General features: G+C 44.9%; 2 long non-coding RNA genes across 4 annotated transcripts; one reads left to right on the forward strand and one right to left on the reverse strand.

Annotated features, from left to right (window-relative positions):
- The first annotated feature begins 9126 nt into the window (after positions 1–9126).
- On the forward strand, positions 9127–44866 carry LOC122709493. Of its 3 annotated transcripts, XR_006345533.1 has the most exons (5): positions 9127–9262; positions 36263–36348; positions 39373–39533; positions 40953–41120; positions 43374–44866. It is a non-coding gene; the product is annotated as an uncharacterized LOC122709493 (long non-coding RNA). The 3 variants fall into 3 exon arrangements; XR_006345531.1 differs by lacking the exon at positions 43374–44866 and having other exon boundaries at positions 40953–41411; XR_006345532.1 differs by lacking the exons at positions 9127–9262; positions 43374–44866 and adding an exon at positions 15119–15624 and having other exon boundaries at positions 40953–41411.
- A 17694-nt stretch (positions 44867–62560) lies between these two features.
- Positions 62561–65101, reverse strand: LOC122709111. Its single transcript, XR_006345414.1, has 3 exons — positions 64972–65101; positions 64667–64784; positions 62561–62623 (listed from the first exon to the last, which is right to left on the reverse strand). It is a non-coding gene; the product is annotated as an uncharacterized LOC122709111 (long non-coding RNA).
- Positions 65102–72089: the final 6988 nt, after the last annotated feature.

Genomic DNA, 72089 nt, shown 5'->3' on the forward strand with positions numbered 1-72089 from the left:
ACCAGATGACCGTGTCTGCATGGAGTGTTGTGGCCACTTCAGCAACATGGCAGCCTCTGGCCTGAACCACAATAAAAAGAAGGATGTTGGGAAGAGGGTGAGGATGGACTGGAGTGGGCTGAAATGTCAGAACTGTCAATCAAAGGGAATACAGGTATTCTTTGGTCATTGGGATTCTAGACCAGGAGCAAAGAAGACCAAGTTCTCTGGGTGAGGCTTACCTGAGGTCTGGTGTGGCCCCCTGTAGGTCAACTGAAATTCACCCATCAGTGATTCAATGCCTCTTGGGTACAAGGGTCCAACTGGGCCTTGTGGGTCCACTGGGAGGCCGTGGGGCCTCCAGCCACTTCCTCTTTTCCATCTTAAATCCCTCCCTCCCAGCCAACTGGCTCGATATAAGCAGACCCTGGCAGCTTGCTGATGAGCTGTGGAGTTTCGCTAGCCTGTTCTCGTCTACGGCCATACTACCCTGAACGCACCCGATCTCGTCTGCTAGCCTGTTCTCATCAGGCCTCTAGGATCATTAACCTCTACTATTTGAGTTTAGCTGTTCCTTGAATTACCCTCCTTGTCAAAGGCATGGACTCCATGACCCCTGGGCTCTTTATGCTCCGACCGGGCTGTTTTTCCAGACCTCATCCTGGCTGGGGCAAGCACCATGGCTGCGGGTAAGAGGCACCCACATCTACCACCACAGTGTTTCCCTGAGGCTGGGTTCCTCTCCCTTCCCAGTGAGGGGTGAGATGGATCACCGTGAGGCACCACTAGCGGAACATGAGATGAGGTCCCTGATCTCATGGGCTTTACGCAGGCTGCGGAGGGCTCCGGACTCCCAGGAACCAGGCGCATGAAGAAAAGCCAGAGGGAAGTCTTTTGCAAAGCTCGGGATAAACTTTACCTCCCCCGCTATCAAATGAAACCATATAACCAAGAGAAACAGGTAAAAGCTGAAGGTGGAACTTCCCTGGTTGAAATGAGGAATAGGAGTCTCTAGAGAATAGAGAACATGTAAAAAATTATCAGTCACTCAGAAAATTCATACTCCTTTGGAAAAAAAAAAACAAACATTAAAAGATTACACTAAAATCTACTCACTCTCCATGACCAGGCTTGCTTCCCTTGAGCCTTCCCCAAAAGTACCCACATTACAAGTTGGTGGGTGTTCTTATTAGACCCATAATACACACTTGCAGGCAAATCTCTGTCTCCCTCCATAGCACTGCCTTGAGTGTGTTTTATATCAAAGTTACCAGACTGTCAACCTGCATACACTTGGCTCATTCATTTTAACTTCTGTATAGTATTCCATTGTACAATTATTCCTCATTTTGCAGAGCAGCCCTCTGTTGATGAGCACTTAGGTTACTTCTATTTTCCCTGGTCACAAACAAAGTTTGTGCATGACTTTCCAGGCACAGATAAGAGAGTTTCTCTATTGAGGAAAGCTTTTCTAACAACTTGGAAATCACTGTATAGAGAGGGACGTGGGCAGGGTGGGTGGTGGAGATGGGGGGGTAGGGGGAAGGATGGACCGGAAGGCCTAACAGAGGAGCTGGGCTTACATCAGGTTCTGAAAGATGAACCAGGGTTTCAAATAGATGGAGAAAAGAAAGGGGGGTCTGGAGTGGGGAGAGGCAGATGGTGTGGTCAAGGTGCCAACCCAGAGGGCATAGGAGGTTGGTGACTGGTGCCAGAGTGGGGGCTGGGGTGGCATGGAAGAGGATGCTTTTTGGAGGGTGGGTCAAGAACAACTCACAGAGGTGTTTGTAGGTGTCCAACTGCAAATGTTGGACCCAAGGCTGACTCTTTATTAGGCACCTAGGTTTACTTCTGTCTTAAAATTGTCAAAGTGGGGCAGGGCTGTGCCAACACCTGTCTTCTTCCCCCTGACTCTGTATCCCAGGCCTCTCCTTTCTCTTGCCAACATGCTGTCACTCAGCTGTCACCCATGCACAGCAGTAGGGAGGAGCCAGCAGCCAGCGTCACCGGCCTCCCTAGAGGTTAGAGGTCAGGGCCCATCCAGTGCTCACAGGACCCTTAGGAGGTGTGGAGAAGGACACTGCAGGTGAACTCCCTCTGGGTGATCCAGGGAGGATCCATCACTTGGGTGCTGGGTGGTACCTCATTGCTTCATGGGGATAGAAATCATGGCCATGGTCTGCTCACACCATGGCAGGGAACCATAGTCCCTAAACTACTGTGGGGATGCTGGGGGAGGCCCTTCCATGTTGGTCCTGGGAGTTGTCACAGAAGTAAGACCCTGGGAGGGACATGGAAGCCCAAGAAGGGGGTTGTAGTGAATGTCCCTTCTCCTGGAGGGGACATTACTCCTAAAGCTCATTCTTGCTCCAGTACTTTTTTAAAGTTTTTAAAAGTTTTTTAAAGATTTATTATTCTTTTTAATGTGGACCATTTTTGAAGTCTTTACTGAATTTGTTACAATATCTCTTCTGTTCTATGTTTTTCAGTGTTTTGGGTGTGAAGTGTGGGACCAGGGATTGAACCCGTAGCCTTTGCACTGGAAGGTGAAGTCTAAACCACTGGACCACCAGGGAAGTCCCTCCGGTACCGGCTATTCAGCAGGAATCCTCTGACTATGCCTCTTTACCCATGAGCCTTAGCACTGGCTCCTCAACCTCTTGATGTCTCCCAAAGTGGGCCTAGGAGTCTGCATCTTGCCTCCTGGGTGGGAGGTCTGAAGACCAGTGGGGAGTGGAGACAAGGGGTGACAACATGTAGGAAGTCTCAACTGTACTTATGGCATCTGTAAGCATCTTGGCCGTGGCCTCTATCACCAGCCCCTCTGAGGTCAGCACATGTTCCAGGCAAGAGGTCTGACACCTGGTGGGCTTCCAGGAGAGAAAGAGGCCTGAGTCCCGGAGCTAAGGTTGGAGGATGGAGGGCAGTGGGGTTCGAAAGGAAGCTGGGGCTGCTGGCCTCAGGGGTTTCCACTATCTTCTGTGGGCAATAGGGAGCCGCTGAAGGTTTTAGAGTAAAAGCAGCAAAGTACCTGCTAAAGAAACATAAGATGGATTGCGTGGGTGGGGAGCCTAGTTGGGAGAGACTGGGTGGTCTGAGCGTGAGTAACAAAGAGCTGAGCTATGGGACAGTGGAGCAGGAGAAAAAGGAGGAAAAGCTGCAGAAGAAATTCTGGAAAACTCAGTAACTGCACTGGAAATCAGGGAGGTGATACATGCCCAGTGGGATGATGTGGCCCAGCTCCTACTGGCTGCATTTTCTTTGGGAAAGCCATCCTAATTAAGGTGACTTTTGTCAGGTGGATGAGTAATTAAAGGAGCAGAACTTCTAACCTTTGAGGCCCTTAGCAGTCCCAGGTCAAAAACAATGGTCTGGTCCTTGGAGACAATTAATGCCAAGGCAACGGAAGAGAGGTCTCCTCCACTACACCCATCTCCGCCCCCAACTAGCTGTGTGCAGGGATGAAACCTGTCTGGATCTTTGTTTTCTTATCTGGAAAACGGGCACAGTGCTATCCCCAGACTTTGTGGAGCCGTTAACTGGGCTGATGGGTGCCGTGGGAATTGAATGCAGAGCCCGGCATACAGAGACTACGTAAATGGCAGTTGTCATTCATGACAACAGGATTCTCAGGTGGCTCAGTGGTAAAGAATCTGCCTGCCAATTCAGGAGACGTGGGTTCTATCCCTGGGTCAGGAAGATCCCCTGGGAGAGGAAATGGCAACCCACTCCAGTAGTCTTGCCTAGAAAATCCCATGGACGGAGGAGTCTGCTGGGCTGCAGTCCTTGGGGTCATGAATAGTTGGACATGACTGGGTGACTGAGCACACACAGATTCATGACAACCTGGCTGAGGCTTTTCTCCAAGCTTCTTCCTTTTCTCAGCACTGCTCAAGAGTCCTGTCTGATTTCAGATGAGTCTCTGCTCTCAGGATATCCCACACGTCACTTTGTCTCATCCCATCAGTCAATCCTGAATTCCCATGAGGACCACTCAAGGGCCATTTGAACTGCAGGCACTCACAGTTCCACGGGACTCTCCCCAGCCAGAGCCCTGTCTGAGGTTACCACTTCCACATGGGGCATTCGGACTCACTGCCTTGCCTACCTGTGAATTTCTCTCTCCCTTTTTCCTGGCCCGTGATATTGAAAGTGCATATTTTTCTTGAACCTGGGTCAGGCAGTGGGTAGTTTTTTTTGTTTTTTGTTTTAAATAATTTATTAATTTATTTATCGCTGTGATGGGTCTTCGCTGCTGCTCGCGAGCTTTCTCTAGTTGCAGCGAGTGGGGGCCACTCTTTAGATGCAGTGTGTGGGCTTCCATTGCGGTGGCTTCTCTTGTTGTGGAGTATTGGCTCTAGGGTGTGCTGCCTTCAGAAGTTGTGGCACCCTGGTTTAGTTGCCCCATGGCATGTGGAATCTTCCTGGACCAGGGATTGAACCCCCGTCCCCTGCATTGGCATGCAGATTCTTAACCACTGGGCCACCAGGGAAGTCCCAGTTGTGTACTTCTGTCTGTAATAAAACCCAGCAATTTTGCTGGTCCAGCACAGCCAAGTTTTTAAGACAATGGCCTTGCCGAAAGCAGTAATATAAAAGGACATAAAAGCAGTGACAACCTTATTAACACTTTCTCCAGTTAGCACATAGCTCTGAATGCAGTACCCTCAAGTGTCCTATGTGCTCTTCTTATCATATTGGCACATTCTTCCCAGCACTAATGAGGTGATGCCAGTGTTCAGCTGAAAAGGGAGGGGATTAACCTTGGGCATCTCTGCGACGGAAGGACCCCCAAATGAGGAGAGGTTCAGGGGCATCTGGGGTCCAGGGAGGTCAAGGAAATACACTGATGAAAAGTCTCTCTGTGGAAGAGGAACGTGGTCCAGGGCTGACCTACAAGTTCTTGGAATGTGCCTGATGGAAAGAGGGAGGCTGGGTGGGTATTAGGGTTTCTTCTTTTTGCCAAGAATGGAAATGAGGCAGGACATCAAAGTCCACTCAGCGCCTGGTGGCAAATTCCTGGCAGAGAAGTGAGCTATTTTGTCTTGTGGGGAGAAGTCTGCCTCCTCAGCATATCCATTAGGATTCGCATGTGTTCCTGGAGTTACTGGAATGTGGATGAAGACAGGTGCACCCATTTGAGGCCTAGTCATTTGCCTGTGCGTTGATGGCTGGAGGACTCTGTTTGAGGAATGCAGAAAGGGTTAGTGAGCACAACGACACATGGACACATGTGCAGGGCAAAAAGAAACATGTGATCAAAAAGCCTTGCCAAACAAGTCACAGAGTTTATGGTGGGAGGTGACTGTAGATGATACTTTATTGCTCTATTTTTATCAGCTCAGCAATCATTTCAACCTTCACTGGGAAACTCACCACCCCCCACCTCCACCCAGAGAGAATGATCACTTTCTGTTCTCAAACCATGAGAATGAACTGACATTACTCCCTGATCCAGGGTAGGCGCATGAATCAGACCTGGCCAATCAGAGCATTCCACTCCCCATTGGCTATGGTGAATGGGTCCGGCTTAGGGCAGATGACCCAAGCCCATCTAATGAGGCTGAATTCAGATAATATTGTGAATGAGGAACATTTTGTCTACTAGCGCTTAAGCCTGGAATTAATAGCACTCATGTGGGGAAGCCTGTCTGAAATAAAGCAGAGAGGAAAGAAGAGTTTAGAGATGAAGAGACACAGATTTCCTATAATATTGATTGAGTACCTGGATTCAGCCATGCCTGAAACCCACTTAAACAATCAGTCATATAAGTCTCATCCTCCCTTTTTTGACTTGTGTTTATGTTCCTTCAACCTTAAGAATATTGGGTACTTCAAAATCTTAGAGGTAGACTAATCCAATTGCCTCTACTTGAATACCTCTATGGATGGGGAATCTCATTCCTCTTTGAGGCAGGAAAACCTCAATTTAGAGCAGCTCTCTTGGGACTTCCTGGTGGTCCAATGGTTAAGAATCCACCTGCCAGTGAAAGGGATATGAGTTCAATCCCCAGTTTGGGAAGATTCCACATGCCGAGGAGCAGCTAAAGCTGAGTGCCAAAACTACTCAGCCTGAGCGCTGCCACTGTTGAAGCCTGCGTACCCCAGAGCCTGTGCTCCACAACAAAAGACACCACAATAAAAAGCCTGCACACTGCAATGAAGTGTAGCCCCTGCTCACCACAACTAGAGGAAGCTTGCGCACAGCAATGAAGACCCAGCACAGCCAAAAATAAACACATTTATTTAAAAAAACCCAAAAAACTAAGCAACTCTTTTTCAGAAGCATGAGCTTGTGTGCAACTCTTCTGGAAGAAATTTTTAAGTCCTGCCAGCTTGTGACTAACATTTTCATTAATTCTTTCTGCCACAGTCCAACTTCAGTGCAATTCAAACTGTTCTGACAGGTACCTGAGGATGCAGGATGTGTGAAATTGGTAAGCAGGCCAACTTAGAAAAGCAGATAGCTGCTGGGCGCTCAACATCATCCAATCCCCACACTGGAGCTGTGAGCTAATGACCAACTAAACCAGGTGTGTGGAGCTCTGGCACCGTCACGTTACCGTCCTAATAGTTTTTCAATCGTTTTTCTTGTCCAATAATGAACTGATATTCTTTAAGAGATGACTTGGTTAGATCTTGGCCTATCTTTTTCTTGCCTACTTATTGATACTTTGCATGTGAGATCCAGGGACTTCCCTAGTGGCTCAGCGGTAAAGAACCTGCCTGCAATGCAGAAGATGCAGTAGAGTCGGGTTCAATCCCTGGGTCGGAAGCTCCTCTAAAGGAGGGCACAGCAACCCACTCCAGTATCCTTGCCTGGAGAAGCCCATGGACAGAGGAGCCTGGCGGGCTACAGTCCACAGGGTCGCAAAGTGTCAGACATGCCTGAAGCGACTGAGCACTCACAGACAGGTCAGATCCAGGCTCCGAGAGTGTCTGAGAGCTGCTGTTAATGCAGTTGGTGGAGTGCTTGCAAAGGGTCTGCACGGAGATGTCCTAGCTCTTTCCTACAAGGGACCAGTGGGTGAAAACGGCTTGCAGGTGCGAGGATGCAGATATATCCACAGGGTGGGGCAGGTTGCATACAGCAGCCTCATCAGTCCCAGGCCCTACTGGCTTCAATATAGGCAGACTGAGGCAAAGCTGAGTTATGTGATTCCCCAATGAAGACCGTGACATTCTTTGACTTCTACTGCATAACAGAACTGGCAACTTTGTGGGGTAGGCCTTGGTTCTTCCACAATTTAAACATCCCAGGACCTGTCTTTCTCTCCTCTGTCTCTGCTCTGGTTTCCACAGTGTCATCTTCATTCTCAGCGTAAGCCCCACATTCACATCTTTCTTGAGACCAGCACTCCCAAACTGAGATACTGCCTTCTCTGGCCCTCATCTAGCTTACTCTCGGAAACAAGCTCTGATTGGCCAATTTGGGTCACATGTCCTCCCCAATCAGGTGCTGGGAGTTGAGCCTGGAGTACTCTGATTAGCTAGTCACCCTAGAAGAAGTAGGTGTGGCCTCTTGATTGACAGCTCAATCAAAGTCCAGCGGAGTCAGTGCTGTTAACTTACAAAAGGGATGTACTGCATACCCCCAAAGTAAGTGAGATCTTCTATATTCATGGTATAAATTTCTTTTCACCTTTCAACTCCATCAGATTAATGTTGGCTGCCCAGTAGTGGATTGGAAGCCTACCACTGGTTAGCAGGGTCAGCCATGGGGGTAAGACGTGGATGCAGTGGACACATGCTCTGTTCTGTGCTGCGTGTGAACTTCTAGGGCGTGAGAGGCTAAGTTCACATCGATTTAGTTTGGAGGGAAGCTCCTAAACACACACGAGAGTTGCTGATCCGGAAATCCCAGGGCACATCATTAACTTGCTCCCAGCTTCTCTCCCCATCCCATTTCCCTGCTCCACGGGAGCGGTTCCTCCCTTCCCATTTAGGGCCTCTGCTTGGACTGGGGGAGGAAGCCAGATACTCTAGCTGAGGACCTTTCTCTTCCCCTAGTGGTGGAGCAGAGGTTCTCAACTAGTCTTCTTCTTGGGAGGAGGGGCTGTCCTGGGGCCAGGTGCTTCCTTTTTCCTTTCTTATCCTAGTTGGAAAGGAAACAAAACAAAACAAACACAGGAGAAGAGAAGAGACTTCTGTAGCAATTTGGATGCTTTACTCTCAGCTGATTCTTCTCTGCCAACCAACTGCATCCTGGCTGGTGAAAGAAGAAGGGCAGGGGCCAGGACACCTGGGGTTGAAAGCCATCCTTGACTCCATGAGTGGGAGTCGTTGGTACCTTTTCTGGGCTCCATGTCCCCATTCCTGAAACAAGGGGTCAATCCTTTACAGACTTCTCCAGCCCAGACCTTCTGGAGTTCCATAATAATAGTTGCTCTTTTGTCTTCCTTATAATGGTTTTTCATACAGAGCCATACAAGTGGTTCCTTCTAGTCACACACACACAGGTGCAATCCCATACATATTTTTAATTTATTATTATTCAAAATTAAAAAAAAATTGGACCACATCATGCAGATTTCAAGATCTCAGTTCCCCAACCAGGGATTGAAGCCTGACCAGAAGAATGACAGTGCTGAATCCTGACCACTAGGCTACTGGGGAACTCCCCAGATTGTTGTGTTTTTTTTTTAAAACAAAGGTAACTTTCAATAACAAAGAGAACTTGGACCCCACTTGTTCCAGATATATTTGACCTCCATTTGCTTTACTCTCACTGGGCGATGGTTTAACTAACCCCCAATCCATTTTCAGTGATCATAAAACATGAATTCAAATGCCAACTGTGCCTTGTGACTTTTTTTCTTTTTTTGCTGGGTGACCTTGGGCAAATTCCTTTGCTTCTCTAAACATGATATTCTTCCTCTGTAAAGTGGGGTTGTCCACTTATTGGGCTATTGACATTTTCAAATATTTAATAAGGGGTTTGAAAAATCATAAAGAATTGTACAGGAGACAGGGATGAGCTGTTATTAAACTCTCACTCAAAACTGGCCTAAGAATGGGCCAGAAATTCCTTCAGGCCTGTTTGTGCTGTGCCTTGCACGTAGCAGACACGTGGCAAATATTTGTTGAATGATTGGAATCCCAGGGGCTGCTGGAGTTGTGGAGGATCTCCACACAGCACATGGGCTGTGCTACTTTCTGTCCGAGAGCAGGTCTCTGATGGGGCAGCTGGAAGGGTGGGTCATGGGCCTGGACCAGGGCTTTCTGGTACCTGCTTGGCGCCAAGGCCACTTATTCGCCCGTCATGAGGCATCTGTCAGCCAAGGTAGGAAGATGATTTCCAGCAGCCGGTGGGGATGGTGCTGGTGGTGGAGCTTGTGTTTTTCTGCTCGTGTTGTAGCTGTTTTTCCTCTTTCCTTTTGGGAATAAATTACTGTGGCTTTATAGCTCTTATGAGGGGTTCCTGGAAACTCCAGTTGGATGAATCCCAAAAACTGAATTCTTTTTCGAGTTTCCAACTCCCTCAGATACTCATTTGGAAGGAAAATGGGGTCAGTCTCCTTGCTTTTTGACAGACACCCGATCACCCTCCACACGGGGTCACCTCTCCTTGATCTTGGAAATCTTTTTTTTTTTTCCCCCCCAAAGGACTCTCAAGGACATGGCTGAGCCACTCAGAAACACAGCCACTCCCTGAGGGTGAAGAGAGCACTTTGGAAGCCGTGTCACCTTCATGACCAAGTGATCAAACCAATCAGGACAGAGCTGGAGGGTGGGGTGGGGTTGAGGACTTGCCCAGTCTCCTTGTCTAGTCCTGTATTCCTTTCTCCTAAGAAATAGGCATTGCCATCCATCGAACGCTTTTGCACCCATGTAGCTGCATAGGGTTTCATAAGCGTCAGTGATGCTCTATTGTCAATTAAATTAAACAACTCCTCTGTCCCTGCCCCATCTTAGAGGAACACTCTGTGCAGCCAAACATCTGTAGCCCAGGATATGCAATCTCCCTCTGTGTCATTTTGCTCCAGACAAAAATGGCGGAAAAGCTGAAATTTATGCCTTTGGAATCTGAGGCATTAACCGTTGTAAATCAGCCCTAGATGCCCAAAGGTAGCAATTACCGCTCTCATTAATAGATTTCCCCAGCCTCGCTCATAAAACAACTCTGGAAATGTCTCAGGGGACAGGGTGGGGGAAGTGTGCCCGGGGATCATTAACAGTCAAGTACCCTGGGCATAGAGGGAGCCTGAAGCCCTCTCCCCGGGGCCGGCCCGGCGGACGTGAGAGAAACTGCATGCACACAGGGGCCCCCAGACAGGACCGGGGTGCCGCGTTCATGAGGTGGGCGTGTGGGCTGAGCAGAAGCCCCCACATCTGTGCAGTCCCTCCCAGGCACTGGGAAGCACTGGGTCTTGAAGAGGAAAGGGCTGAGGAGGCAGGCTGGGGGGTTGAGAGAAGGAAGGGGGACACAGGGCTGGAGGGAGAGAGGCGAGGAAAGCGCTCATCTCTATGACTACCGGTGACTTTCTTCTTTTGGGAACCCCAGAGACATCTTGCCTTCAGTAACCACACGGGGACAATGGGAGCCCAGGACTGGCCCAGGGTCCCCTGGCAAGTCAGTAACTAACTCAGTCATGACCGTGAAGAAAGATGCAGTGGCCTGCCCAGAGTGTTCGGCGTGGACCCTTCCCGTCTCTGGTTGGTTGTAAACTGGATTTGCACCCAGGCAATGCTTTCTTCTGCCTGGTCTGGATACGGAAGGGTGCTTGAGCTGCGGGTGTTACTTGTTCACTGCTAGGCCTCCCAGGTCCCGAGGCTGAGCTGCCTGTGGGGAACGGCCCATGGTGGCTGGGGCGAAGCGGGGAGGGCGGATTTATTATCTCTGGTCTCCGGTGCTTCACGGGTCAGGTGACATGGCTAATCCTTAATTACACCTAATGTTAAAGGTTAGTCCACCTCTGGGATGTTTCCCAGCTTGAAGGTGCCTATGGAAAATTAGTTCATTCGTAAAACAAAGTGTCAGGTTACAGACCCAAAAGGTTTCCCCTCATCTCTGGTGGAGGCGGAGTTGGGGTGGGGGAACGCTGCTGCTGAGAAACATCCCGAAGCTAGCCTCCTGACTCATCCGTTACCTCTAACAGGGTGTCAAATGAATGATTCCCTTCCAGAGAGATAGTAACTGTGCCCAGAGGAAGGGCGAGTTCAAAGGGCTTCAGAAGCATCGGACAATCACTCAGACAGACAGAGGTCAGCGTGAGGAAGATGAAGCCTAGGGAATTTCATGCTGATGGTTCAACTTCCCTGTTCCTCCGCAAATGCCTTCCCACCCCCATGCCGCTGTGCTTCGTATGATCAATGGAGACGTTGCAAAGTTGCTGAGAAGTGCTGGGGCCCCTGATTCTGCCCTGGGCAGTGCCCAGGTGGGCCCAGAAGTCATCACAGTGAAGTGCCTGCAGTCCGAGGCAGTTTTGCTGGGGCCAAGTTCTGCTCGCTCTAAAGATGAGTTCCCATCAGTCCAAAATATATTAACTCATCCTGCAAGTATTTCCTGGGCCCTCACTGTGCCAAGTACTATTCTAGAATCTGGGGATGGATTGCAGTGACCAAACGGACAAAACAAGAATGGCTCCCCTCCCAGAGCTTCCATTCTAGTGTTCGAGGGCACAGACAGAAAACAAATGAAATGTGTTAGTAAAATGATGGTGTTTTCTGATGGTGATGAGGACCATGGAGAGAAAGAAAGAAAGCAGGGGAGAGAGAGAGAGGAAATATTGACCTGAGTGTGTGCTGTATGTTTTGTTAGGGTATTCAGAGAAGCTCTCACCCAAAGTTGAGAGTGGTTCAGGAAACAGAAGGAGATGAGACAGTAAACCAAGAGGAGATCTCAAAGAACAGACATTCCAGGCAGGGAACAGCAAGTGCAAAGGCCCTGAGGCAGTAGGATGAAAGTGTGTTTGAAGAGCAGCAGGGAGGCTACGTGGCTGGAGCAGAGAGAGTCAGGGAAGAGGAATAGAAGATGAGGTCAGGGAGAGCAAAGGGCCATGCACTGGTTTCTGTGCCTCTAGCTTGTGCTCAGCATTCCCTGACCTTGACCACGGATGTGACATGTTGGCTGTAGTGTTTTAGAGCAGGGGTCAGCAGACTACAACTCTTTAGCCAAATCTGCCCACCTGCCTGTTTTTGTTGATAAAGTTTGACCGGAACAAAGCTACACCCATTCATTTGTGCCTGCATGCTAAGATGCTTCAGTCTTGTCCGACTCTTCGCAACCTTATGGATGGTAGCCTGCCAGGCTCCTCTGTCCTTGGGATTCTCCAAGAAAGAACACTGGAGTGAGTTGTTATGCCCTCCTCCAGGAGATCTTCCTGATCCAGTGATCGAACCCACGTCTCTTACATCTCTTGGATTGGCAGGTGTGTTCTTTATCACTAGCGCCACTTGAGAAGCTCACCCATTCAATGTACATATTGTCTATAGCTGTTTTCAGGCTATTGGATTGGCCAAAAAGTTCATTTAGGGCTTTTCCAGAAGATGTTATGAAAAAAGTCAAATGAATTTTTTGGCTAACTCAATAGAGACTCATAGTAGTAGTGACAGTGGATGAACTGAAAGCCTAAGTTATTTACTATTTGGTCCATGTTTTAGGGCATGGGCTTCAGAATTAGACCACATTGGTTCAAATCTCTGCTCATTTATCATCTAAGTGGCCCTGGGCAAGTTACTTAACTTCTCAGAGCTTTATCTTTGTGAATGTAAAATGCTGATAATATGTATCTTACAGGGTTTCCTGAAATTAGATTAAACCACTAATATGAAATGCACATAGTTGATAAATCCAAATACTTCTTAAGGAGTCAGCAGTGGGTGCCTCATCCCTGACTCATAGGTTCAAGATCTTAGCAAAAGGCTTCATTGGTCTAAGTCTCAGTTTCCCTATCTGTTAAATGGGGATAATTATTTATGAAACTAAAACGAGATACACTGTGTGGCTTCTAGGAAGCACACATTAAAAGGAAGTTGCTGCTTTTAGTTTCATTAAGTTACCCTCCAACATCTCCTTTGTGTGGGGCCATCTGCAAGTCCTCCAGGATCTGGGAGAAAAGAATCCAACATCTCTCTGTATATCCATGTGCCACTGTCCTGCTGCTGACTCCTGGAGCATACTCCAGCTGACGGTGCCTGGAAGGGAGTGCGTATTAAAAAACCCTCCCTTCCCCACAGCTTGGCATCTGGCCTAAACCCACTGCTACCTGAAAGAGTGCCAACCTGTTCAGCACGTTTGAATTTGCAAATAATCTCTTATTTACTCTCAGAGTATCCACAAAGCTGAAGCTTGTCATGGGTTTTTATTATGTGGTAATAAGTACTGTTGGGGAAGATCTATCTTTGCAAAGCCCAATTAGTGTATTTATTTATTAGGCTCTTGTATCATCAGGTAAGAGTAATAAATAAGAGGGTCATTATAGGATTCTGCCCACTGAACCCAGTTTGAGCATCTGCCGATGGGCAGGGGTGGATGGCAAATGGCAAGAATTTGGGGTGGGATGGTGGTCGGGGCTTGGGAAACATTGATTTTGTTGGACTTTGTCATGCCACTTGGCTGTGATGACAATCCACTTGAGTTATATTGCATTAAAAAAAAAAAAGTGGCGAGAGTCCAGTGGTTGAAATGCAGACGCCCACATGTATTTATATTTGCAGTGGCTGGGCCATGTGTGCGGTGATACAGCAAACGAGAAAGTTGTGGAACTGAAAATAACATATGTCTGTCTGAAGTGCCAGAGGAAATTGTAGCATGGGCGAGAAGGGGAAGGGTCCAGATTTAGAGATGGGGGAAGAAATATGCTCCTTGTTCAACCGTGGTGTTTATACACAAGCCCTCATTTCTGCTCACACATAATGAACAGCCACAAAACTGACAGGAAAACAAATGCAAAACTGGGCAAGTTGATTGTTTCTTCGAGAGTTGGTTGGAGGAATGGAGTTCTGGATTGAAAATAAAGTTCTGGCAGATTGAACTTTGACCCCCACCCCCACCCCCTTTTTGCGGGTTTCTGAGTTCCTGGGATCTGGTTTGTGAGAATGATGCTGTGGATCGTGGCTGAAGCAAGTCAAGGTGGACATGGTTAGAAAGGAATTCATCCTTCACCACAAACCTCCTTGACTTAAAAATGATTAAAATAAAAATCTCCCAACCAATTACTTTCAGTCCCCTGAGAGCCAGAGGATCATTTAGGGTTTTTCTGGACTCAGGGACCCCTAAGATCACATTTCTCTTCTGGCTAGGGTGTTATATTTAAGCCATGGTTACCAGCCTCCAACTCTTAGTTCCATGTGTCAATATGTATAAATAGATGTGACTAAATTAAAAAAGAAATAATAGGTAGAATTCACATCTTTGTATTTTTTTTCTTTCCATCTTCATGAAAACAAGTAACAGGTTTGACTTCATTTTCCACATTTCTCTTTGCTGTTTTGATGTTATCAGATGCAGCCCAGTTAACCTCTGAGTCTGATGTTATCAGACTCAGAGCACATATGATCTTCACAAACAAAACTCCATAGAAAGACTCAGTCTCTGACACCTCTCAATGGGTCTGTGACTCATTGCCTTCAAAGCACCCCTGAATCCCAAGCTCAGATCCAGCTGGAAACCTCCCACCATGGCCCTTGGCTTGAAACTAGACCCTCAAGATTTTAACATACATCATGGCCAAGTCACTTACATCTAACTTCCTTACCTCAGTGTTTTCATCTGCAGAATGGACATAATACTCTTGCCACCTGCCAGGATCTAGGAGAGGATGGGAGGAGTTGGAGAAACACCCTTGGTGGGACTCAGAGTAGCTCTGAAGTGAAATAGAGCCCAATGGCCACTCAGCAATTGTTTTCTGCTTCTTTCTCACCTTACTGGTTAAATGTGACCAACACGTGGTTTTCATGCCCTTATCTCCCTTCTGTTCAGAAGTGAGTTCAATTTGTCAGGCATGCTGGTCCCAGAGACCTGAGCCTGGGGGCTGAGCTATCACAGCTTGAACCAGGCGCCTCCCCTTGGTTTGGTATGTTACACCTCATGACAACTGCCAGAAAGGCACTGCTGGTCCCATTTCGCAGATTGGGAGACTGAGGTGCAGCTGCTCCTTTCACACCAGTTGAAACTTAACTGTAACACTTGCGGCAGTTTAAAAAAATACGATTGTTACAACCAAAGACATATGCAGCTGTCTGTCTGTGGAGAAGGATGAGGCAGGCAGGCAGAAGGCAGGGCATTCAGATGAGGGTCTTAGGAAGAAAGCACTGGATCCTTCCACATGCTGGGTAGTGGGTCTAATAGTGTCCCCCTTATCTCGAAAAAAAAAATTTTTTTTTGTGTGTCTGCCCAGAGATCAGAATATGCCTTTGTTTGGGAATAGAGTAATGAACATGTAATTAGTTAAGGCTCTTGAGAGGAAATCATCCTGGATTTAGAACAAGCCCTAAGTCCAATGACTGGTGTCTTTACAAGAAGAGGAGAGGGACACAGCCACAGAGCGAAGAAGGCCATGAAGACGGGGGCAGAGACTGGAGCCAGAGGACGCTGGGAGCCGCCAGGAGCAGGAAGAGGCAAGGAAGGATGCTCCCCTGGGGCCTCTGGACGGGGCATGACCCTGCTGACACCTCGATTTTGTCCTTCTGGCTTCCAGAATGGTGAGAGAACAAATTTCTCTTGTTTTTCTTTTTTAAGATTTTTTTAAAAAATGTGGACCATCTTTAAAGTCTTTATTGAATTTGTCGCAATATTGCTTCTGTTTTATGGTTTTTTTTTTTTGGCCACAAGGCATGTGGGATCTTCGGTCCCTGACCAAGGATCCATCCTGCACCCCCTGCATCGGAAGGTGGAGTCTTAACCACTGGACAGCCCAGAAAGCCCCAATTTCTATTGTTTTAAGCCACCAAGGTTGGGCAGTTGGTTAGGGCAGTCCTACACACTAACACTTTCCTGCTGTCCTTCTGGTGAGCTGTTTACATTTGGTCACCAGAACTGAAGGCAGGCGGGAACTCGTACTGAACACACACAAGGAAGTGTTGGCTCTGTAAGGGGAAACATTAAATCTCTTTGGTGAAACAAAACAAAAGGCTGAAAAATCTCTTGTCTTTCCTTGGAGCATGCCTTAGAGACAGGATCCGTGAATCTGTGAGGAGTCTGGCAGTGTAGGGTATGGGATCGGGGCAATGATGTAAAATGATATGATTTATTGCTTTGTTGAGCAATATCTTCAGCTGTGGATCTTGCTTTCAAGCTTAACTTTTTGCCGAAACAACCGGCAGGCCAGGGGACTCTGAACACACAGAAAATATCTCCAGTGACAGCAGAAAGAGCATGGTTGATGTTTCTATGGGGAAGGGGGGAGGTTAGTGGTTTGAAGACTTGATTATGGAAACTCTGCACAGGGAGACTGGATGACATCATCACTAACATGACCCTGGAGTTTGGGGAATATTGAAGTAGTTGGTGGAGACTTATCTCCAAGGGACTGATATGAGAAGTTCCTTTTACAATGGGACAGCACTGGGATGGGCGTCTAACCCCAACAGGTGAGTGGGAAGTGGTGTAGTTAGCATTATTGTGGTAATTGAGAGAACTGAGAAGGGTCAGCCCAAATGTGAGGCCACATTTTGAAGAGGACAAATGACATGATAGATGAAGGAAGATCAGCCAAGAACAAATTACAGCAGTTCAGCTGGGAGATGACTAGAGCAAAATCTAGAATCTTGGCAACAGTTGTTAAGTATCTGGCTATCCATATGTGAGTATATGTGTGTGTGTTATATTTTTTAAAAAGAGAGTGAAATATAACAATTGCAAGACTCCACTAATGCCTCTGCAGAAGTTAGAAATGGTAATCTATATCCAAAAGGACACACGCATTTCTAACTTTGGGTAGAAGCTGTTGCTGGGATGGCTTACCCTCAGGAAACTGGTGATCTGTCACTGGAGGGGGTGAGGACAGACCTGCTGGGGATAGGGGAGGGCTTAGTCCAGGAGAGGGTGGGAGAGGGTTCTCTGGAGCCAAGGGTTTCATGGCTGAATGTCTGCCCCTGCAGAGGAAAGACCACCTGCTTTCGTCCATCTCTCTGCTGGAGTCCAGGGAATTGGTCTTCTCACCAGGCGGTCCATCCGTGCCGAAATCACAGGGGTCAAGAATTACTCAAGCTGATGAAAATGAAAATGTGATTTAGGATGAGATAGCGGCTCCCATATTTTGAACAAGACAATCTAGGCCAGTGGCTCAGAACCCGAACTTTGGAGTTTGAAGCCTGAGTTCAAATCCTGCCTCTAGATATACGAGATCAACCTGTTTGAGATCTCAGAGCTATTTGATGTCTCTGAGGTCACAAGATCAGCATAGTGTATGTGATTATCACATTGCTGGATAGGAGAGAACCGGGTTCTAGAAACACAGGTATGCTCAACAGAAAAAAGTTCTTTTGTCTGTCCAGTTGTGTGCACCAGCATTGTAGGAGAGGGAATTCCATGAATTGCTCCATAAACATGCCAAAACTTGATACTACCTTATTTAAAAAAAAAAAACTGTTCTGACGGGTCTATAGCAGTCTATAATTATGATTTTAATGTGCATTTACTTGATTGCTATTTATTTGAATACTCTATTTATTTATAAGCTGTGCTGGGTCTTCACTGCTGCGAGGACTTTCCTCTAGTAGCTGTGTGCAGGCCTCTCACTGTGCGGGCTTCTCTTGCTGTGGACCACAGGCTCTAGGGCATTTGGGCTTCAGTAGCTGTGGTACACAGGCTTAGTTGCTCCACGGCATGTAGAATCCTCCCTGATCAGGGATTGAGCCCGTGTTTTTCTGCACTGATAGGCATATATATATATATATATATATATATATATATATTTTAAAATTGAACCACTAGGGAAGTCCTTATCTGAACACTTAAACAATTTTTTTTTCCCATTTAAGACTTTTGCCCTTTTTTTGTGCAGTTGTTGACTTTTTCATAATGAGTTCCAGTTCTTGATATACTATGGATATGAATTTTTCAGGCTTGCCTTCTCATTTTCTTTATGAAACAGACATGAACAGAACAGAAATTTTTGTTATTGAACAGAAATTTTCAAATTTTTTAAAGTAAACTACATCTTGGTAGATGCTAATGATGATATAAGATTGAATCATTGCAGGAATTATTTCCTTTGAAATATTATTTCCTATGTTGGATTTCTTAAATTTTTATTCTTAATTGTGGAGATTCTCAAATTTAATGAAGTCCGATTTATCAATCTTTTCCTTTATGATTTTTGCATCCTGTTAAGAAAATCTTGTCTATCCTTTGGCTGTGAGGATATCCTCTCATGTTATTGTCTAGAGGTTTCATTGTTTAACTTTCACAATTTAGGCCTATGTTCCCATTTGGGATTGACTTTTATGTATGGTGGAGGTTGGGGTGACCTTTACTTCTTCTTAATCCAGACATCCGTCTTGACCCTGCAGTATGGGTGGGTCATTTTTCCTCCAGGCATTGCAAATGAATGTTTACTGTAAGCTTCCCAGGTGGTGCTAAAGAACCCACCTGACAATACAGGAGACTTAAGAGACGCAGGTTTGATCCCTGGGTCGGGAAGATCCCCTGGAAGAGGGCCTGGCAACACATTCCAGTATTCTCTCCTGGAGAATCCCATGGACAGAGGAGCCTGGTGAGCTCCAGTCTGTAGGGTCGCATAGAGTTGGACACGACTGAAGTGACTTAGCACACACGGACAACCATATGTGTGAGCCTCTGTTTTCTGAACTCCGTTCTGCTGGCTCGGTGATGCCCTGGGCCTCACGTGCTCCTGAAGAAGATGGAGGTTCTGAGCTTTTGCCTTCTGAGGAGCTCCTGTGTTTTCTCGGCTGAATCATTTGGTTCATATCTGCCCTTTGCTGACTTCTTCCATGTATGTGTGTGCTTAGCCGCTCAGTCGTGTCTGACTCTTGCGATCCCCGTAGACCTTAGCCATAGATACAATTAACTGGCTGACAAAATTATCAAGATAGCAGAGGCTTCCATAACATACACCACCTTCCAGGTTCTCCTCTAAATATGCTTTAACTCATTTAATCTTTACACAAAGACACGATGTAATTACTACTATTGTTTTGCTTCCGAACTGGGGCTCCAAGACCACATGGGTGGTACATACAAGATCTGGAATTTGAACCCAGGGGTTCAGCCCTGGAGACCATGCTCCTAAGCACAGTGCAGGGCTTGCTTTCAGCCAACAGCAGGAAGTGAAATGGTAGAGGTCACAGTCACCCTGGCCTAGGAATAAAGACATCTGAGCTCTTATCTTGGGTTCTATTAATACATCTACTGGATGGACGTTTTGGACACATCGATTAATCTCCTTGAACTAGTTTCCTCAACTAGAAAGTGAGAAAGTAGAGTGTTATTTTCGGCTCTGACATTTTACAATATCGTCTTTTTGGAAGATTCCTAGAAAGACTGTGGCGTTTTTGGAGAGGAGACTGGTGTATAATGGAGACTAGGGTAGAGACACAGATGGGGGAGGAGCCCAGAGGGAGTGGTGAGGGCTGGCTTGAAGTGGGGAAGGAGGTGGGGAGGCGGGGGCAGTGGGAGAGAGAGAGGAGGGAAAGTCCCAGCCCTCCAACCTGTCTTTTCCCATCTGCTTACCCCCTTCAAGGACCCTCCAACCCAGCCTATCAGGTTACACGATGGAGGGGGTGGTGAGGCCTAGGGGCTAAGTTTTCTAATTGACCTGCCTCCTGGGAATTTGTTTGAGAGGCTCCTGTTTGTTCCCAAGGCCATGGTCCCTGTGTGAGTCTCCTGGGGGGCAGTTTCTCTGCCCAGAGCTGGCTAATTGTTCACCCACCGTGTTCACTGTCTGGTGAAAATCACACCAGACTCTTCCACATAGACACCAGAGGTCCATGGGGTTGTCTCGTGACCTTGGAGGCCCTCACAATCCAAGGCTGGGGGCCTGGGACAGTCTTTTATCATTAACTTCTGGACAGGGACATTTGGTAGTGGTAGTGGTGGGGGAAGAGGAATGGTTAAAAGGTAACTTAGAAATGCCACACAAAGGCATTTTAGACACATTTTATTTTAGACAAATTTAGAAAAGTCAGATACACACAAAAAAGAAGACTGAAAAAGTGATCTGTAAGCACTTAATCCAGAGATAACTGTAGATCTTTGTAGATATTTCCCTCTGTCTCTCTGTGTGTGATATGTGTGTATGTGTGTTTATGTGTGTGTGCTAAGTTGCTTCAGCCATGTCCAACTCTGTGACCCCGTGGCCTCTAGCTCACCAGGCTCCTCTGTCCTTGGGATTCTCCAGGCAAGGATTATTGCAGTGCGTTAGCATGTCCTCCTCCAGGGGATCTTCCCAACCCAGGGACTGAATCTGCATCTCTTCTGCGTTAGCAGCCAGGTTCTTTACCACTGATGCTACTTGGGAAGCCTATATATATATACATATATATATATATATATATAGTGCATACATACAAGCATACATATATATATTAAAAAATAGATTATACTCTTCTGGAGCTAGATTTTTAAATTTGGCAATATGTTGTAAGCATTTCCTCAATCACTCAACATGTTTTATCATTTTTAATAGTTGCATGACAAGCCATAGGAGATAGTTTCCCATGTTTGCTATTATACATTGATGAACATCCTTATTCACACATTTTCGAATGTGTGAATTTCCTTAGGAAATTTTTTGAAAATACTAGAATAAATATGCCCTTGTGATTTTGAAAGATAATAAAGTTCTTAATCCTGTCCTTGTCATTACCAATAAATATGTATATGGTACTACTAACATTAAAAATTATCTTTTAATTGAATGCTTTAGAGATTACCAACTCTCTCAAGGCCATCTCATTTAATTTTCTGAGTGGTGTATATCTATTAGGTCCATTTATTCCCATTTTACAGCTGTGAAAATTGAGGCCTTAGGAGGGAAAATGACTCCTCCAGGTCACCCAGCCTAGAAAGGGATAGGAAGCATGTCTGAGTCCCATCCACTCTGCTGGGCTCCTTGCACCCAGCAGGGCCTGTGAGCCCTCCCAGAAAGAGGCCTCTGCTTGCCAGTGCTCTGGACAGGTCCCAGCAAATGGGCTGAAGATTGACACCTGTCAAAGGAGAAACCCAGGTAATGCCTGCTGGGGCATCGGATCAGCCTTCCTGGAGCTGAGCCTCCAAGTGGGGAGAGAGGGAGCCACAGAAGAGAGCAGAGAACACGCAGGCAGGGCGCATGGTGTGAGCAGAGGGCTAAGTCCGGGAAACCCGACGCCCCTCCCTCCGCTTGCTCAGGCCCCTGGGCTGAGATCAGCTTACAGGAGGCCTGTTCCAGCACCTTTGCCAGACACGGACAGTAAATGCGCAGTGTCAGAGGCCATGGGATAATAATGGAAGTTTCATTTTCTGTTAAGCAGCCTTGTGTATATTTATTTTATTTATTTATTTTTTCCTTGTGTATATTTAAATCATTTCATTATACAGATAGAAATATTTTCCTGATTTCTTCTTTTTGCCTTACAATGGTAATAGCCTTTTCCCTGATTATAAGAATAGTATCTACTCAATTGTAAAAAGTAAAAAGTTTACACAATACAGAGCATAAAGATACAAACAAAGGCAAGAAGAGGACCCTCCCTATCCTGAGATAACTGTTTAGCGTCCCAGTATTCAGACTCTCTCTGGGTGCACAGACTCAGGGGATTTTCCTTCACAGTTTTACATATAGGAGATGGAGCCAAACACATTCTTCTAGTGCATACTTCCCCACTCAGCAATCTGTCTTGGACCCCTTCCCTTGTCATTATGTATGGATTTGCATCATTATTTTTATTTATTTTTGTTGAATCTGACCTACATTAATTCAAAAGAGTCATATTGCCAGTGTATAAAATGTCTGTTAATATGCACAGAAATTAGGGTTTGACTCTTTTCAAAATGACAAGGGCTTTGTCAGCCTTGGTCGCCCATGAACAAGGGATCTTCCTATTTATATTTTTAAATTTATTTTTATTAGGCAAATTTTCAAGCTACTTAAAAGTAGAGAGAAACTTTCCAATACCCATCACCTGGATTCAGTAATGATCAAGATTTTGCCACATTTGCTTTGTCAATCATTTATTTTGCTGAAATATTTTAAAGCAAATCCAGTTATCTTGTCATTTTAGCCCTGCATCCCTTAGTATGCATTCCTTATAAAAAAAAAAAGATATTTTTTATGCAGCCACAATGCCAGTTCCACACCTAACAAAATGAACCTTGATTCCCTGGAGAGTCTGTCATCAGATTTCCTGACAGTCCTCCAAACTCTCTTTTTAAATAATGGTTTTGTTTAAATCAGGAAGCAAAAAGGGAGAATACTTTTCATTCTACAGTTCTGTAAGCTCATCTAGCTAGATTATAATGACATGATTTCTTTGCACTGTGATTACTTCTATGTACGGTAACTGACACTAACATTCTGTTTAGGGTAATATCATATTTTTTTTTAAGAAATTACATTTATTTGAATAAAATGAATGAATCAGTTTAAAGAAAAGCCATAGAAACTTAATTGCCATATGTAAAAAAGATAGCCATTGGGAATTTACTGTATGTCTCAGGGAACTCAAACAGGGGCTCTGAATCAATCTAGAAGGGTGGGATGGGGAGGGAAATGGGAGGGAGGTTCAAGAGGAAGGGGATATATGTATACCTGTGGCTGATTCATGTTGAGGTTTGACAGAAAGCAACAAAATTCTGTAAAGCAATTATCCTTCAATTAAATAATAAATAAATTAAAAAAAAAATAAAAGCCATAGAATGGATGATATGCAAATACAACAACCTTCTAGAAAGTGTTTTGAGAATGGAAGATACTGCTCATCATCTTTTAAAGGACATTTAGAGTGTTTCAAATTTTTTCATTACTGAAAAGAGTACTGTAATGAATAATCTTGTATATACATAGCTCTGTGCCCCTGACTGGTTATTTTCTTAGGATGTATGCTTTAGAAGTGGAACTGCTGATTTTAAAGGCTGTGAGTCTCTTAAAAAATGAGTATGCTGTACTTAATTTAATATTTTGTTCCTATTTTTATCTTTGGTTGACTCAGGGTCCTATTGGGTGTATCAACAATTGTACCCTGATGGCCTCAGGCTTCCTGCACTTTTTCTGTTTACCTCCAGGCTATGATGGCGAAGGTTTTGCATCCACTTTTAATAGTGCTTCTGTCTCATCCTTTTCAGTACATTTTTCCTTTGTCATTCTCTCCCCACCTTTTAATTTGCTTCTTCTCAAGTACTGTGCGCTGGGAAACAGATGAGTAAGTTTGTTCCGGTTGTACCTAAATTAAGAGTAAATAGAATCTTCAGTGAGGATCTGATGGGACAAACATGAGGGAAGATTTTTCTTAGGTCCTGTTCATCCCACCTCCTTTTAAATACATCCTGCTTCGGCTCTCCGGGGCTGTTTGAAGGGTGGTGATAGTCTTAGAAGTTATTACTTCTTATGGAAGAAACCTTTACAAATGAAAAATATCATGGGTCCCTTGTGTTCCCATAGAGATTTTTCAGGATACAACACGGTTTTGCTGATTGCCTTGCTCAGTGGTAAAGAATCCACCTGCCAATGCAGGACATGCAGGTTTGATCCCTGGGTTGGGAAGATCCTCTGGAGAAGGAAATGGCAACCGTCTCCAGCATTCTTGCCTGGAAAATTCCATGGACAGAGGAGGGCAGGGAACCCTGGAAGGCTACAATCCAAGGGGTTGAAAAGACTCGGACATGACTTAGGGGCTAAACAACAACAATCCTTACACCATTTTGAGGTAGCCAGAGTTAGCATGATGACCTCTGATTTGTGGAGGAGGAATCTATGGTTCAGAGAGGCCAAGTGATTTTCCAAAGACCACACAGCTGATGGTGGCAGAGCTATGACTCAATTTTTTTCTGCTTACCACCTGGGGCAGATGCACCTGGGGGTTTGAATAATGGGTGTCTCCCGGAGAAGTGATGCTAGCAGCAAAGAACCAGTACATCATGGGGTATTTGCCCAGCCAGAGTATGAACAGGGTCCAGGGACTAGGACAGATTCACAGGAATTTGGCTTTTCTGTGACTCGAGACATCCTCAGTCAGAAGGACAGCTGGGCAGGAGTGGGGGCCAAGAACGCTAAGTCCTCATTACTACTCAGCCTCCTGGCTGTGGAAGGAGGAGCAGGTCTCCAGGAGTCCCTGAGCGGGGTCCCAGAGCCGTCCCAGCTGTGTGCTCTGAGCCAGGAAACACCCCACCTCTGAGCCTCAGTTGAAAATGGGGCTCAGACCCATAGCAGGGGCCTTAAAACAGCAGTCCTGGGGAGGCCAACCCCCCGCCACACCTTTCCAAGGCACCTTAGTCATTGAAGCAGCTCTATGTATTGTTTTTAATTCTTAAGGTTTCATTTGAAGGATTCTGATGCCAACATTTTTTCTGAACAATTGACCAAAATGATCTTGCATGTTTCACTCTCCTTTCCTCCTGAGTGTCCACCCCTGGTTCACAGCACTTCCCCACCCCATACCGGCCTTAACGAGCCCTTGGGAGACAGTCCTGGATGCTATCCCTGCTTCCTCTCCATCCTGCTTCCTTAGTTTCCCTTTTAGCCCCTGCGCCCATCCTGCCCCTGCTCAGTTACCTGGTGTCCTCTCTGGCCTCCCCCTCCCCTTAGCCTTGGCCCTGCACTTGGCCCTCCATGCAGCTGTGTTCACTGCAGGCAGGAGAAAGCCCAGGATGTCAGGCATTCCAGGCCCTTGGCTTCTGCCCTCTCCTCTGTGTCTAACCCAGGGGACTGTTTCGAGGTTTCTGAACACTGCCATCTCCCATGCATCTAGGGTATAAGATTCCCTTTGCCCGGAATGCTTTTTCTGTCCCTTGTCATCTTGGAGCCCCTGGACTCTTTCTGAAGACTCAGCTCAAACGTCATGTCCTCAGTGAAGCCTCCTGCAAGCACCTGCCTCAGCCAATGAGTCACTTCTGTGTCCCTGCAGTTGCTGCTAAGACTTGTCACAACACCCAGGACTGGGTTCCCTGCTCAACCCCAAGGTCTGAGATTGAAAATTTCACCCCAAGCACAGACATTCAGTGCTTCTAGCAAATCTGAGCTCAGCAAACACTTGGTGAATGGACAAATGAGTTTTCTCTGCAACCAGGGCCCCATGCCAGGTTCGGGGAGCTTGCACCTTGCCATTTGACCCTGTGAACATGTATTAATATATCCTACAATGTTGACCCCTAGAATTCTCTGACTGCAGTTTTGTTTACACAAACTTTAAAAAATACAGAATGATACAAAAACAGATGTGTTTACAACCAAAACAGGAGGCACACTCTGCCAAGCCAACTTAATGGATTAATTAAACACGGTTTACTTGGTTAAACAGGTCCTGATTTTTGTCCATTTTCAACAATATCAACTCCTTCCTAGGTAGGTTTCACAAAGAATATTTGCTTCATTGATCAATTTTTCAGGTCCTCATCAAGTTTTACAAACTGTAACAGTTTCCACTGGAATTCTCTTTTGTGGGTGTTACCTTTTTTTTTGTGGTAGATTTTAAAAACTTAATTAGCTTTTAATTTTTTAGAAGAGTTTTAGGTTCACAGCAAAATCGAATGGAAAGTACAGAGACTTCTCCCATGCTCCTCGGTCCTCACACCCGCACAACCTCCTCCACCATGGACCTCTCCCACCATGGTGGCACATTTTTCATAGCTGATGAAGCAACATTGACGCATCATCACGCTAAGTCCAGAGTTTACATTAGGGCTCACTCTTGGTGTACATCCTATGGGTTTGACCACATGTAGAATGACAGCTATCAGCTGTGATAGTACTATACAGAATAGTTTCACTATTGCACTAAAAATCCTCTCGGTTCTGTCTATTCATCCCTTTCTCCTCTGTAACTCTTGTGATAAAAATCTTATCAGAATGATTTCAATCTTTCGTTAGTTCCAAATGTACAATACATTTTAACATGTTCAATTTGAACTGTTCGCAATTGTATTTTGTGTAGGTCACTTCCATCCGTAACGATTGATTAAAAATTAATCTGTATTTATTCTTCAGGTCATTTACGTGAAAATTGTGAGGAATTTCCTACTGGTTATTCCAGGCTTCTTCTAGGAACAAAGAGGAGCCAGGTGAAAATGGAAAAGTCAGACTGTCCCTTCTCAGACCCTAATGTCACTCTCTTTACTGTGAACACGAGCTGGTCTCTATCCCACCGGAACTCAGAGGGCTTAGGTCTCTGGGAAGGTCATGGAGCTTACTCTGAGGTCAGAATTAAGACCCAAATTCAGCCAGCCTGGCTCTAAAGCTGATGCACTTTTGTTGAGCTCTTGCCCTGTCCTGTAATTCTCCCAGGAGATGACAAAATCTTGTAGAGTCCTTTGGTGGAGGGTGTCCCTCAGATTTCCATGCAAGATCGTGGATCAGACCAGACCAATCCCAAGTTGAGAGACTGGGGAGCATAGCAAAAGCTTCTTAGAAGCAGGAGACTGCCTTCTAGAACCAGTACTCCAGTTGACCTTGGGTATGACCTTATATAAACCATTTACCTTTTCTGATTCCTGGTTTTCTTATTTGTAGGATTCATTTATCCAGTAAGTATTTGTTGGACACTACATGCCAAATGCCAGACAGTGCTATAGGTACCAAGGTTACAGCCATGAACAAAACAAAGTTCCTGACCCTATGGAGTTGACTCTGAACTAGATGGTCCAAGATGCTAGGGAGGAGTAGGGTCAAGGGGAGGGAGAGGGGCATGTTGTAGGGATACAGAATCAGTTCAGCGACAGTCTTTGGCTAAGAGCAGTTGACCATTGGGCAGGAGAAGACAGACTCCCACTGTGAAACCATCTGAGACACAAATGCCTCTAAAGATACCAAGCACCTGCATGATTTGGCCCCCTTTATCCTCTCTGGCCTCCTTGAGAGAAAATTATCTTTCAACTCACCAGCCAAGTTCTTTCCAGTCTCTCTTAGTTTGTATGCCCCAGAAGTAGGCTCTGAGGTTAGCAATTTGAGTCCTAGCAGTTGATGTGGGAGGTGATCTTAGAAAGCAGCAGAGGCAGAGCAGAGCAGTAAGGCTGAGAAAGGAAGGAAAGGAAGCCAAGTGTGTCTCATTACAGCAGCTCATTGCTGAGAGCAGTTGGAACTCGATCCTGATGGGGAATCATAAGGGTGAGGAAGCTGGAGTATTTACCCATCAATTCTTATAGGGTGTTGGCTGAAGGCTGCTCCTAGGGACAGTCACTTCCTGGCCTTTCTGATCTGTTCAAGGCACCATCCAACAGAGAGCCCTCAGGCAGAGACTTTCGGGAGTTTGCAGTAGAGCACTGTAGGTGTGTGCTGGAAAGGTAAGTGCTAATGTGAAATATGGGAGGGCTGCTGTAGGACCTCAGGACCTTTGCACTTACTGCTCCTTGGATTGGAGCAGCCTTCTCCCCAGGTCTTTGCAAGGCTGGCATCTTAGCCTTCTGCTCTTAGCATAGAGTCTCCTCCTCTGACAGACCCTCTGTAAATTAGCGTCCTATGCCACTAGTACTCTGCATCATATATTCTCATTTCTTTCTTTTGCAGTGCATGTCACAATCAGAAATCAGCTTCTGTGCTTGTTTGCAAGCACTTCTGTTATCTCCAGTGCCTAGAGAAGCATCTGTCCCATAGTTGCACTTCCAGAACTATTTTCTGCACACACATGTGCCTTGCCATCCACAGCCAGCTAAATACAAACATAACTTTGACTCCCACTCCCAGACTTGTGGCCAGATGGGGGAGTAAAGATTGAATTTGGATTATGGGAGACATGAAGATGCTGCTCAGGTTTTCAGGTACATTGGCTAGACATCTGCTCCTTAGAAAAGTCTGACACCTGTATTGTGTTTTGGGGGACAGATGGTAGTGACATCCCAGCAGGGTAAGAGAAGCAGTGCCTGATATTGATGAAAATAGTGGAGCCTGCAAGTTCCCCGAATGATTGGATATTTTTACTACATCCCTTCTAACAGCCCACTTGTAGGTATTAAGCAGACAAGAGCCCAGTGAATGTCCTTCAAAATAAATTTCATGTCATCTTTTCTTGTGTAAAGAGGTTTATTCCATCCCTTCAAAAATCTGTAGGGTATCCTGCTTCTATTTTTTAAAACTATATTTAGTTTGCTTTGAAGATGAATAAAACGAGATGCTATTATGTTCCTTTCTTACTTTGCAGCATCCAGAAATGCCTTTGCTATTAATACTCTAGAGAAACAGATTTCTTTGATTTTTTTTTCAGTTTAGAAGATCAAAAGCTGCCAGAAATTGTTTCAGGAGAAAAACAAATCTCCGAGAAGTTGGATTTGAAATTCCGAGGGGCCAGCGCTTGTGTCCACTGTGTCAGGAGTCATGTAATGAGAGTGGTTCTAGCTGTGGCGTCTGCCCTCTTTGTGTCTGTCCTCCTCTCCTAGGGAAGCCCTGCCTCAGCCTCTACTATCTGCTTTCTCTTATGAAATCATGGAATACTGGGCCTAAATTAAATTTATTGTAAATCTGAGCAGGCAGAATCATTTCCCAAAGACAGTGAGTAAAACAAATGGCTGCCAATCTTTGGAAAAACCCTCGGTGTCTTGGAGCTGAGGACTCAGATTATGGAAAGTTTTGAATGAAGGATTCAATTTCCTTTTGACGTCTGAAATGTAAGTCACATCTCTGTTTCATCACCCTTTTTCTATCATAAAGGAAGTGCCTAGACCAATTCCTTATGTTTTTTCTCCTCTCTGCCAAGAGGTCAAGTGTTCAACAACCACCTCTCTACACTTTCCTATGTACCCAAGGATGTTTGTGCTTTGGGCTGCCAAGAGGACTTGGGGACCTTCGAATGCTAATGGATGGCATTTGTGGAGAACAGAAGATCTCAGAAACTCCATCCGTAGAGGTCGGATACCTGATAGGAGATAGAAATCAAAGAAGGGGAGAAAGTTTCGATATCACCTGTGTTGTTGCTTTGAGGTAAAACAATAGAGACTGGATTCAAAGAAGATGATGACCACAGCATCTTCACGACACACCCATTGGAGCTGAATCCTGCAGCTGGGTCTTTCCCAGATTTCCCAATTCAGCTTCATCCTTGGATTGCACATAAATATTGAAATGATAAAATTTCAAATATATGCAATAAAATTGAGTAATGGCATAAGAAAAAAAAAGACAAACAAAAAAATTAATAACACCCACCATCCCACTCACTCTGCAAAATGAACAACACCACTTTGGTATTATTTTATATTTTGTGTATGATATAATATATTAATATGTATATGTTTATACAATTACAAATATAAACAGGTATGTGTATATAAACAGGTATGTGAAAGTGAAAGTGTTAGTTGCTCATTCATGTCCAGTTCTCTGTGACTCCACGACTGTAGCCTACCAGGCGCCTCTGTCCATGGAATTCTTTGGGCAAGAATACTGGAGCGAGTTCCCATCCCCTTCTCCAGGGGTCTTCCTGACCCAGGGATTGAACCTGGATCTCCTGCATTGCAGGCAGATTTTTTACCATCTGAGCCACCAGGGACGCCCATAAACACATGTTTACGGGATTTCCAGGTGGCACTAATGGTAAGGAACCCGACTGCCAATGCAGGAGATGCAAGAGACATGGGTCTGCGCTGGGAAGATCCCCTGGAAGAAGGCATGGCAATCCGCTTCAGTATTCTTGCCTTGAGAATCCCAGGGACAGAGGAGCCTGGCAGGCTCCTTGGGGTTGCAAAGAGTTGGACACGACTGAAGTTACATAGCACACATGTACTTATATACACATTTGAACAATAAATATGTGCATGTACATACTTGTCTTGATAACTAAACATACATATTATAGATGCCTATTTTGTGATTTGCTTTTCCTCCTGCAGTGTTGTGAAAATCGTTTGTGTCTGTAAATACATATTTACATCTATATAATTTTTAAGTTTTGGGGGAGATAATTTTCGACAGTGAAAAGGTTGCAAAATAGTACAGAGAGCTCCCGTATGGCCTTTGCCAAGCTTCCCCTGATGTTAATATCTTGCACAACCATGACATGATGATCAAAACTCAGAAATTAATATTACTGAACTACAGACTTTATTTGGACTTCTCCAGTTTTCCCCCTACTATCCCCTTCTGTCCCAAGTCAGTTCAGGATCCTACATTGCATTTCATTTTGTCTTAGTGTCTCATCTGTGATAGTTCTTCAGCTTATTTTTCATGACTTTGACCCTACTGAAGCATACTGGTCAGTTATTTTGCAGATGGCCTCTCAATTTGGGTTTTTCTGATGTTTTCTTATGATTGGATTGAAGTTGTATTTTTTTGGTAAGAATATCCCATGTGTTCCTCACCCATTAATCTTGAGGGGTGCATGGTGTTGTTATGTCCCCTTACTGGTGATGTTAACCTTGATTGGTTGGTTAAAGTGATGTCTGCCGGATGTCCCTCCAATGTAAAGTCATTTTTCCCTTTGCAATGAGTGAATCTTGAGGGAGATACCTTGGGAGTTTGCAAATATCCTTTTTTGCTCAGTGTTAGTCTGCTGATTATAGCATCCACCAGTGGATATAAATTGCAACAGTTATTACTGTGATAATTTAATGATGATTTTCTATCTGCTTCATTCCTTTGTTTATTAATTGAAATTCTTCAGTAAAGAGGCCAGTCCTTCCTTCTTCCTCCCTGTCTTCCCCCCATGCCAACCCCGGTCCCTCCCTTCCTTCCTTTCCTTTTCCCTCCCTTCCTTCTTTCCTTTCCTGTTGATTAATTTATTCATATTAGTATGACCCCATAGATATTTGTTCTATTTTATGGTTATAATCCAATGCTACCTTTATTTTGTTGCGCTAATTGTTTTGGTTTGAACCTCGGGAGTGCTTTCTGGTTGGTTCCTATGCCTTTTCATCAGGTCTACCTCCCACCTCCCCAAACTTCTTTTGAGCACTTTGTTACTTTCTGGCACCTGGAAGTGCTTCATGTATATACAAAGAACTGTATATTTTCTATGACCAGTCTTGGAATCAACTGGTTTTCCCAGGAGCTTTAGTTCATTTTACTGGAGAGTGATATTTAGAAATCAAGATCTGGCTAGATGTCCTCACTTGCTTCTAAGCCCATTCAGCAGACAAAGCTTGGAGATATGCATTTGGTGCACACACACACACGCACACACACACACTTTTTTTCATTTCTTAAACATATCCTGAGTTAATGCTGATACCTCTTGTTCAAATCTAACACTGCAGGGCTCATTCTAGCTTTCTCACTTTCCTTATTTTCAATTTCCTCTGACATGAGAAGCCAGGCTCTCATAATCTACAATATGTTGACGTAATTGTTCAACTAGTCTATACACATAAAGCAGTATCAGAATAGCTAACTCTTCCTGTAACAAAAATATAGTATTTGTGTACAGTTCTTTTGTCTTTGACCTAAAAATATCCAGTCAACATTTTGTTTCCCAAAGTAGGTTAGTTGTTTTTTTCTCACCCCCTTCAGCGTGGTTGTATGGTTCATTTGTAATACAGTCAGCTTGACTTATTATGCTAGGTCTTCTGCTTGAGGGTACCCTCCACATGCTGAGTTTTTGAAGTTAAGTGTTAGTGTTAGTCGCCCAGTCGTGCCTGACTCTTTGCGACCCCATGGACTGCAGCCCACCAGGCTCTTCTGTCCATGAGATTTTCCAGGCAAGGATACTGGAGTGGGTTGCCATTTACATGCAGTAAAATTCACTCTTTACAGTTCTACGGCTTTTGATAAATTCATGGAGTTAATGTCCATTATTCTAGTATCATATAGAACAGGTCATTATCTGCAGCAATTTCTTCACATAGTCCCTTTATAGTAGTCCCACCAAATTGTTTCCATTTCTATACTTCTACCACTTTTTAGAATGTCATGTAAATGGAATCATACATTACGTCACTTTTGGGGTCTGATCTCCTTCACTTAACAAGTGCATTTAAAATTTGCATGCCTTCTTATGTGCATCAATTTATTTTCTTTACATTGTTGAAGAGTATTCCATATTATGGAGAAGGAAATGGCAACTCACTCCAACATTCTTGCTGGAGAATTCCATGGACAGAGCCTGGTGGGCTATAGTCCATGGGGTCACAATGAGTTGGACACAACTGACTGACTAACACTTCCACTTTCTTTCATTCCACATTATGGATGTACCACAGGTTGATTTTTTTTTTCTATTTACTAGTTGAAGTATATATGTGGGTTATTTCCAGTTTTTGGCAATTACAAATAAAACTACTTTAAATATTTATGTATAGTTTTTTTGGTGTGTGGATGTAAAATTTTATTTCTCTTGCATAAATACCTGGGTATGGAAATGCTCAATCATGTTATGTGCATATTTAACTTTTGTTAAGAAATTGCCAAACTGTTTTCTGCAGTGGTTATACCACTTTGAACTCCCTTCAGCGATGTATGAAAGTTCCAGTTCTCTACATTCTCACTGATGCTTGGTATTTTCATTTCAAAATTTTAAAAACTGTGGCCATTCTATTAGACATATAAGTGGTATGTCATTGTGGTTTTAAGTAGCATTTTCCTAATGACTAATGATGTTGAACATCTTTTCATAAGCTTACTTATCATTTCTATATCTTCTTTGGTAAGGTTTTTCTTTGTATCTTTTTAACATAAGTTTATATAATCCCTAAAACATCTTTTGTTTATGTCTTTTGCCCCATTTTTAACTGCATTGTTGTTTCCATATTGCTGAGTTTTGAAAACTCTTTACATACTCTGGATACAAATCTTATGTCAGAAATGTGATTTGCAAATATTTTTTCCTACTCTGTGACCAGCATATTAATTTTCTTAACAGTGTCTTTTGCAAAACAAGTTTTTTAGTTCTAATAAGGTTTATTTATTAGATGTTTTTCTTTCATAGATTGTGCTTTTGTTAAAATATCTAAGAAATATTTGTTAACCCTAGGTCACAATGATTTTTTTCATTTTCATCTACAAATTTTATAGCTCTATATTTAAATTTAGGCATATAATCCATTTAGGATTCATTTTTGTATACAATGTAAGATTCAGATTGAGGGTTTTGGTTTGTGTTTTTTTCCCCTTGTGCTTCTTTCTTTAGGTTGAGTATTTTTAAATAAATTTCTTTTTCTTTTCTATTGATTTATAATTTATACCTCTTTTAGATTGTTTGTAGCTTCCCTAGGGCTTAAAATATGTGTTTTTAGCTAATCAGAGTCTGCTTTCAAATAACATACCATTTCATGTATGGTATAAGGACTTCCAACAGTATAGTGTTCCCAATTCCTCACTCCAATTCTTTGTACTATATGTGCATACAGTTTATATTTACATATGTTATAAACACATAACACACTGCTACTATATTTTGCCTTAGAGAGTCAGTTATCTTTTAGAACAATTAAAGTTAAGAAAAATATATTTTGTTTTACCTTCTCTTTTCCATATCTTTGTTTAGAGACAAGTTTCTGTTTGATATCATAGTCCTTTGGCCTGAAGAACTTCCTTTCACTTTTCTTCTACTATAAGTGTCTTGGCAATGAATTTTCTGTTTCTGTTTCCCTGACAATGTCTTTATTTCCCTTTCATTAAAAAAAAAATTTGTGCTGGATATGGAATTCTGGGTTGACAGGTGTTTTTCTAACTTTCAGTACTTTAAAGATATCAGTTCATTATCTTCTCCTTGCATGGTTTCTGATCAGTGCTGTAATTATTATCTTATTTCCTCTGTAGCTAAAAAGTCTTTTTCTCTGGCTGTCTTCAGAATTTTCCCCCTTCCCTCTTATGTACCTAGGTAGTATATTTTGCTTTTCTTTTGACTGTATTTTACTTGGTGTTCTCTGACCTTTCTGGATCTGTAGTTTAGTGTCTGTCATTAATTTTAGAAAATTCTTAGCTTTTATTTCTTCATATATTTCCTCTGTCTCTCTTTTTTCCCCTCTTCTTAGGTGTCTGTCTGTGTCTGCCCCAGTTAAGCAAGTTCTCTTGCTTTATCTCTCCCTCTAGGCACTGTCTTTCTCCAGATTTTCAGGTGGCCGGCTGTCCTATGACCTCAGGTTTCTGATGGGTTTAAGAAATGTAGCAATCTTGCAACTTCTGTGTATTTTTTTTCTTATAAGAATAGGAATGAAGCTCTTTTCAGATCTTTCCATCTATAAGTGGAAACCAGGAATCTACAACACAATTTTAAAATAATTGCATTGTATTTTATGTATGTGTTGTGCCTTGTTAAAACTGTTTTCTATTTTTGGCATTTAGATGACTTAATATTTGCTTTTGCTGTTAGTAGTGATGAAGCAATAAATACACTTGGACATACATCTTTGTGCTTTTATTCTGAGTAGGACAAACTAGTAGAAACTGGATTGTTAGGTACATATCTTTTGAAGAATTTTATGAAATTTTGCCCAATTGTTTCTCAGGAAAGGCACCCATCCATCAGCAAAGATGAGAATGTTCATGATACAGTGTTGGACCTCTAGGGACGCTACCCCCTTGGCATGAGTGACTCTCCCTCACCACAGACATATCATTTGCTTGAATGTGCCTAACTGTGAACTTGGATTTCCTAGTTTCCATCAGTGGCCAGTTTCGGCTATCTGAAGCACTGCCAGAAAGGAAAGCCTGAAGTGGGCCAGATTAAATACTGATAAACCTCAGCCCAGGCTGTGACTACAATGTGCTCTTCCAATGACTGATTAAGATATTGGAAGAGCATTTGACATTTCCTGTCTTACGAGTTCTGAACCAGTTCCAAGGCACAGACAGACCACACTCACGCAAGACTGATAGCTCAAATTGGACATGGTGGAGATTAATTTTTGATCAAGGCAACTTCTAATTATTGTGCTGGCAAATAAATAACTGAAACAATCTTGAAATATTTTTGGTGTTGGGGGATGTTGTGGTTTGGATTTTTAATTCCAAATTAAAGTATTTAATGCTTTATAAAGCAGTTGCTATTTAAACTGCCAATAATATTTAACGTGAATTTACTCACCATTTCCTATCCTCATACTGTATAATTTATAACACTAAGCCCTTTCAATACTCCAAAATGCCAGATAAACTTTTCTCATTTGCTCTTAATTTGGTCATGCAGGATAATACCAACATCTGAAGGCTCTTTAAACTGCTTTTTAAAATGCATTCCTGTGAGCGCACCCGTGCCCCCTCTGCTCCTTGTCATCATCCATAATTATTTCCAATCCAAAGCGGCCCTTAATGCACTTATTAATCTGGCATTCTCCTCAGTGTGAAGCACATTCAGCTCGATTAATTTTTAAAAACCCCCCCTTTTTATAGGGGACTGCAGATGCTTGGCTATTACTGAAAAGCTATTAGAAGTTAACACCTTTCTCTCCCTGGAGACTGGCATCGTCCTAGGCCTCCAAATGCCACCCTGTTTTGCATTATCAGCTGCTAAGACGAAGTATTAGAGTCTTTTTTTTTCCTTTTCGCTTCAGGATTGGTAATGCTATTATTAGCTAATGGCAGATTCCTGCATGGCCTGTGGATAGAGTGAGATGGTTCCTGGGCTAAAACAGACAGATTTTTAGATGTTGTGGCCTTCTCAGAGTGTGTACCTCCAGCTCTGGAATTCCTGTGCTTCCAAGTGAGACAGACAGGACTGGCCTCCTTGGGGGATGGGGAGGGGGAGAGAGAGAGAGAGAACGAGATTACGTTCTCTGTCTCCCAGCGACCACTTCCACTTTGGATGACACCCACGGGCCTTTCCAGTCATCATGAAAACAACAGAAAACGGCTGAGATTGTTGTGTAATATCAAAAATGCAGGTTTCCTCCTGTTTTCTTAGAAACTACAATAGGGACACAAGCAAAGTGATGGCTCTTGGCTTCATGAGGCCTGAGGATGCCCTGGGGGCCTGGTGGGGACCAGGAGAGGATGCTGACAGAAGATTTTGCCGAGGCCCGTTTTGGGATATCGGGTTTTACAGTGTGGGGTTATGCTTCCAGCTCACCTGCTGGGAAGTGGTAGGGACAAAGGAAGCCAACCTGTCAGAAAAGGCTGTTACTTTGGAACTGGTCACAGCCTGGGGTTCCCAGTGAGCAGGGACTTGGGGTAGGATCATGCCAGGAATCAGAGCCTCCAGTTGAGTTTCCTGGGCTCTGGGGTTGAGCTCAAACAGGCAGAGATGGCAAAAACCAACCAGACAAAGAGGATGCTGACCATGAGTATCTAATCACATGGTTTCTCTGTCCTTCTTGTATTTGGGAAAACAGGAGGCCAGGAGATGATGCTGGAGATGCTGAAAGAGAGACCATGGGTCATCCTGACTGCAGATCTTCCCAGGAGCCCCTCTGCTAAGGTGAGGACAACCCTGGCACCCACCCATTGAGCCTGGACCTCTGACCATGCGTCCCTCCTTTGTTTTCCTGAAGCTTGGCCATTGGTCACCTTGACCTCACCTGTAGACAGTTTCCTTAGGGAATGTTCCATTAAAACATTCATAACCACAGTGCCAGGGAAGACACTCTTGTACCCAACTTACAGATGAAGAAACGGGGCTCTGCAAAGTGGAATGATTTCCTGAGGTCACACTCTGAGAGGGACAGGGGTCATCCCAGGCCTTGCTACTGCCAGGGTCTGTGCTTGTTCAACCTCAACACCCGCCTCCATGGCTTGGACAGTTTTACTAGGGTCTTAAGTCCTCACCAACACCACCCTGGTCAGTTTAAGTTGCAAAGGCTGGTCTCTGCATGGTCTTCTTGACCACACTTGATTTCCTAAAGAAACTTTTTCAACATAGTTTTCTAAAGGGCAGTAGTTAAAAAAAAAACAAAAAAACTAGACAGGCGTTAAGATGTGGAACAGTAGACCAAGAATAGAAACAACTCATGAATAGGCTTTAAATATTAGGCTTTAAAACAATACTGTTTTTTGTAACACTATAAAAACCGTTTGATAGGCAGTTCTATTTTTCCTGGATGCCCCGAATAAATGCATTTTGTTTTATCTCAACATGACATTGCTTGTAATTTAAAACCTTCACTCGACTAATCTGAAAAGATAGTAGATTAATTATGATGATGCTAAAATTACCAATAATAATACCCTCAACACTTTCCATATATTGAGTGCATCCAGGTCACTCTCATGTGCATATTATTATATTACCATTTGGGGGGCCTCTGAGAGGTTAAGTAACTCTCTCAAACTTCCAGAGGACAGTTGAAAGGGTCCTGGCACTGTAATTCACTTCTGATATACATTGTATTGTTGCAAACTTTATCTTTTTGAAGAAAGTAATCTGACAATAGCTATTAAGAATAAATACACATATACGTTTGACCCTGCAATATGCTTTGAGGAAATCTAATCTACAGGTAGTTTGACCTATGGATTTTCTGCTTCTGGGACAGACAAATAAGGATATTTTTCTCTAGGATTATTTGTCATAGCAAAAAAAAAAAAAAAATTCTAAAAGAAGTCTTTTAAAACAAGATTGATAAACTAATCAATCATGATTAATAATAAATTAGAGTGTTGATGTGGAGTGGTCTATGATATATTAAGTGTCAGAAGCACACTCTCAAGTAATATCTACAGTATGATCTTATATTCGTAAAAATAAAATCAAACCAAACCAAGGCCATGCTTGTATCTGTAATCTAACTGCATTTGTATGGATATGGACAATATCCTCCTGGGTATTAATAGGGTTTGTGAATGTGATTGGAAGATTATTAGCTTTTCCTTTTGTATCTTTCATGGATTTACTTGTTAGAGAAAGCATACATTATGTTGTAATACAGGTATCAAATAAAGAAAATAAGAGGAATGACATCACCTGGAAAAGTCAAGGCTGAGAATTTGGGTTCCCACTTTATAGTCAGAGGATGGTAAAAATTACCTGTGCTCCCATTGTGGGGAAGGTTATTCCCACAACTAGTCATTTTGAATATGTATTGAGAGTTTTCATTTTTTAAATTGCTAGCTCCTGATGTTGTATTCCTGCACTTGACTTTAGAAAAGAATTTACATGTTAACACAGCTCAGCAATAATATAACACACTGCAATGGAGAATATTCTTCAGTTGTCATAGAGGGCTTGTCTTTCAAATAATTTTTCCTCATGATTTAAACAGCAGATATGGATGGCAGAATAGATAACAGATAGTGAAACGAAGTAGAGGTTTGAATGAGAGCTGTTGCCGAACCAGAATATTCTATCTTTCTAATAAAAAGTAATGCTGATTTAATGCCTGATAATACACTCGATTGAATATTTTTGAAAGGCTGCTAAATAGATTGATTTTCTAATGGACTTTGCTCAGACTTACTCATGCCTTTCTTGTCCCTCAAGGAACATTCTAATTTCAAATGATTTAATAATTGAAATGAGTTCCACTCAGTCTAAAAGTTGTAATAGAACCATCAGTCTCTGTTGAGAGGAGTTTCTGAGCTCTAGGAAACTTGAGGTGAGATTAAAACCCTTTGCGTAGACTCATTCTCACTCTTGATGATCCAGTGCCTTTCATTTGATGGCTATCACAAGACCACTTCTCTTTGTGCCTGTCTCTACTGATTATTCTTGTGGAAGTCTTCAGATGAGAACGCTGGACTCTCACCTACTAATTCTATCATCTGTGTCATTTTGGGGTCTGTTTCTGTTGATTGATTTTTCTCCTCATTATGGATTGTATTTGCTTACTTCTTGGCATGCCTGATAATTTTTGATTGGATGCCAGACATTGTCACTTTTTACCATGGGTAGTGCTTGACATTTTGTATTCCTTTAAATATTCTTGACTTTGTTCTGGGATACAGATAAATTCTTTAAAAGCCATTTGGTATTTCTGGGGTTTGTTTTTAAGCTTTGTTGGGTGGAGAGAAGCAACCTTTAGACCAGGGCTAATTTTTCTCTAGTACTGAGACAAAAAATACCTTTTTGGGTCCCTACTTGATGCCTGTATATTATGAGTGTTCCTCTCTGGCTGATGGGAACACAGACGCTTCCCAGCCAAGTGTGAACTCTGGTGATTGTCCTGCTTGGTCCTATCCTGAGGTTCACCACCCTCTCCCTGACACCTTCTTGAGTAACTTCTGCACATGCATGCACTGATCAGCACTCAGTTAAAGGCTCAAGGGGAGCAGGTAAGTGGACAGTTCTTTCTGTAGCTTTCTCCTTTCTGTGCCTCTGTTTTTTCACAGGTACCCCATCCTTCAAATTCCAGCCACCTTGGCCTCCCCAAATTCATAACTGTGTCTCTTCAACTCAGCTATATTGCTGGACTCATTTGAGTTTCCCCACCTTGTGCCATGGTCTAGGAACTCCAGTGGCAAGCTGGGCCAATCACAGGGCTCATTTTACTTATTTCCCTTCTTTCAGGGATCACTGGCTGAGCTTCCTATTGCCCAAGTTCTGAAAAAAAATTTTTGTTTTGGCATCTTCTCCATTTTTTTGGTTAAGGTAAGAAGGTATTTCCAGTCCCTGGTACTGTCTCATCGTTGGAAGTGGAGACCTTAAAGACTCCCAACACAAAATGCCAGGTGGGTCACTCATTCTCACTGGGCTTCATCACTGTCTTATGAACCTGCAGTGAAGCAGTGTCCCTTAGTGGGGCCCTAAAGCTGGAAAGTCTGATTCCAGTCTGGGAATTTTGAACAAGGTTTTGGGTCTGTGAAGAAACAAGATGTCCAGGGAGGCTTTGCTAGTGACAAGAGGTAAGATGGTACCTGCCATGTGGTACCCACAAGAGTTTCTTTAAATCAGAAATCTGTCACCTTCCTACTTGAAATCCTACAATGGTGACCTGTTGCTCCTTTGGTGAAAAGAAACATCCTGGTGCTTGCCCGTGTCTGCTGACTCATCTCCTGTATCTGCCTCTGGCCATGCTGGCTTTCTTTCACTTCTTAGACCTTGCCAGCCTGCCTTGCCACCCACTCCAGGCATATTCTCACCTCTAGTCTCTGTTTATCCCTCAAGTCTCAGCTGTGGTTCACTTCCCTAGACTAGCTAAGACCCCTTGGGGTCTCAGAGCCCTCTGTACTCTCCTTTAGAGCACTTACACCAGTGTGATGACAGGAGGCCTTGTTATCCATGGGTAATCATACCTGGAAAGAGCAAGTTCACTTAACAAGGGAGCCAATATTTCATAGGCAACAGAGGGGATTTAAAAAAAAAAAATTTGGATTCAGACTTTAGCTTGAGAACTGAACCTATACACCATAAAAATAAATTTATTTTAATCTAATTCTTTCCAGTTTTAGAGTCTAATTTCCATCACACATTGTGGTTTTAGAATGAACAAGGTCATGTGTTGATAATTTTGAGGAATGTAGTTTTTAATGACAAAATTGGATAGTGGCATGATACGGCTTCCCTAGTTTCATGTTTCTTTATATCTTCACAACACAAACATAAAGAAAACTGTTTATTGTTTAAAAAAAAAAAAAAGCTTAGAGCTTCTAAAGGCTTTCCTAAACCACTTGATGACCCAGCCATTCTGTTTTGACCACCAGTTCATCACCTCTGCCAGCCCCCGCCCCTTCCCTTTGTTACCTGATGAACTGTGAGAGACCCATCTGTCATTGGCTTGGCGTGAAGTTTAAGTATTTCTCTCATCAACCTCATAAAATCTTACATCTTTGGTAAACTCTTCAATTTCTCTCTGCAATTTGTTTGCATTGTAATTGAATTGTACTGTCAGATAACTCAGAATGAAAGGAGATGGATCTAAAGTGATGACAACTCTTTGGGCTGTGATAGACTCTGAAACTATATAGATTACTTGAATGGAAACAGCTTACAAGTGGTTGGTTCAGTAATGCAGATTTTAAAATGATTGAGATTATTTTTGTTTTTCTATGAAATCTCATGAATGTGGGCATGACTTAATACACACTTAAAGAGTGTGAGATCCTTGTAAAAATGTTCGTGTACTTACTCATATGATGTTTTCTCCCCAGGTGGATATCCACTCCACCAGAGAGGGACCTTTGAACTTCAGGTGCCCAGAACAGTCTTGGCCCAAAGTCAAAGCTCAAGAAAATGTTTGCTGAAAAAATAAATACACCAAAGAAGAGCCAGGAGGAGAGGCGACTGGGTGAAGTTTCAACTTATCAAATCATTCCATTGTCAGTGATCAGAGCTCCTTAAGATCAGAAACGTACACTTTGCTGGTAACCATTGGGTGGATTCATTGAAATTCTTTCCTTGTTCTTAAGTAGTGTTTCCTAAGATGAATGCATGACCTAGTTTTTTTTTTTTTTTTTAATAAGTTCCTTGAATGGCTTTTGAGAGATTCAGGCCTTTACTGACAAAGTTCCATATAGCCAAAATTATGGTTTTTCCAGTAGTAATGTATGGATGTGAGAGTTAGACCATAAAAAAGGCTGAGCACTGAAGAATTGATGCTTTTGAATTGTGGTGCTGGAGAAGACTCTTGAGAGTCCCTTGGACAGCAAGGAGATCCAGTCAGTCAATCCTAAAGGAAATCAACCCTGATTATTCACTGGAAGCATTGATGCTGAAGCTACAATACTTCGACCATCCGAAGCCAAGAGCCGGCTCATTAGAAAAGAACCCAGTGCTGGAAAGATTTGAGGGCAAGAGGAGAATGGGGCAGCAGAGGAATGAGATGGCTGGAAGGCATTACTGACTCAATGGACACGAGTTTGAGCAAACTCCGAGAGATAGTGAAGGACAGGGAAGCCTGGCATGCTGCAGTCCATGAACTGGAGATGACTTAGCGACTGAAAAACACCAATAACAAAGGTCTATCTCTAGAATTGCTTCTCAGGTCCAGGAAGGTATAAGGTATGTCCAGATAAGGAACCAACATTTTAGCCCCAGACCATCTCTCAGAGGAAATGCAGTGCTTTTGATGATTTTCTTTACTCAGGAAAATGACACTTTGAAATGCTTACCCTGTGGATATGTTAGATTGTCTAATATTGGCCTTTCACCCTTAGTCACATCAGTAGCCCTGATGAAGGAGGCTACTCCAGAAGACACATGCTAGAAGAAGGACACATTTTGATGTTTGATGTTTTACCTTTCAAGTAAAAATTATGCTCCTGGAAGATTCAGCCAGTGGATTCTGTGGGCTTGTGTACACTTAGGCAGTAACCCCTAGGGTTTACATAGTCCAGTTTGTGAAATTCATGCTAATGACTCTTTTCTGGAAAAGTATCCATTTTCCCTGCTTCTCTCCTGCAAACTCATTCCCAGATGCACCAGCAACCTCAGTAGTGGGTCCTTCTAAGCAATGATACTGAAATAGAAAAATAAAATTACTCTTGGCTAATATATACTTTTTATTGCTTCCAGCCCCAGTTCCAAGAATGCAACTTCATGAAATATCAGTTCCATTCAGAGAGCATTTAGAGGGTCATTATGATCTATTTCAATCACTGAAGAAAACAAAGAAAACCAACACATGTTGCTCCTGTTTCCATTTTTTTCCTAGATAACTTTTAAAAAGAAAATCATTGGGTCACTTTCTAGATAAATAAAAATATGAATTTTGGGGTTCTGCAAATTCATAAGATTCATTAAGATTTTTCTTCCTTTTGCAATCTGGGGGCTTTCTCTTCCACAAGGCATAGTCCCAACCCTGTGTATGCATTTTCTGAAAGCCTCACATCCCAGCAGAAAGTTCTTTCTGGATTTAGATTTGATAGTAATTTCCTTTCTTTGCATGCCAGGATCAGTTATAGTTTCTTTCTGGTCAGCTTTTTTCAACTTCATATTTTAGCCTAAGAGTCCAGCAAGATCATAAAATGCTGAAGAAGCATTTTATGTTTATGCTCATAGGTCAGGTAAGCAAATCTCAGAATCTCTTGCCTCGAGGCAAGAAAACTCCAGAGACTCAGCTATGCCTCAGCTCAGTTCAAAGAATTTTAACTGCACTCATGAGTATTTGTGATTGAGATTTAGAATCACAGAATGTGACAGAATTGGAAGGAGTTTTTAATGCTCGTTTAAGTTTGATAATTTAATTGGCTGTCCTCATTTTATAGTGCAAGAACTAGGTGCACCAGAAAGGTCCAGTGACTTGCTGAAGGTTGCACAGTGAGGTGGAGGCAGGGTCCTTGTCTCCTGAGTCATTATGGGATGCCACAAGGTAAATAGTTAACTTCTGCCACATATCAAACAGCTCCAAACTTATTGGCTTAAAACAACCACCAATTATTTAGGTAATGATTCTGTAGGTCAACAATCTAGCCTGGGCTCAGCTGGGTGGTTCTTCTGGTCTGTGTTAAGCATGACTGATCTTGACTGGGCTTGCTTATGTGTCTGCAGTCAGCATATATGTTGGCTGAGGCTATCTGGTTTATGATGATCTCATCTGGGATGGCTGATGTGACTGAAGTTTCTCTCCTTAGGGCAATCGTGAGGTTCCAGGAGCAGCACGGGAGAGATCCCTCAATGTACAATCACTTTTAAAGACTGCTTGTGTCATGATTGCCAATGTCCTATTGGTGAAAGCAAGCCACAAGACCAAGTTCAGATGAAAGGAAGTGAAAGAGAATAATTTGTGGCCACACGTGCTGATTTCCATTTTTGAATTACAGGGTATCTTACAGGCCATGTTTTTAAGTCTCACTTCTAGTTACCTTCTATGACAATATTGACATACAGTCTTTGTAAATTAGGTCATGGGATAGACTCTCAAAATCCAATTTTTAAGTTTCTGGGAGATTGTAATTTTTTGGATAAAATTTTCCTCCTAGAGTATAATCTTAGATGGACACATACATTTTTTTAAAAGCCATTTCTAGTCTCCCAATTTATGATGGAAATATTTTTCAGTCTTCCAACATGCTATTAAAAAGAAATCTAAAATGTCAGTTTATCTACCCCATTATTTTCTGCATAGCTCTAAGAGGCAATGATGGTTTCACCCTTTATATTTTTAGAGCCATTATATGGTTTGTACATGAGTCATGACCTTTTGGGATTTCAAACCCCTTTGACTTCTGTAACACCTGTGGAGTAGTCAGATGTGGGTTATTTGTCCCAACCCAAGAACCTGATTCCATCTACTTGGGGGGATCAGTTGGATGATCCCTGGAGCAGGTGATATGTAAGCTGGCCCTTAAAGGATGAGTATGGTCAGCCTGATGAAAGGCATGGGCATACTATGAAGCATTTTCTAGGCAAGAGGAATTGGTGGTGATCAACATGAGAACTGAACGTGAGTTTTTATGACTGGAGGGGAGAGAGAAAGAGAGAGGGGGGGGGAGTATATGTGTGTGTGTGTGTGTGTGTGTGTGTGTGTGTGTGTAGTGGGAGAAAGGGGAGGGGAAAAGATGGATCCTTCCTTCAGCTGGGCCTACCACAACCTGAATTCACCTGGAGGGAATCATTAACATGTGTGAATAAATCTTGAAGAAGAGGCCATCTTGCTAACCAGAGGCCAAAATTCGTGGCCATCTGGTGCTTTCCTCCAGCTGGGGCAGGTGAGCACATCTGAAAGGATTGGAGGGGTGTGAAAAGAGCCTTTTGCTTGATCGGTGAAGGCAGGTTGTGAAAATGCCACTTCCATACCAGTCAACTCTATAAATCTGAGTGCCTGGAAAAGTTGTATTTCCTCTGAGGAATTGCTGCACTTTTGTTGGGTTGGTTTATTTTAATCTGATGGATGCCACGCATGGTTAGACTGTAACTGAATGAAGGTCTCTTTTTTCTTTGGCTGCTAGGAAGCTCAAGGATGACTATTTCTCTAACATTTTAATAAGTAAAAACACTTTATTGATTTTATAAATAAAAATATAATAATTTAAAAATTTAATCAATACAGGGATGTATGAAATAGTATTTAAAAATCACTACAACTATTACCATGAGATGAAAAATATTCCAAATATCATACTATGTTTGTATGTGTATACTTATCTATATCAGTTGATATCCACAAATGAGCTTCTATATATCTATTTATTTCTACTTATTTACCCATGTATCTATCTACCATCTATCTATTTATCTACATGTATAAAAATCCATTCATGAGAAAAAGATCATATGAATTATGCATGTTATTTTTAATATAAAGTCTTAAAGTCAATTTTATTCGAATTTAAAAGAAGGAAAAGAAGCTAAAGGGAAGTGGAAGGAAATGTTGAACTTGAAATAAAAGGAAACAAGAGATATTCTTTTTCAAAAGATCTCTCTAAGGTTAAGAAAAGAGGTTTTGAAAGAACATGGAGGTTGGAGTAATTGTGATTTTCTAACTGCAAGTTTCAATTTTACATACTATCAGTTATCTCCCTGCCATGAAAACTAAGGACATTCATACCTTCTTTTACTCCCTTTCCCTATTAATTTTTGTAAGTTTTATAATTATTAACCTTTGAAGACTTATAAAATGTTCACAGTTCACACAGTGATTTAGTATTAATTCTTTATCTAAGTAGACTCTCATGTCTAAGATTCTATTGTCACCACTGGCTCTTTTACCACATGTATTCCATTGTTCAAGTCCTGATTTTAATTTATCTCTCAACTGGCTGGATTTCATAGCCAAGTACAATCGTTTTGTCGAGAAGTCACTGTATTCCATCAATTTTTAAAATGTGTTTTGAAATTCTTTTGATGTCTGAGAATGTTTGCTTTTTGCCTACATGCCTGACCAGCACCTTGGCTGAAAGAAGTACTCTGGTCTCCTTTTCTTTCTTTTTGAAGTGAGTGTCCTTTCACCACTGTGACCTTGAATGTTGCCATGGAGGCCTGAGAGCAGCCTGGTCAATGGTCATTTGCTTTTTATGCCTGGATTACTGAGGACTTGTTACTTCCTTATTGAACTTAAATTACTTAATCAGGACATATCATTGTGTTGAGAATTCTGAATTAATTTTTTTTCTTTATCTCTGGAACAGTACATATTGTGGATTCAGTCCTCCCTGCATTTCAGACAGTGCTATGTATTATCCAATACTTCTTGCATTCATTATTTTTCCATTCCATTTTTTAATTTCTCTGTATCAGGGATGCTAATTACCTGTGGTTTTTTTTTATTAATGTTTCTTTCATAATACATTTATGTCTGTCTTTTGGTTGCTATGTTTCTTTTCCCCTTCAGGAAGAATCGCCACAAACTGGACATCCCTCATTGCCTAGCTGCTATACCGTTACTTTTTATTTGGCTCATGCTGAGTAGTTCTCTTTAGACATTGGTTTTGCTCTCATGGGGTGTGGCTGGCTTCTTGACTTTCTTTCATTGTACTTGAGGATAGTTTGCTTTTTCCCCCTTGGCTATGTTATTTTTTTAAAGTCAGGTTTATTGAGGTATAATATACATCCAATAAAATCCATCCTTTTTCAGGCATACAGTTCTGCAAATATTGGCAGATATATGCCATTGTATAACTGCTGCCACAATCAAGATCTATACTGTTTCCATCCCCTCACCGAGTTCCCTTGCTCCTCTTTGCAGTCAGTCCTCCCCCTACCCACCATTCCCCTCTGTCCTCTGGCCCCCACCCCTGATGTGTTTCCCATCCCTACAATTTTGCCTTTCCTACAATGTCATATAAATAGAATCATAAAGTAAGTCACTTTTGCTCTTGAAACTCCAATACTTTGGCCACCTGATGAGAAGAACTGTGTCATTGGAAAAGACCCCGATGCTGGGAAAGATTGAAGGTGGGAGGAAAAGGGGACAACAGAGGATGAGATGGTTGGATGGCATCACTGATGTGATGGACATGAGTTTGAGTAAGCTCCGGGAGTTGGTGATGGACAGGGAGGCCTGGTGTGCTGCAGTCGATGGGGTCACAAAGAGTTGGACACGACTGAGCGACTGAACTGAACAATTTTGTCTTTCCTAGAATGCCGTATAAATAGAATCATGCTGTAAGTCACTGTTTGCTTATGACCTCTTATACTTAGCATAATGCTTTGGAGGTTCATCCATGTTTCTTGCATGAATCAACAGTCTTTGCTTTCTATTGCTTTATTGTTAATTTTTATTTATCTATTACTTAACTTTTTATTGAGTATTATTTTACTGTATGGATGTACCACACCTTGTTTATCCATTCACCAGTTAATGAATATTTGAGTTTTCAATTCTAGGTGATTATAAATAAAATTTCTATAAATCTGCACAATTTTTATTAATGGGTGTTCATATCCTTTGCTGCATTTTGAGGAATGGTGTTTTGTATCGTAGTCACATGTTTCTATCCTGATGCTCCAGTAAAGAGACATCTGAGTTAGATCCCCACTTTTGACATCTTGCTAAGTGTCCTCTCCTGGGCTCACTGGAGAGCCAGTTGTGGGCAGGGGGTGTGCACACTATTTCCTTTACTGGATTATTTTCCCCAATCACCTGTCCAAGAGAGTCAAGGTCCTGATTATATTCCTATTTTTCCTGTTTTTTCTTTTTTTTCAGCAGCATTTTCTGGTCTCCTCCAGTCATTGGAGAGAAAGCTGTGGATCCCCCTTTGGCTGGCTTCACTCCAGATCTGACATTGCTAGGGGGTTGCTGGCGTATTGTTGGCCTCCTGCCTCTGGGGCCAGGCAGGTCCTACTGATTAATGAAGCAGAGTGGTGTAAGGCAATAGGGAGGGGAGGGGACCGTAGCAAACCATGGAGCACTAGTCCTATCTTATAATATTTGCAATAGGCAAGCATGTGGGCTAATCTTGCCAGACTTTTTAGAGGGACCAGATATAAGACAATTGGCCAGGTACTGGTTTTGAACACCCACTACTACTTTTTGTCATGAAATCCTACCTTTGGATGAACTCTTCAATGGAAATCCAGTATGTACAGGAGTGGAAAAGCTGTTTTAAAAGTAAACATTCAAAAACTAAGATCATGGCATCCAGTCCCATCACTTCATGGAAAATAGATGGGGAAACAATGGAAACAGTGATAGACTTAATTTTCTTGGGCTCCAAAATCACTGTGGATAGTGACTGCAGCCATGAAACTAAAAGACGCTTGCTCCCTGGAAGAAAAGCTATGATAAACCTAGACAGCACATTAAAAAGCAGAGACATCACTTTGCCAACAAAGGTTCATATAGTCAAGGCTATGATTTTTCCATTAGTCATGTACTGATGTGAGAGTTGGACCACAAAGAAGGCTCAGCACTGAAGAACTGATGCTTTCGAACTGTGGTGGTGGAGAAAACTTGTGAGTGTCCCTTGGACAGCAAGGAGATTCAACCAGTCAATCCTAAAGGAAATTAACCCTGAATAAAAATAACCCTTCATTAAAAGGACTGATGCTGAAATTGAAGCCCCGATACTATGGCTACCTGATGCGAAGCACCAACTCACTGGAAAAGACCCTGATGCTGGGAAAGATTGAGGGACGACAGAGGATGATGAGGTGGCTGGATGGCATCACTAACTCAATGGATATGGGGTCACAAAGAGTTGGACATGACTTAGTGACTCAACACAACAAAGGTGAGGTTGCTTAGTTGATTTGAATGTGGCAGCCTGAAGCAGAGAACTCCAGAGGTCCCCTTCTTAAAGGCCACATGATTCATAGGAACAGTTTGGAAACCTTCAGACTAGATTACAGGCAACGTCTTCTTTCCGTGCCCTGATCTCCTCTTGTATTTTCTTCTGTGCCTCTGGGAATAGTCTCTAGCTTCCTAGCCTTGGACACGGTGGCTTTGCACATTAGTTTGCCCTTGAATTAACTTTCAGGCATGTGTGTGCTTTGCAAGTTTGGAAGTTATTTTTGTCTCATGGACAAAACACTGAGTGTGTGTGTGTGTGTGTGAATATGTGTATCTGTGAGCCTGGAGATGAGAGCACATCTGTTTTTCGGGTGTTTATAGTCCTGAGAAGGCCAAGTTGATTGTGCAGGGCACATCTTGAGTTAGTGATATTCTAGAACAGAGGTCAGCAAACTACCACCTATGGGCCAAATTCAGCCTGTAGCCTATATTTGTGTAGTGTGTCAGCTGAGAATGGATTTTACATTTTTAAAAATTTGTTAAAATAAAAGTCCTGCACATGTCCTACAAAGTCTAAAAATTTACTATCTGGCTCGTTACTGAAAATGTTTGCCAAGCCCTGTTCTGAAATGTCTTGTCTATTCCCATTTGTTGTTGTTCAGTTGCTAAGTCGTGTCCAGCTCTTTGTGATCCCATGGACCATAGCACACTAGATTCCTCTGACCTTCACTGTCTCCCAGAGTTTGCTCAGGTTCATGTCCATTGAGTTGGTGATGCTATCTAAACATCTTATCCTCTGCTGCCCCCTTCTCCTTTTGCCTTCAGTCTTTTCTAGTATCAGAGTCTTTACCAAAGAGTTGGCTTTAAATATTCTCATTTAGTTTGAACCAACCAGTCATGAGTCTTTAAATAAGCCTCCCGTATAGAATAGAAGGGGTATCAGCAGGCTGCCTTGCTCTGCTCTGAACAAGCTGCTACCGTGAGCTTGCTCCCCACTTCTCCTCCTGACCAGCGTGCTGCTCCCCAGGTGAGAGAAGGCAGCCCAGGACTTGACCGGCCTGGAGAACGGGGGCTGTAGCCCTGCAAAATCTGCGGCCAGGCTGAGCGGCTCACATGTCCCTCTCCAGGCCTGGCCCCGTAGGAGCTGGATTCCCCAGGGAACACTCCGTTGCTGCCACATCGACGTTTAGGGTCTGCTAAACCGGGTGGCTTCCTCATGATTCCTCTGTCTGAGCCATCCTCCAAGACAGTGAAGATTTGGCTTGACTTTATGATTCAGACAGTCTAGTTTTCTCTGAGCCCAGGCGGATCCCACTGACACTCTTCGGGCTAAGGAAGAGGGCTCTGCTGTTGCAGGGGCTCCGCGGCTGTTGCTTCACTTCTAAAGTCTGGGAGGGGCTCTTGGAAGTCATTCCAGCCAGTCGTCTACCCTGAGTGAACCGTTCCGCGTGTGCCTCCCAGATGCTGGCTCCAGCTGCTGCTCATGGTGTCCGAGAGCACAGCTCCTCTCCAAGTCCAGAGGAAGTCATCAGCGTCATAGTCAGTGACTCTAGATAATGGGCACCCTTCTTGGTTCCAGTGGGCCAACTTCTGCTCTGGTCAGATGTCTTGGGAGCTCCTTGGGCGCTGCCTTGGGCTGAGGAGGAGTGCAGGGCACTGAGAGTCAGCACATCCCCATTCAAATGTGGCTTCAGCCCCAGCCCCACCGTGATCTCGCCAAGTTACCGTCTTCCTTCGGGACTCAGTTTCTTCATTTGGAAAAGGCAAAGTGAAGTCGCTCAGTTGTGTCCGACTCTTTGTGACCCCATGGACTGTAGCCTACCAGGATCCTCAGTCCATGGGATTTTCCAGGCAAGAACACTGGAGTGGGTTGCCATTTCCTTCTCCAGGTGGAAAAGGCAAAGGTTGGGCTGGATCCCCCAACCAGTGGACAGACCTTCTAAGAGGTTTTTAGTTGTTTTTTTTTTTGTTGTTGTTGTTTTAAATACTCTATTTTTATTTTAGAAAATGGTTGTAAATATTTTCTGGCTCATCTGGCGGGTCACCGTACACCTGGACATAGCCATAAAATTTTAGTGCCTAACTTTTGTGTTCAAGAGGACACTGAGTCAATCAGAACTATGTACTTCAGTTCTCATGGGCTGATGAGAGAAAGCGCAGATGTGGCTGAACATTTGTATCCACCGAAGGCCCACGATGTTACGGCTTTCTATGTCAAGGAAGGTTTTTGCAAGAGTTAGAAGAAAAAGCTGAGTGGGGGAATTGAGTCATCACACAACACTCTTTTCATAGCAGTCTTGCCAAATGCAAACAAATCTGTACACGAGCAGCGCATCCATGCTGTGAGCAGCAATGGCTCTTCAGCAAAAGCAACATCGACTGCATTATTTTAATGCTGTTCATTTTAATGTTAATGTTTCTGTCATTTTGTTGGCATTTAATCCAAGAATGCTTTTTGGTTTTCCAGTTGTGTAAGAGCTAAAAGCCTAAAACATTTATACCTAACTTTATATATGTGTGTGTGTGTGTACTACTATAATAAAAATAATTTAAGTCAGAGTTGGGGCCCTGTGGACACTTTTTTCCCTCTCCAAGTGTCATGCACTTTACCCAAGAATCGATGGTGTAATTAAGGGTCTTTGGATTATGTCTGTAAAGGGCCAGAGAGTAAATATTTAGAATTTGTGAGTCATATTATCTCTGATGCAACTTCTCAGCTCCGAAGTTGTAGTGCACACGCAGTCATAGATACTATGTAAAGAGATGGGCATGGCTCTCTTCCAATAAAGCTTTATTTACAAAAATAGGCAGCAGGCTGGAGTTGGCCCTCAGGCCATAGTCCGTGGACCCCTGGTCTACAAGATAACCGAGGCATCTTCCTTCTCAGATACTTAACAGAGTAGTCTTACTCAGGAGGTGGGTTTTCTCTGGTTTCTCAAAAGACCCTCCTGGTTTCTGCTGTGTTCATTTCCTGGGATGCTCCAAGGAGACTTGCTGACAGCCCAGATCACAAGGGAGATTCCTTGCTTTGGCCGTGGTTTCCGGGTCCAGCTCCGGACCCCAGGGTCAGTTGAGATTTCACCGAGTCTCCCCAGGGGACTGCCTCAGCACCTTCGTGGGGGAACGATCCCCACTCCCTGGCACACATACCTTGCCAACATTTGGAGGCTGTTATCAAAATAATCCTGTAGCCCAACCTTATGAAGCTGGGCCCTTTTATCTTTCTTTATAAATCACCCTCTCCCTCCACTTAATCCTGCCTGGCCCACTCCTCTGAACTCCCTCCAATCTGTCTCTAGTGAGATGCTGGGCTCTGCGGGCTGCAGGCAGCCAGGTGCGGCCTCGCGGAGGCTTCGGGGAGAGGGAGGGGTCTCTCTTTCATCTGCAGGGGAGGAGCTTTAGCTGCAAATCCTCACACCTTTTCTCTGCTCTTGCTGAATGGAACCCAAGTAGGTTATTTATTCAACATTCTCTCCGCGTTTGTTTATTGAGCTCCCCACTAAGTGCCACGCAGTGTGCCAGGCACTGGAAGCACAGCAGGAGATGATGGCAACGCCACGCTATCTTGGGATTGACATGGATTGGACGGACAAAGACACAGATCCCTACATATTTTCAAAGTGCTATGGAAGAAATCAACCAGGGTTGAACTGGACAACAGGGCAGTAGAGTACAGGGGCTTTTGTCCAGACAGAGTGGTTGAGAAGGCTCTCCAAGGAGGTGACATCCTATACCTAGGCCTAAAAGATGCAAAGGAGTCAACCACTGGGCCATTGGAGGGAGGAACAACACATACAGTGAAATAGATGTGCAAAGGTCCTGTGGTGGGAAAGGGCTTCTGGCTTTATTGTGTGAGGAGCAGAGAGGAGAGTGTCTGCTCAGAGATTCCTGCCTAGGGCTTTTCAGGGCTGTTAGCAGAGCCCTAGTCAGTGCATGCAATCACATACACATGCAGATGTGAATACACGTGAATACTCTTCACATAAAAGCTTAATAATCACACAGTGAACTTAATAATCATTATCAAAATAGCTTCCACTTAACGGCAAGGACCAGGCTTCCCTGGTGGTGCCAGTGGTGAAGAACCCGCCAATGCAGAAGACATAGAGATGTGGGTTTAATCCCTGGGTCGGGAAGATTCCCTGGAGGAGGGCATGGCAACCCACTCCACTATTCTTGCCTGGAGAATCTCCATGGACAGAGCAGCCTGACAGGCTATAGTTCATGGGATCGCAAAGAGTCAGACACAACTGAAGTGGCTGAGCACAGCACAATGGCAAGGCTCTACACTTTATCAAATTTATTACACTTAATATTCAGAGGGGGCTTCCCTGAAGGCTCAGTGGGTAAAGAATACACCTGCAATGCAGGAGACACAGGAGACACATGTTCTATCCCTCGATTGGAAAGATCCCCCGGAGGAGGAAATGGCAACCCACTCCACTATTCTTGCCTGGAGAATCCCATGGACAGAGTAACCTGGTGGGCTATAGTCCAAAAGGGTCACAAAGAGCTGGACACGACTGAGTAACTAAGTACATGTGCGCGCACACACACACACACAGAATATCCAGGGCAACCCTTTGAAGGAGTTATGCCCTCCCTGGCATTTTACAGATGAAGAAACTGACTTTCAGAGAGGTTAAATAATTTTCCCAACGTCACACAGCTAATAAGTGATGGAACTGGGATTCTAATCCAGAGCAGCTGGATTCAAAGCCCTTGTTTTATTTTCACTTTGATTCAAAATTCTTCTATTACATTTGGAAATAAGTTAAGTCTCCAGCTTGTTCATTCACACCCTATGCAAGATGCAGGCAATACAGGGGGAAAAAAACACAATAGTGTTCTTGAGAGTTCTTGAGAGCTCATTGCTTAATGAATGAGACAGATGACGAAGACAGTACATGCTGTGCTGGGGTCAGTGCAGGGGCTGTGGATGTATTGGTGTTGGGAGGTCAAGGAAGGCTTCCTAGAGCTGAGTCTTGGAGAGAAAGGTGGGATTTGGAAAGGTGCTTGAGGCAGAGGGAGCAACAAGCAGGAAGGCTCAGAGACATCAAAGTGTCTGCTGTGTTCAGCCGTGGACAGTATGTCATTTGGCCTGGCGGGAGCCCTGGGTGTGGAAAGGTGATGAGGGCATGCTTGGAGGGTCGGCTGGGTGCACGGGGGTGTGAGGGGCTGTGTTCTGGGGTCTGTGTCCTGTGGTGATTATGAAGAAAACCACTGAGGGTCTTAAGTACGGAAGGCTGGGTCAGACTGCCTAGGTTCATACCCCGGCCTCATTGTTCACTCCTGTGTGATCTCTGCATGTGACTTAACCACCATGTGCCTCAGTTTTATCATCTGGAAAATGGGAATAATGATAGCGCTTCCTTGACAGAGCTGCTGGGAGGACTAAATGAGTTAATTCAAGCAAAAGACTTGGGACAGGGCTGGGCATAAAGTCAGCACTGAACAGCATTCAGTGTTGTCATCACCGTCATCAATCACCACCATCATCACCCACCATCATCATTTGATGGATCATGAACAAGCCCGTCTTGCAGCTCTGTGTATGCTGGCCTGGAAGAGGTCTTGTTGGAGGCTGGACGACAAGTTAAGGGCATTGGCAGCAGTGCAGGGGACCCATGAAAGGTCCAGGATGGGGCACTGGGCATTGCAAGAAATGAACTATCTGGAAGAGGAGCAGGAGGTGCAGGTGACAAAACTTAAGAAGCAGGTGGAAGCCCAGCAAGAAGTTGGCACGAGGAGACTAGAATTAGAATCCCAGGGACAGAGAGCCTGGCAGACTACAGTCCACAGGGTCGCAAGAGTCAGACACGACTGAAGTGGCTTAGCACGCGTGCACACACGACTGCCCTTACGGCTGTCTTATAGATAAGGAAACAGAGTCTCAGAGACGTTAAGTAACTGACCTAAAGTCCAGAGCTAATTAGTGGTAGAAGCTGGCCCGTCTGACTTGACTGTTCTTTTTCCACTGCATTGTTTTAGTTTTCCCACTTTATCTGCTACTTCCTCCAATGGCCATTCTCCCCACCAGACTCTTGTAATTCCTGGGCCTGACACAGAGCAGATGCTTATGTGCACATACTTCACTGTACTTCCTGTTTCCTGTGCCCATCTGTGTTTCTGAGAGTGGCTGGAAACTGGTCCTTTAACACAGCTTTGCCAGGCGCCTGGCTTAGTGGGAGGAACTTGAGTCTGCGGATTATGATCAACTTTATTTTTAATTTGAACCCCCTCAGTAGCTGAGTCAGTGGGCCCAGACACCTTCAATGTCTCCCTTTCCTGGGCTTAAACACGAGGAAGAGACGCCATTGTCTGTATGGATTTGAATTGGCTAGGAAGATGCCAGAAAATGTCCTGCCTTGGAGCAACCCAGAGGGGCTGGGCTGTGTGCCCTGGTGGCCTTGGTTGGGAGAAGTGAGTCCTTCTTGCTCAGCCTCCCGCTCCTGGTCCCCAAGTTCAGCCCAAGTGCAAGGAGCCGGGGCCCCAGGAGGGTTGGGAGCTGAGCTGCAAATGTCCGGCCTGGCCTGGCCTCTCTCAGCACATGTGATGCATTAGGCCCCAAGGGCTCCCTGGGGATTCTATTCCCATCATCTCCTCCGCAGCAGTTCGGAGGTGGTGGGAAGATCAAAATGAGCACGTTTGTGTATCATGTGCTGAAGGCTTGTTGGACTGGGGCCGCCTCTGCTGGGGTGTGGGGAAGGAGGTGACATTTGAGGTCCGAGTGAGGAGAGGGGTGAGCCCCGGCAGAGCGGGGTTTGCTGAGGCCCGCCCCGGGGCAGTGACCGAGCGGCAGTCAGTAGCCTGTAAACCGAGCATCCACACTCCCAAGGCCCAGCAGGCCCTGGATGCAGCTCTCTGGGCCCTTCTTTTGGGCCAGGTCTTGGCTCCCTACATGTCAGACTGTGGATCTGCTTCTGGGGAGGAGGGAGGCTGGCAGGCTGCGGCAGCCAGAGCGAGCCCACTGGGGATCCCGAAAGAAGCTCCAGAATCTCTGAGGGGGGGGGGGGTGGGGGCACAAATGACCTCCCTCACCCTAGATTCCATTCTGCTTGAAGGGCAGCCCTGGGGATGGAGACCACAGGATCCTGAGAGACAGCACGGCTGAGGGTTTCAGCTCATGTCTGGCCCCAGGCTGAATGCCGGGCAGTGTTTTTCTGTGGGTGATTAGTTCTTTTAGCCACTGATTCATTGATTTAAAAAATTATTAAAAAACAATTCCTCGCTAAGTGTGAGGAATGAGCCAAGTAAGTTTCAATTCCTGCCCTCGAGAAAAGATGGATGCATATGTAAGTACAGAAAAACGAGCTAGTTATAGCATTCCTCTGTGTTAGGCAATTTCTGGTCCTCCCACAGTTCAGAAGCTCCTCCCCCGCAGCAGTCAACATCCCTTGCAAAATGCAGTCAGGTTCACTGGCCCCTTTCTGATCCTTAGTGAGTCTCTAAGGGTGATGCTAAATGCATTTTGAGTTGTGGGTCCCTCCAGTTCTCTGGGCTTCCATCCCAGTGCCGCAAAGCAACCCCAGAACCTCTGCTCTGGGAGGACTGGGAGCCCAGAACACTGGTTGAGCTGAGATGCGGGTGCTGGGCAGTAAGTTCGGTGCACCCTCTGTAAAGCTGTGGTTCTCACACTCCAGCCATAGGTGAGTCAGAGGAATGAATACAAGTGAGTTTCCCAGCCTACTGGCTAACAGCTCCAGACGCTGCTGTAAGAGCCCTGGATGTTTGGCTCACTCTGAAGGGTCAGCCAAGTTATCCCTTGTGTCTCTGCCCCTAGGGCTCGCGCCTGTATGGCAGCTGTAGCATATGTGTTTCTTTTAAGGGCCACATCCTCTCCTGGACCAGGAGGATTTCACACTTGAGGGGAACTGATGGCTCAGATGGTAAAGAATCTGCCTGCAATGTGGGAGACCCGGGTTCGATCCCTGGGTTGGGAAGATGCCCTAGAGGAGGGTATGGTGACCCACTCCAGTATTCTTGCCTGGAGAATCCCATGGACAGAGGAGCCCAGCGGGCTACAGTCATTCCATGGGGTCACAAAGAGTTGGATATGCCTGAGCAACTAACACTTTCACTTTCTTTCCAGACAGGGAGGTGCCCGGGGAGAGCCCTTATGGGCCTTGGCCTCCTGGCTTCTGGGCTTGAGGAGGCTGTGTCTTTACAGGTTTGATGAGAGCAGGTCCCATGATGGCTATGGGCATGGACTCTGTCCAAGCACCCCTTCCCCCTACTTGCCCAAGGTAGGCAGGAGCAGGAGGAACAGACTGACCCCCAGACTCGAGACGTGTCCACTTGCTGTAGGTCACCAGGCCCTGCTGCTCGGATGGTGATTCATGGGAAGGCCCGAACGGACAGGTATACTGAAAGAAGGCTGAGCTCATCTCCTTGGAGAGGGAAGCGTGCGTGCGTGCGTGCTCAGCTGTGTGTGACACATGGACTGTCGCCTGCCAGGCTCTTCTGTCCATGGGATTTTCCAGGCAAGAATACTGGAGTGGGTATTTCCTCCTCCAATGGACAGGGAAAGCCTCTTCAAACTCTCTGGTTGTGGCCACTCTTGGGGAGCAGCTGAGGTCCTCTTTCTGTAAACCAGCTCTGTTCAGACCCCAGGACGCTCACTGCCCTGGCTGTAACTATCTGCTCACACCTTTTCCCAAAGCAAATGCCAGGCTTGTTAGAACCCTCATTTACATTTCATTAGGAGGTGTCAGGCGGGGTGTTAAAGAACAGAGCTCTTCTATCCCTGAATCCAGAGTTTTCAGGGCAGCACTCAGCTCTAATTTTCCAGCCGCCACCTCAGTGGATTGACCCCGCCCCCACCCCAAATCAGAGCCCAGGACCACCTGAACCAAAATACTGCCTCCCACTCGTGGAGGGAGTCCCGCCGTGTGTCAGCTTCAGCACCAGGCACTTTGCCTATGTTTTGACCCATTCTCAACACAAACCTGAAAGGTAGGTATCACCATCTCCATTTTACACGAGAGGAAACTGAGGCTCAGAGACAGTTAAGTGACTCAACCAAGGCCACACAGCCAGGAAATGGCAGAACTGAGTTGCAGACTTAAGTCAACCTGCCTACAGTTTTCCTGTTCTTTTCATTTCACTAAGCTGACTACCCTGCTACCCAGGTGAAGGGAGTCAGGTGTGACAATTACCTGTATCATAGAAGTTTAGTGTGGGCTCTTGGACAAGAAATGCAAGAGAGAGTGAGGGTGAGAGAGAGAGACTCTGTATGTGGTGTGTGTGTGTGTTTAGGAGAAGTTCATACAGCTTTCGTCAACTTCTTTTTGTCGTTGTTCAGTTGCTCAGTCATGTCTGACTCTTTGCGGCCCCATGGATTACAGCATGTCAGGCTTCCCTGTCCTACACTGTTGCCCAGAGTTTGCTCAGACTCATGTCCATTGTGTCAAAGATGCCATCCAACCACCTCATCCTCTGTTGCCCCCTTCTCCTCCTGCCCTCAATCCTTCCCAGATTCTTCTTAATGTCCCCCAAATCACAGAGCCCAATGGTGATGTTTCTCTGTCCACTACGAGGTATCGTGTGACATTCTCAAGTTGACCACAGCTTAACTGAGCTCCTGGGTCAGAACACCGTGGAGGCACGGAGACCTCTGATACGTGCCTTCTGGAGGGAACATGGCATCACTGCTGTCTTCCGGTCTGGTACTTAGGGCATGAACAGTTTGGAATCTTGTGGAGGAGACACTACGGTGGATTTATCTTAAAGGCCCGGAACCCTGAGGCTCAGAGGAGAGTGGGGAAGTCCTGTTGTCTTCTCTGTATTCCCAAGGACCTACAACCATGACCAGCAGTGTGCTGGCTCTGAAGAACAGTGGCAGGCCTCTCCCACCCATCCTGGAGAGCCAGTTCCTCCTCAGGTTCGTAACAATTTGTGTTTTAACGCATTTCCACATGCAAAATGTGTCTCGGCACTTTTCATTAGATTTTTAAGGCTCAGATTGATGAGGGCGAGGTGAGAGGCAGACACGGGGGTCTGAGAGACAAAAGGTTCAGTAATGAGTTAGAAATTTACAAAACACGGAAGCAAATGTGGCTTCAATACACCGGCGTGACCCTTTATAAGGCTGGAAATTACTCTTCAAAAAATCATGCTGGCTTGACTTCAGAGTCGAATGGACGTGGGGATACCACAGATTGACTTTGAGAAGTGGGTTGGTATTGCAAGAATTTTTTAATTTCCTGTAACTCACAACAATTTTCCCCCAGTGAGACTTTAGAACCACTCCTGCGATGGTACATTGACTGCATTTGTGGAACGATCTACTGCTTGAACCAGCTGATGCAGAAAAAGAAGACCCAAGGAAGGAAGGACACGAATGGGATTACCTTCCCCCCACCCACCATCACGAAAAGTTTAGAAAAGACTTCCGGGTAAATGAAGGATTGGCCACTTCAGTCTACACTTTTTAAAAAGTGAAGTAAAGATGGCGTCACTTACACTTCTGAACTGAAAAGAATTTGGGAAAAGCAGATTATTATTAATTATTTTTAATAGCTTCTTAATTAGCCCTTCAAACAAGTTTTTCAAAATCCCCAAAGGTGTCTAATTTGCATGACATGTTTTTACTTTTCTATGCATTTCATTAGCAGTACTTCTTTTTTTAAAAAACCTAATACGGCAAGACAGTATTACGCTTTCAGAAGGTGAACAGGAAAAAAAAAAGGAAAAAAAAAGAACTTGAATCATTGCTCCAAAAAGTCTTGCGTTTCTTGTTCCAGTTCGGTGGTGTCTTGCCTGTATCTCAGGACACTTATTAGAGCTTGTCTGTCTTTCAGAAATCATTAAACAAATCCGTGAGAGTGAAAACCTGCATGGAAGATGGGCTGCTGGACGTGACCCACCAGGGGCGGGGGTTTAGTAGGCAGACGACCCCTTCTTCTTCCCAACAGTAAATCCATTACAATAATGGGCTCCGGAGCCATCAGCAGTTCAGGAGCCCAACGTGTGGACACTGAGCAATCCGCACACGGCTGCTTTTTACAATGTGTGAAGCCAGCCAGAAAAGTGGCACATTTGACTGAGAACAGAGGAGAGCGGCTGAAACCAGCATCCCCTTTGCACCAGCTTCCGGGGGCGATTCAGGGCCGGGGAACAGGAGAGATGACACTTGGCAGCCTAGGGCGTGGGGCTAAACAGAGGGCCTGGGACCCAGAAGGAGAGGAGGGGGAGCTAATTAATGCTTCGCCCTGCATGCCTTGCACTCCTCCTTTCTGTACCTCTGCCGCCAACAGGACAGCACCGTTAAGAAAGAATAGCAACATTATCTAGTGCTTAGCATGCACTAGGCCTTGTCTGAAATGCTTTACTTGAATCATCTCATCTTTATCCTGGCAGCAAAATAAGACCCTTTATTACTCCATTTAACAGATAATAATCATTTCCTATCTCACTTTTATTGAGCATTTACTCTGTGGCAAGACCTGTACTATATATGTATTAACTCAGTGAATCATCACAACATCCAACGGGGTTGGTGTTATTTTTATGTTTTTTGCCCACTTGACAATGAGGAAAGGGGGGCACAGAGAAGTAACTTGCCTTGGTCACACAGCTGCTGAGCTTCCGAGATGAGATTTGAAGCAAGGTGGTGGGGCACCATCTATTTTCATCCTTCAAGGCCCATTCCTCCCAGGAAGTCTTTCGTCTCAGGAAGTCTTCCCGTGGATCTGCAGGTCTCTTCTTCTTTGGCCATATTTTATTATGTGTGCTATCCTCTGAGAGTGTACGCCATGGGAGAGCAGGGCCCATGTCCTTTCCCCGCTGGATTCTCAGCATCACCCAGCCCATTGCCTTGCATGTAGCAGGTTCTCAAGACATATTTGTTGAATGAAGGATGTAACCACAAAACAACTTTAGTTTTGAACTTGAGCACCAGGCAGAATTTAGCACATACGACATTGCTAGGAGGTAAGGGACTGTGATGGTCGATATTTGATGTGTCAGTTTTTGGTGTGTCAATTTGACTGGGCCAGGGAACATCCAGATAACTGGTAAAACATTATGACTGGGTGTGTCTGTGACAGTATTTCCAGAAGAGACTAGTGTTTGGACTGGTTGTCTGAATGAAGACCATCACCCTCACTCATATGATCGGCATCATCCAAACCGTTGGGTGACTATATGGAACAAAAATGTGGAGGAAGGTGAATGTGCCCTCTTGCTTAAGCAGAGGCATATATCTTCATTTGACTTGGGCATCAACACTTCTAATTCTTGGGCCTTTGGACTCAAATTGGGTCCTACCCCATTGGCTTCCCTGGTTCTCAGGTCTTTGGTTTTGGACTGGATTTAACTACTGCTTCTCTGGACCTCCCTGGTGGTTCAGATGGTAAAGAATCCAGCTGCAGTGTGGGAAACCTGGGTTCCATCCCTGGGTTGGGAAAATCCCCTGGAGGAGGGAACGGCTACCCACTCCAGTATTCTGGCCTGGAGAATTCTGTGGGCAGAGGAGCCTAGTGGCTATAGTCCATGGGGTCGCAAAGAGTCAGATACAACTGAAGCGACTTTCACGTTACTCTCTGGACCTCCAGCTTGCACAGGGAAGATCAAGGAGTTTCTTGGCATCCATAATCATGTGAGCTGGTTCCTGTTATTAATAGAAACCTCCTTTTCTAAATAAATACCTCTATCTATATATATATATATATATATTTTAAATTATTTATTTATTTTACTTTACGACATTGTATTGGTTTTGCCATACATTGACTTGAATCTGCCATGGATGAACATGTGTTCCCCATCCTGAACCCCCCTCCCAACTCCCTTCCCATCCCATCCCTCTGGGTCATCCCAGTGCACCAGCCCTGAGCATCCTGTTTCATGCATTGAACCTGGACTGGCGATTCGTTTCAAATATGATAATTTACATGTTTCAGTGCCATTCTCCCATATCATCCCGCCTTGGCCCTCTCCCACAGGGTCCAAAAGACTGTTCAATACATCTGTGTCTCTCTTGCTGTCTCGCATACAGGGTTATCGTTACCATCTTTCTAAATTCCATATATATGCATTAGCATACTGTATTGGTGTTTTTCTTTATGGCTTGCTTCACTCTGTATAATAGGCTCCAGTTTCATCCACCTCATTAGAACTGATTCAAATGTATTCTTTTTAATGGCTGAGTAATATTCCATTGTGTATATGTACCACAGCTTTCTTATCCATTCATCTGCTGATGGGCATCTAGGTTGCTTCCATGTCCTGGCTATTATAAACAGTGCTGTGATGAACATTGGGGTACACGTGTCTCTTCCAATTCTGGTTTCCTCAGTGTGTATGACCAGCAGCGGGATTGCTGGGTCATATGGCAGTTCTATTTCCAGTTTTTAAGGAATCCCCACACTGTTTTCCATAGTGGCTGTACTAGTTTGCATTCCCACCATATATATCTTTTTATACAGTTCTATATATGTGTGAGGGACAAGGAAGCCTGGGATGCTTCAGTCCATGGGATTGCAAAGAGTCAGATATGACTTGGCTACTGAACAACAACATCTATATATCTATCATCTATCTGTCTCTCTCTCTCTCTATTTGTATCCTATTGGTTCTAATTCTCTGAAGAACCCTGAAAACTACAAGGCAAAGTACTTCTTATTAGATTTCAAGGTTATTTGTCTTCTTTTCTTACCTACTAATGGAAATTTCTCTTCTGGAGTCACACTCATTAGCACTCAGAGGCTGCCATGGCAAAATCCTTCCAAAATAGCCCCAAGTATATTCGTGGGGGGAAGAGAAGCTAAGTCACCAACAGGAAGAGTTTGAAATACAGGGCTGGCAGCCTCTTGCCTTTGTGCTAGGGCAAGGATGGGATATTGCAGGCCCCAGAGGGCTTGTGAAGATTTGGGGTTTCCTGGGACAGCATCAAGGAGAACCCAAAAAGCTTGTGCCAAAGCCATGTGGAAATTTTGTGGCGTTGGTTCATCTTTCCAACATACCTAGTTTCCAGCAACACAGAACTAATCAATGGTAGTAGAAGGCATGTGGTTGGCACCTCTTTTATTATCAGATGCATGAATCAAGAGAGATCTTTCTCCAGATGTGGCAGGAGCTTAATCGAAGTGGTGCAGGACTTTGCTTTAGGACAAGTCTTCCGTTTTCCTCTGGGCTCTCTTCCGTTCGCTTTTCCCCACCATATATACCTTTTGTTCACTCACCCAGTTTGAGCCTCAGTGTCCTCATCTGTGAAATGAGCAATAATTAAACTTACTTCAGAGGGCCGTTTGGGTGGTTCTGACGACTAAATGAAATGAGGCATGTAAAAAGCATGGCAAAGTGCCTCCTAAAAGGGCTCAATGACCATTGGCAGTTATTCTATTATAGACTCTATACTCTCTTCTGAAGGAACTGTGAGAAGCAAGAATTTCAGTTCTCCACCAGGCCAGCCTCCGGGGAGATGGGAGCTCCATGATGTAGACGCGTTTGTCTTTCCATCCTTTCTTCCCATGCCTCCCGCCTACCAGGTCCCCAAACCTTCCCCCACCCGACACTCCTTGGGAAAGGACTCAGCCCCAAGTCGAGAAACCCTACAAGGCAGCTCATCCCCACGTTCCTCTTTTCACAAATGAGATACCGAGGCCCAGAGAGGCTAGGGGCTTGTCTAAACTCACACAGCTCATTAGAGGCTGAGCCAGTTGAACCCTCAGTATGAACTGGAAACACCATGACCCTTCTCTCTAAGCCACCCATAGTGTCGAAGGGCAGAAATACCATGGGTCTTACTGAAGCAATGATTCTTGACCAGGGCTGGTATACCCTCCAGTAGAGAAGACTGGGCAACGTCTGTAATATTTTTAGTTGTTGTAAGACTGGGTGGAGTGGGGCTGCTTCTAGCATTTAGCGGTAGGGGCAAGAGATATTGTTAATTATCCTACAGGGCTCAGAACAGCCTACCTAAAGAGGGCTTAGCCTACCCTGAACATCAACAATATTGAAGCTGGGAAAACCTGTACTAAGGGAATTTCAGAGATCAGAAGGGGAAATCAGTTTTGGGGTCCAGGGGTCACCATTCTACTCCACCTGGATGTGGCCACAGAATAGTAATGGCAATTCACACCAGGAAATCTACTTTCCAAGGCAAAGGGCTTTCACAGGGATCATTTTTTTTTTTAAGTCGAAGTACAGTTGATTTACAATGTTTCAGGTGTATAGAAAAGTGATTCAGTTATATACATGTGTGTATATATATATATATACATATATATTCTTTTCCAGATTCTTTTCCATTATACGTTATTACAAGATATTGAATAGAATTTCCTGAACTGTACAGTAGGTCCTTGTTTATCTAATTTATATACAGTAGTGTGTGTCTGTTAATCCCCAGTTCCCGTTTTATCCCTCCCCCATCTTCCCTTTTGGTAACCATAAGTCTGTTTTCTATAGGCCATTTGCAGCCACGTGGATGGACCTACAGATTATCGTACTAAGTGCAGTCAGTCTGAAAGACAAATATTATACGATGTCACTTACACGTGGAATCTAAAAAAAAAATGATACACAAGTATTGTATTGTTTAAGCCTCACAATAACTCCAAGAAAGTTGGTGTGATGATTCCATTTTACAGATGTGAAAAAAAGGTATCTGAGAATAGGTACAACCTGCCCAAGGCCACACAGGCAGGAAGTGGGCTGTGGCAGGGTTTGAGGTCAGGTCTTTTGACTGCAAGCCCCTTGCCATCCTCACACCAGCTTTACCCCATTCTGGGGCTGGGCCCTCGGGTGACAGACCCCCAGAGTGTGGGGCAGGAAGGACCCATGGCTGTTTAGAAGGGAGCCAACTTCCCAGCCACCTAAAACGAATCCCACGGTAAATTCCACTTCACTGAGTCTTGCTGATCAAAGATTATCATTAGGAAAAACAAATCCTGGGTCTTGGGAACCACTTCTAGTGAGTGTGAAATTTTAACCAAAAGCGTTCATCTGGGGAGCTTTGTGGGGCTTCCCAGGTGACTCAGAGGTAAAGAACCTGCCTGCCAATGCAGGAGACGTGGGTTCGACCCCCAGGTCAGGAAGATCCCCTGAAGTAGGAAATGGCAACCCATTTCAATATTCTTGCCTGGAAAATTTCATGAACAAAGGAGCCTGGCGGGCTACAGTCCATGGAGTTGCAAAGAATCAGACTGAGCGACTGAGCACACACGCATACGGAGGTTTGTGGTGCAAGGAAGAGTCCTCGGCACAGAGCAGTCAGCGGTTCAAGGACTGGGCCCCATCGAATCTTACCCATGAAGCACCAGAAGCGCAGAGAGAGGTGGATCTCACTGAAAAATCACACGGCAAGTGGGAGGCCCTGGCTGCACCAAGAGTCAGGCCTCTGGACGCTGTCTCTGAGTCTGCTTCCCTGTGAAGAAAATGTCCATAGAAACCGGCTCAGACCTCCCACACCAGAGCAGAGTGCCTTTCAGACAAAGGGACGGTGGCCACGTGGGCTGAGCATTAGAACCTGCAAACCTGGATCCCGGGGTCGATTGCAGCCAGCGTGTCCCCGGGGCTCACAGAAATGCCCTCTCTTCCCCTCTGTCCCCTACCTGTACTGGAGCCTGGCGGTGTAACACGTGGTCCCCAATGGGGCCGGGGCCACGTGGACAAGAGGCTATCTCTGAGTCAGGGGCCTGTCCAGCAGCAGTCATTCCTGGACCCCGGGTTTTGGAGCCTCAGAGGAGAAGCCCATGGAAGCGTAGAAGCAGGGCCTCAGTTATCTGCCTGGTCATACCCATTCGTGGCGGAGGATGAGAACACACCCGCCCAAATGGGGCTCCATGATGGATGTGGAGAAGCAACCAAATGTCCCTCATTAATCACCAGCTCCATCTGGTTCCCCGCCTGATGGTTTTCAGCTGACTTGAAAAAGACCCAATTAGATCAAAACATTTTGACAATTTGTCTTGTGGCATGAACAGGTCCAGATCGAGGCTATGATTTCATCATCCGGGAGGGAGGAAGGAATAGGGGCGTGGGTCACGCACAGAGCTCGGCGGTGGTGGGGGTCTCCCCGGGGAGCCTTCCTGTGAACGCAGAGAGCAGCGCACCTCCTGATGGCCACTGACCCTGTCAATCCAGGGCCGGCAGGAGCGGGCAGGATGGGAGTGGCCCTGGGTTTGGGTGGAAAAGGCCCGGGTTGCGGGAATATGGGTAGGGCGGAGAAGATGGACACCCAGGAAGGACCAGATATTTCAGCCACTTGGCATGTGGGTGTTGGACATGGACCAGGATTAGAAGTGGATATGTGACTAAGGCCAGGCCTGTTCCAACTTGTGTACCAGCGAGATGCCTGGGGACCCAGCTTCTCAGCCCAGAAATGAGTCGCTCTGATTTCCTGGTGGTTCTGATCCCTGGAGATGGGCTTATAGATCCCAGAGATTCCCTCACTTCCCTTGCAGACTGGGGGACTCCAGAGGGGCCCGAACATAGCCATGGAGGGCAGTCATGTCCATGGAAGCAGAGCTCTTGGTTCTTGGAGACCATGGGTTTAGCTGCCTGCCCCCTTGGAAGTTCTTGTGGGAAGCTCACCAAAAGACAGCGCCGCCAGACTGATCATCACCACCTCAGGTTTGCTCACTCCCTCTCTCTGAGGCATCCAGGAGTTGCCTTAGGACTGGAAAAGAAAATTAGTCTGTCTTTCCCGACAAGTTCATTTCCCCAGCCTCCAGGCCAAACATGAGGTGTGTTGGCACCCTGGGGTGAGGAATCAGGCTGGCATTTCTGGGCTGGATTACTAACACAGGCAGCTGGCCAGGCCAGGAGGCCCTGGGATACACCACCCTGGCACTGGCTAGGAAAGCCAATTGCCTGGGGCTCAGGGTCTGGGAGGAGGGGGCCTGATATATGGGACTGTCTGCTGCCTCCCCAGGAAGGTCTGGTAGGGTCTCCCCTCGGGGGCTGCTCACCGCCAGCAGACCCCTTACTCCCATCCCCCAGCTCTGCCATATACGCCCAGTAGACACATCCCACCCACTCCACTTCCCCAAGCCAAGTGGTACCCTCCAATTTCGAGGCCTGTTTTGCCGTGTGCAGGCATGTGTGTGCACGTGCACACACACACACACACACACACACACACACACACACACACACTGTTCACACTCCCCTCACTATCCTTTACCCCCTTTCCAAGTACTTGTCACTCTTTGTCCCTCTTCTACCCTTTGGAAGGTGCCCGTGTCCACTCACCCACATGCACTCGCCTTATTTATGAACATCACACGCCCTTGCCACCTCTCACAGACATTCATGCAACAGCTGTGTCATCCCGGTGACCCACTCTCAGGTCCTGGGAAGCACACGGTACACACACGTGTGCTTACATGTATCCTTCATCCAGACACACAGCTGGGGAGGGGCAGAGCCAGGCAGAAAAGCAGGCACATGTGCCATCCTGGAGAGAGCCCAGCTAGTAACGGGGTACCTAAAGTCTGACCTGCAGACCTCCAGGCCCCAGATAAATGCCACTAAGCTCCCCTTGGCTGACTGGCCTATGTTGCTGGAATCCTGAGCAAGGCTTCATGAACGAATGAAGTCGTTTTGGTCTTTCGGGAGGTGTTTCTTTCCTGTCTCATTCTGAGTGAAGTCTGTTTCCCTCCTTAGGATTCAGTTCCTCTTTGGGCTTTTATGCCTGCTCTCAGTTCAGCTCTGAGCGTGAGGGTCTTCCTCATGTGCCGGCACTGGGAGGATCCTTTCTGGAGCACTGGCAGGACCACAGGACACATGGCCTGGGACTGACGGGTCTGGCTTTTGCTTTGGGTGGAACAAGCCTCCCCTCTCTGAAAAAGGAGAGCGGTTTTGGGGGAACGCATGCTTACATGGTCACCAACGACCCTCCTGGATCTCCTGGTTTCTGAGTGTCCTTGAGGCCACGGACAGTCACAGTACTTCCTTACAGGACTTGGTTGATATATTTACTCAGAACCCTTTTCGTTTGCTAATGACAGAAAAACAAAAAATCAATCAGTTGGTTCAGGTATCCAGGGAGGATAAAGAGGAGTGCTTCTAGACATTTGAATAGCCACCAGATTGCCCCCTGCTGTGTCTCCACGGATGTTTCTGCACTGGCTTCGTGCTGTTAGACATCTCTTTGGCCACTAGCAGCTCTAGAGACAGATCCACAGGGTCTATTAGCTTAGGAAGGAGAACTATTACCCCTCTCCTCCCAGTCTGGAAAAAAAAATCCAGGAGATCTGTGATGGTCTCATCTTGAGTCAGGTGTTGTCCTCAGAGCAGCCACTGTTTCTAGGTAAGGTTCTACTGTGATTGGTCCACCCTGCTATGACCCCACTTTCATAGCCAGAGTGGCAGATCCCTCCTCATCCGGACCCAGAATGAGGATGGGTAGGGAAGGATACCAGGAATATGTTATGATTGCCCTCTGCCCCCTCTCTCCACCCCCCACCCCCAAGGATTTGGGCAGTAATAACAGTAGAGATTGGCACTCTTTTCTTGGCACAACTGCCTCAGTTTGCAAACTCCTTAGCAAGCTTCTGCTCTAGAACTCTTGCCTCAGGCCCCTAAAAGAGGCATTCCTCCACCGTCCATCCCTAAGGAGTGTGGGGGACTTTCTCAGAGAACAACCAAGAAGGAGCTGAACAGAGCCCTGTTTACAAAATTCAGCCCCAAGGCCAGCCTCAGCCTCTGAACCATCTCAGAGGCTGAACCATCTCAGAACCATTCCCATCTGGCCTCTCCCTGAATTGCAGGTGTGATTAGGGATTTTGGCCATCAGGATCCCTAGTCACCATGGCCCACTGAGTCATGAGCTGCACTTGTCCAGTATCAGGTCTTCATCTTGTCTAGTTCAAGTGTCAGCTGGGCACAGAACTCCCCTGTCCTCTTTTCCTTTGACTTTTTTTGAAAACCCATCTGCTGAGTCTCCCATGGATGCTGGCCTTTCCGCATTGGTTAAGGTGGGAGGTATGAAGTGTGAAGTGAAAGTTGCTCAGTCGTGTCTGACTCTTTGTGACCCCATGGACTATACAGTCCATGGAATTCTCTAGGCCAGAATACTGGAGTAGGTAGCCTTTCCCTTCTCCAGGGGATCTTCCCAACCCAGGGATCGAACCCGGGTCTCCTGCACTGCAGGTGGATTCTTTACCAGCTGAGCCACAGGGGAAGCCCAAGGTGGGAGGTGGTCCACACTAAATCTGCCTTAGCAACGTGAGCCCCTCTCGCCCCCCAGTTTCCTGATAGGTGCCCTGTAGCTGAGTCAGTTCATGCCGGGAAAGTGTTTCAAGTCTTTGGACATGGAACACTCCATCATTTGGCCCACTTTCTCTAAAGGATTTTGATGGCATTTCTGGGTGAATTGGCTTCAGCAGACTGTTAACTAACTGGATTAATAATGGTGTACGAATCATAGTAATAATGCAAATAATAATTGAGGTGTGGTAAAAAATAATAGCAAATTCTGCCATTTTTGAGCACTCCCTATGTACCAGACACTTCATTCATCCCTTTCATTCAATGTCATTGAAAACTTAAACTTAAATCCTGTGAGGTTCTCATTTGACTGACGAGGAATGCAAGGCCCAGAGAGGCCAAGGAACTCCTCCATGGTCACACAGCTAGTCTAAAATTCAGTTCCAGGTTTCTGTGACCCCAAAGCCTCTACTTCCAACCACCATATCATGTGGTTCAAAGAGTCCAAAACTGGAAACAACGCAGATGTCCATCAGTAGGGGAGTGATGATATCCAAACTATGGAATATTAAATAGTTGCTTAAAAATAATGTCTGCCTGCATGTCCCGCTGTAGAATGATTTCGAAGACAAAGAGTAAGGGAGAAAAGGAAAGTTGCAAAAGATACAGAGACATTTCATTGAAGTGCTCACCAACCACACAACAGCACCAGAGCTCTATGCATTCACATACGCAGAGAAAAAGGCTGAAAGAATGTGCCCCAACTGTGCCTCATTCTGGGAAGGGGAATGAATCTGGGTGAGGGCTAAGGGTTCTTTGGCTTGAGCTGTATTTCTGAGATTTTTTTTAGATGAATTTGGCCTCCTGAAGAGAGGAAACTTGTGTCCTGTTTCCTTTAGAAGTTTGACAGCCTAGGTTTACATCCTGGCTCTGCCACTCAGGGGCTATGTCACTGTTTTTGGCTTCTACATCTGTAACATGAAAATTACCACCAGCAGTACCACCATTACAAGACAACTACTATAACGATGATGATGATAAAATACTATGCAGGGTTAATGCAATTTCCTAGTCATAGCAGTATTGATGTTGGGTGCTGGATGGTTCTTTGTTGTGCGGGGCTCTCTTGTCTATTGCTGGATATTGAGCAGCATCTCTGGCCTCTACCCAAGGCATGCCAGTAGCGCCCCCTCAACCCAATCATGATAATAAAGACACTCCCCGGGGGTCAAAATCACCCCCACTGAGGACCACCAGATCAAGAGGATGACAAAATGAGTTAATTCATGTAGGTGGCTGAGGACAGTGCCTGGCACAGGGAGCCCTGGTTAAATGTTAGCCCCCATTCATCCAAAGGACGGAGAAGATGGATGGAATGACTTTCTCCAACCGGCCAAGCCCGGGGGCAATGGTTGGTGCAGGGGAAGAATTCAAGGCTAGAGGTCAGGGCACCTGGGGTCCGCTTCTGCCCCCACCCCTCGGTGGCTGACTCTGAGTTCGTCTTTTCAGACCTCAGTTTCCTCGTCTGTGACAAATGTGGGGGCTGCATGCGGGCACTTGGTTCCCCAAGGAGTCCTCCTCTGACTCTGGTAGAAGGATGTGAGTGAGCCCCCCGCATCACCCCCCCACTCCCGCCAGCTGCCCTCCCTGGCGGCGAGGCTTCTGGCTCTCCGGCTGGGAATCCTTCTCAGATGCCACCCCCCTCTCCGTCCCTCCACAACTGCAGAGCAGATGCGGCCTGAGAGGCTGCTGCCCAGACACAGGTGGTACCACCTGCCACAAGTTCCTTGATTCTTGATCGCCCTACAATCACTTTTGGCCCCGAAACAACTTGCTGGGCGAAGGGAGAGGAGGGTCTGGAGGGAAAGGAGGAAGAAAGGGAGGGAAGAGGGGTGGTTTGGGGTTAAGAGTGGCCTTTGAAGTTTGCAAGCATCTTATATAAAACATCCTCAGTCGTTCCCCATTTGGATGATGTCAGGAGAGCATATTACCATCCCGAGATCAAATGCAACAGCCAGAATCACTTGTTGCTCACCAGGCTACAGTCATATATCAAGTATTCCAGGCACACGCAATTCGTAACTTTCCCCGAAACAGATTGATATTTTCCTCTTCCACTTTCTGGGAAAGCGTCATCTGACTTTGCTTCAAGGCAGTTTGGGAGGAGGTGGGGAAATTAAACCAGTGCCCATTGTCTCTGACACTGCTGGCCACGCCACTGCTGGGATGATGCCGTTTTATTCCTCCTTTGTGTTCACTTGGTGATGGGCTGTTTGCTATCAAAGCCAAGCGACAAACAGGAAATGTGAATTATTCTCTTACGCTCTCCAGAACTGAGCCTAAAAGATAAATAGAGCAGCAGGAGTTGACTTTTTTATTTTAATTTTTTGCATTTTCCTGATATGTTGTTGTCTTTCCCTTTTCCTTTTTGGTTATTTTGAACGCATGAGGTCTTCCTAAAGCAGAGGTATTGAAGAACCAGTCAGACTGGAAGATGGGGATTTTCTCCTGCTTTTCTCCCAGAGAACTGCAGATTGTCAATTGTGAATCACTGGGGTCAACCCTTCTGTTTTACCGACGAAGACATCAAGTACAGAGAGCGAAAGTGACTTGTCCAAGGTCACACAGCCTTGACTTTGGGCAATTTGTTTACCATCTCTGAGTGCTGCCATCCTTATCTGTCAATAGGGAGCGCTTTTCACAACATGGACCAATAGGAAGGCGAGAGAGAGTAGTTCTTTCAATAATTGCAATGTATTTTCCAAAAGCAAGGGCCCCTGAAACTCCTTATTAGGAGCTGGAATGATGAAGTGAAAATGAACAAGATGTCCCTACTTTTCTCTTCTGCCTTCTGTTTCTTTTCCTTATTTTATACATCTGTGATAGCCGCACAGTGCTGCAACTTGGAGCAAATTCAGGCAAATTTGTGAGTCTGTTGTGAGCTGGGGTCACTGTGTGTCCAGTGGAACAAGGCAGGTGGCTTCACAGGCAAGACTGGCGTCCCCTGGAACCAGCTTGTGGAGGGGACCGTCCGGCACTGACCTCACCCTGAGGCGTGTCTGACATGCACCTGTTTGCGCCTGTCCCTTTGTGGAGTGACCTGGGTCGTTCATATCAACTCCCCCACCCCAACCCCACCCCATCCCCAGACCCCGTAGTCATACCTGTAGATAATACTGCACTTGTAGCTGCTCTTGGGGGCAGCCAAACACACAAGAGACAGCTCAGCTCACCTCATGGTTATGTGGACTCTGCAATCTATTGCCTGTGTTCAAACCCTGGCGCTACCAGTTACTAGCTGTGTAATCCTATCCAAGCTATTGTCTTTCTGATGTCAGCTTTCACCATTTTGATTTTCCTTGGAAATTATATATATACACATATACTAGAAGACAGACAACATATGAATAAGTGCTAAATCCCTGTGAACTCACTTCCCAACCTAAGAGGTAGATTTTTCCCAATATCTTTGCATCAGCAGTGGGCTTCTTTCCTTCAGCCCTCTGCCTCCACAAGA

This window comes from Cervus elaphus, chromosome 15 (assembly GCF_910594005.1).
Source record: "Cervus elaphus chromosome 15, mCerEla1.1, whole genome shotgun sequence".
Taxonomy (NCBI): domain Eukaryota; kingdom Metazoa; phylum Chordata; class Mammalia; order Artiodactyla; family Cervidae; genus Cervus; species Cervus elaphus.